At 35.7% G+C, this 64461-nt stretch overlaps 2 protein-coding genes and 1 non-coding gene across 3 annotated transcripts; all 3 read right to left on the bottom strand.

Moving 5' to 3' along the window:
* Positions 1-13052: 13052 nt before the first annotated feature.
* Positions 13053-47085, bottom strand: LOC142640426 (short-chain dehydrogenase/reductase 1-like). Its single transcript, XM_075814511.1, has 5 exons — positions 46937-47085; positions 25203-25450; positions 23399-23434; positions 13859-14064; positions 13053-13484 (listed from the first exon to the last, which is right to left on the bottom strand). Exons 1-5 carry the CDS (start codon positions 46984-46986, stop codon positions 13104-13106), a joined length of 921 nt encoding a protein of 306 aa, XP_075670626.1. The 5' UTR covers positions 46987-47085; the 3' UTR covers positions 13053-13103.
* Positions 16999-17107, bottom strand: LOC142641874 (small nucleolar RNA R71). The gene has a single exon (XR_012845547.1). It is a non-coding gene; the product is annotated as a small nucleolar RNA R71 (small nucleolar RNA).
* Positions 47086-58612: 11527 nt separating the features above from the next.
* LOC142640424 ((+)-neomenthol dehydrogenase-like) lies at positions 58613-63086 on the bottom strand. The gene is made up of 5 exons (XM_075814508.1): positions 62973-63086; positions 62569-62815; positions 61315-61389; positions 60751-60933; positions 58613-59330 (listed from the first exon to the last, which is right to left on the bottom strand). Exons 1-5 carry the CDS (start codon positions 62990-62992, stop codon positions 58950-58952), a joined length of 906 nt encoding a protein of 301 aa, XP_075670623.1. The 5' UTR covers positions 62993-63086; the 3' UTR covers positions 58613-58949.
* Between the last annotated feature and the right edge of the window lie 1375 nt (positions 63087-64461).

Genomic DNA, 64461 nt, shown 5'->3' with positions numbered 1-64461 from the left:
TGTCATCCATAGTAGGGGTTGGGAGTCATTATGTGGCATCCTGGTCACGTGCCCTTCCGTGATCATACAGGAGTTCTACTCCAATATGCATGGATTTGATTATTCTATACCCAGTTTGTCACTCGCGTTTGGGGTATACGCATGGTGGTTACTCCAGGTATTGTATCTGAGGTACTACACGTTCCTAGGGTAGCGCATCCTGACTACCCTGTCTATGAGCATCTGAGGACAGTGTCCAAAGACGAACCCTCATCTCAATTCTGTGAGACACCTTCTTCTTGGGGTGACCGTCAGTACACCCATTACTCGGCCTTTGCTAAAGGTCTGCAGTTCCTTAACATGGTGATGACCTTTGTTTTCCATCCTTTGTCTCACTATAACACTATCACAGAGCCTCGTGCTCACTTTTTGCTTTCCCTTATTGAGGATCTTACCATAGATTTCCCTTCTCACTTTATACTCTCCCTTATAGATGTCTATAAGGATACGACGACCTATGACAAGCTCATTTTTCCTTCAACTATCACGTGGCTCCTTTGCCATTTTTCTGTCTCTATCCTGAGTTTACCCATTTCACATACATGTGTGCCATTGATGCCGCTACCATTAAGTGGAGTTTTGCAAGTTTCGCTTGAGGCAGACCTAGACCGAGACGGCTGCTCCTCCAGCTTCTACCGCTCCATCCACCTCCACTCCGTCTTCTTTAGCGGGTGGAGTGACACTTAAGGCCATCATGGCACAGCTTGTGCGCATGGATGCTCGCCTTGAAATACTTAGTGATGAGTTGTGTCAAGTGAACACCCGTGTATCACACGACGACAGGCTGTCATGGGTGGTTTCACTGTTGCTTCTTCTCCATCTCCACCCGCTTTCGAGGATGAGAGTGACGATGGCTCCTGCAGTGATGATGTTGATAAGGATGATGATGCTGGCTCGCCTAGTGATGATGAGATGTCTACTTGATGTACTTACCCCTTTGTCACTCGTGACAAAAAGGAGGAGTAATTTTGAGTTGAGAGTAGTCATACTCATAGGGGGAGGGATAGTTTAGGAGATAGGGGGAGTGTTCATATTTTTTAGGGATGTAGTGAGGATTTTGATGTGTCTTTTTCTTTTCTCTCTTATTTTGATACATTGTTCATGTACCTTAGATCTTGTGATCATATTGTGATAGCAAACCTTGTACTTACTAATATATATATACATTTGAGGTTGTTATTACAGTTCTTTCACCTATCTCTCCATGTATTGTTTCTTTTCTCTATTTATACACATGTTTCTTATTCATTGTATGCAATCTTTTATTTCTGTTTCACACAAAGATGCCTTGATGAGTTTTGTTTAATTGTTTTAGAAATACAGGTTGTCAAAGTCTTCCTTGCCATGAACTCTCTTCTTGCAAAGTTTTTCAAGAGTTTGTGTTAGGATAGATTTTATTGTATTCAACAAGTGAGTATGAGTTGAGTGATTTATGACTTCTCTCATATGTTAATTTGTTTGTTGTGGTTTTGTCACGGATTGCCAAAGGGGGAGATTCTTAGGACATATGTGGTTTGATGTTAGGAACATATGTCAACATTTTATGTTATGACTAATCCTTTGACAAAACGCACTTTACTTGTAATTGGATAGATCTAGGATGTGTTTAGTAATTCAAAAAACAAGGTTTCAATTTCAAGTGTTAAAGTCATGCAAGTCTGTCCAAAAATCAAGTAAGGAAGTGCTGGATTTTAAACCTCGACAGCTAGTAGCTATCGAGGTTTCAAAGCTGTTGAAGCCCATGGCTCGACAGCTAGCTCGATAGATGGCTATCAATTGAGGTTTATGAAACTCAATTTTTCAGAGCTGTTTTTCATCCAATCCGTGAGTATGTGTTTCAGTTTTCTTTTCTCACAACTGTATACATACTTAAGGATTATTTTAAGGGCCGTCACAGGTTGCACAGTTGCACAAGAGCATAATTCCACAAGTGTGACTGGAAACCTAGTTGCTCTAATTCATCTTGAAAAAGCTACTGTGTTTGTACACCATTGGGTTTTGTGTCCAAGCAACTTCATGATCTTCATCGTGTGATGAACAGAAGAACTTTAAAGCCAACATCAAGTTGGTGATAAAGTCACATACTGAGATCCGCTCATCTTTTGGTTAGTCATGTACTGGAAGCCGTGCAATACAATGAGAGATTGTCATTACAGAACAAGTCCAATTGGGTATTGAACTGTAAGTTGGTTTAAGGTACTAGGATTCCTTTACTTGTAACCGCTTATTGTGATAATGGTGAATTCTCAGGAGTGGTGACCTTAAAATCACCAGGTGAGGTTTTTGCCTCAGAGGTTTTCCCCATTCGTAAACAAATCACCTTGTCATTTAATTTCCGTTGCATATTTAGTTATTTGGTGATTTGTTTGTGTTGCCACGTATTTTGCATAATAATTTGATTAATTAATTAAATTTAGCTAATTAATCAATTAATCCATCACAAGGGGTAAATACGTTTTTGGCCTATCAATTAGCAGCCAAGGAAGCTATATATACTAAACATTTTTTACCCCTTAATTCAACAGTATCTAACATTTGATTCGTAATGAGAAATTTCAAAAGTAAAATCAAGGTATAAGACAAACTACAAGAGTACTTCAAAGCTTGATTTGATATAATTTGAGGTACACGCTCCACACAATTTTCAGTGGAACATTTTTTTTTCTACATATAAAAAAATAAAAGTGAAAATTCTTTAATACTTAAATATTAATTAAACAAATTCATTCAACTTTTTATATTATTAATTTTTTATTAAAATTTATTTTTTAGCTCCTTTTGAGACACAAAATTACTAATTAAATTTTGCTAACATATATATTTTTTATTTAATGATATCATTAATTCAGATATTGTGACATGATTGATTTTATGTAGTATTTTATCAAATTTTAATTAAAAAATTTCCATTATGCAGAAGTAATTGTAACATGTAGTCTCACATGCATTTGGAATGAATAATATGTGTGTGTGTGTAAGGATAAAGGTGCCGAACTGGAGTGTTGGGCCGTGGACCATGCCTGATAACGTCTTAAAATGTATACTTGTTATATATTTATGTAGACGTTATCTCCTTATTACTATACATAATTTGTATAATTAAGCCATGATTTGCATTAGTCCCTATTATTTATCTTTACATAATTTCTTGAATAAGATGCCATTCATTGTGTGTAATTTTCTACTTTCAGGAAATCATGTGAGAAAGATGAGTTTACAGGAATTTGTGAGATAATGGAGGCAAACTATAATTAAAGTGGAGCTAAAGGACCATACTTAAATGTCTCAAGAGGTGCAGCTGGAGTGCTTGGATCGTCTTCTCTGATTGGAAGCTTCAAATAAGGAAAGAAACCAAAGAGGCAGAATCTGAAAAGGAAAAATCTGATTTGAGTACTAATCAGTATTTTGGGTGTATCTCCCTCATCAAAAATTCAATTGACACAAGATAAGATGGGTTGAAACTGTAACTTAATTATCTACAACTTTCCAGTTTTGAGTTTTTCGAAATTCACAAGTTTTGAAGGCCGAAATTAACTCACAAGTTACCGCTGTAAATCTAGACGGAAATTAAAATAGTAAATGTTTTATTTTCTTTGGACACTTTTATATTAGGGTTTTGAAGGGAGGCTGTGGAGAACGAATTTTGGCAGAGAAAACCTTGTATTTTTCTTTCTTTGATGGCAGCCTAAACTCTTTGCTAGGGCTAGGGGTTATGTTTCTTCTATACGGTATGAATATTCAATGTGATTCTTTCTAGGGTTTTATCAATGACATATTTGATTGTTCAATTAGATTTCTTTTGATGTATTAGTTCTTCCATGATTTCAATAAGTTCAATAATGTTTTTCTTATTGTTTAGATGAATTTCTAATAGTTTCAAATATAAATAAGATTTTAAAGTGAATGGGTTTTCTAAAAAGTTTTTCTAGCCGCATTATTAATCGAGGTTATCATGCGTTCTTGAATTGTCTCAGTTCAACCGAATCATAAGTTTTTAATTGTATAAGAATAATCAATTATGAAATAGATATTTTCTTAGATCACAATGAATCTCATTTCGATATAGGGAAACACCCCAATGCCCTAGTATTTACATTATTGATTTAAATAAGTTATTATTATTATTATTCTTGTTAACAATCACCTAGCAAAAGTACTTTTCTTCTTCACCTAAATTGTTGTTTAATTATATTTTCTTTGAATTTACCCTACTCCTTGTGGTTCGACCTCGGTACTCCGAGAATTATATTGCTACGATCTCTTGCACTTGGGAGTGAGCAAGCAATGCCTGGGGACATATAGGAGTCCGAGGATGGTCAAACGGTGTAATAAGTATTGGGGTCAATGGGTCGAGGACAAGGACAAATAATAACAAATAGATGGTGTCTCCCGAAGAGCCAAGCTTCCTTGGGAAAGCATTGTGGAAGGTTAGAACCCGGCCGCTTAGAGAATACTGTGCAAGTGGCAACCATTCTTTTGAGGATAAGCTTCAGGGAAAGAAGCCAACAGTAAACTAAGAAATATCTGAGAAGAAGGCTGCTACCACCACATTAAATGCTCCGTACCTAACCAACTGGTCGCATTTATGTGGAGATGACACCTGAACAGTGATATTTTAGCTTACAGCTACTCACAAAACTTCCAGGAGGTTTCTGATGGAATAAGCATCCAAAAGATCACTTACAACATCAATAAGTGGAAGGTGGGGATGAAGGATGGAAAAATTATATAAGGAAAAGGCCTCCATAAAAAATGGGCATGTAATCGGAGAGAGAGAGAAAAAAGAAAGAAAGAAAAAAAAAAGAACACCTTGTACTTAAATACCTTGAGTAAATATAAGAACACTTCATCCTCGGACTCGACCGAGGAGAATTTTCCTTAACGTTGTGTTTGTTTTCCTAGCCTGTCCTAACAATTAAGATTCATACTTGATTTACTAAGCCGCTCTCTTATATATATTTCACTCTCTAACAAATATATTGTATTGGGCTTGTTGGGCCATCATCCATTATTAGTGGGCTGAGAGTCAAACTCTAGTCTTTACAATTGGCACCGTCTGTGGGAAAGAAGAGAAGTGCTTACAGTTTAAATCAACCATGGTGGGTTTTGGTCCAAACGGATAATAATCTGTGGGATCTCAACATGAAGACCATTTTGTTAACCTTGAAAGGAAGTGGGATAGTGAAGTTAGTGTGTTTACTACCCACAATAGTAGGAGTAATTCTAGAACTAGAAGCCATATTTCACATGGAGAAGAAACTAGGAATCTTAGGTTGGAAATAGACCATCTGCGTAGAAAATTGTGTCGTAAACAGTGAGAGGCATCTCCTTCAAGCACAGGGTCTAACTTAGGGGGAGATAGCGACTATAGGCCAAGGTCTAGAACACCCCCCAGCGAATCTGTTTCTTTATCTTCACGGTTTGATAGGAAGGAATGGTATTATCCGAAAAAGGATAAAAGCCTGATTCCTAAGAGCATGGGGAATGATGCAATGAGCAAGGCTTTACGTCAAATTTCCAAATTGCCATTTAGTCATAGAATTAATAGGGCTAAGCTTCCTTATCGGTTTGCCCAACCTACCTTCACGATGTACAATGAGAGGACTGACCCGGTTAAGCATGTTAGCCATTTCAATAAGAGGATAACTTTCCATTCTAGAAATGAAGCTTTGATGTGCAAAGTTTTTCCCTCTAGTTTGGGATCTATTGCGATGTGATGGTTTGATGGGCTTGAAGAAGGTTCAATCAGCTCTTTTCAAGAGCTCACAAGGGCTTTCAGTGCCCAATTTATTACATGCAGCAGGGTTCCGCACCCCCTAGACTCCTTGTTATCTATGGCAATGAGAGAGGGTGAAACTCTAAAAACCTACTCAGATAGATATTAGGAAACATTTAATGAGATAGATGGGGATTTTGAGAATGTCGCAATAAGGACATTCAAGGTCGGTCTCCCTACCGAGCACGAATTGAGAAAATCCTAAACAATGAAGCCTACGCGGAGTATGCACCAACTTATGGATCAAATTGACAAGCATAAATGGGTCGAAGAGGATTAGTAGCAAGGGAAAGGGAAGGCAAATATTGTTCCCTCTGACCGAAGAGATGTAAGGTTTGAGAGATATAATAACAACCGACCTAGGAGGGCTTTTGCTAGGCATACTAGGAATCTTGGCGCATAGGTGGTTAGTTTAGTGTTCAAGGAACCCGTCCATCAAATTTTAGAGAAGATAAAGCTTGAGCCATACTTCAAATGATCAAACAAGATGGGAGGTGACCCTACCCAACGTAATTAGAGTCTTTATTGCTAGTATCATTAGGATCGCGGGAATATTACCGAAAATTGTAGAACTCTTCATGACTATTTGGAACAATTGGTCAAGGTGGGGAGATTAAGGCAGTTTATGCATCAGCCTTCAGGGTAGGGAAGTTAAGTTGGGTCGGCTTACCAGAGTGAGTCTATCTCTAAACTGTCCTTGGGAACAATCAATGTAATTTTTGCAGCTCTAGGTCAGACTAGGGGATCCCCTTACGGGATTATGTCCGTAGCAAAGCCGGATACTAAGTACTCGGTTCTTGAGTCTAAACGAGGGCGGTTGGAAGTCCAACCAACGTTGAGCTTCTCGGATGAGGATAAAAGTGGAACTTATCAACCACATGATGATGCCTTAGTGGTAACCCTTCGGATTTGAGGGTATGATGTCAAAAGTTTATTGGTAGACCAGGGTAGTGGAGTGGAGATTATGTACCTTGACCTATACTGTAGACTTAATTTGAAGCCTAAAGATTTTGTGGGTAATGATTCCCCTCTGGTAGGGTTTGATGGGAAGATGGTCATTCTCAAGGGCCTGATCAAGTTGCCTATTCAGACAGGGTCAAGGGTTGTTGAAGTCAGTTTCATTGTGGTATATGCTTATTCACCCTATATTGCTATTCTGTCAAAACCCTAGCTTCACGCTATGGGTGCCATCTCTTCGACGTTGCATTTAAAGGTGAAGTACCCCTCAGAAGGGTAAGTGGGAGAATTGGTAAGAAATCAGGCCATGGCAAGCAAATGCATGGTCGTCGCTATTAGACATCAGTCCGAGGGTGAAGCCTCGGCTATCCCAAAAAGGGCCTTGTAGCAATTAGCTAAAGTACCAGAATCCTCAAAAGGAGAGGATGGGGGATTAATGTACGAAGAGTTGGAAAGGATTATTATTGATAATGATGCTGAGAAGTACTTCCAAGTTGGAATTCAATTGCCTCCTCTAGAGAAGGAGGAGTTGTTGGTTTTCCTTAGGGAGAATGTTGATGTTTTTCCTGAAATGCCTATGAAGCTCCAGGGGTAGATCCAAATTTCATTTGTCACCATCCGAATGTCAATCTAACAGTTATCCCTAAGAAGCAACCACCTCGGCGCTCTTCTAAAGAACATGCTGAGACTGTCAAGGAAGAAGTGATAAAATATAAGCATGTCGGGGCAATTAAGGAAATTTTATATCCGGACTAGCTGGCTAATACAGTTGTGGTGAATACGAAGTCAAGGAAGTGGAGAGTGTGCGTGGATTTTACTAATTTGAATAAGGCTTGCCCTAAGGATTATTTTTCGATTCCTCGGATTGACCAATTGGTGGATGCAACGATTAGTCATCCTAGGATGAGCTTTTTGGATGCCTTTCAGGGATATCATCAATGTTGGAAAACACATGTTTGTATCGCATATAGAACATACGCAGTGGAAAATTAACGGATCTACTTCATTCGCAATTGATAACATGTACTATATAAATTTCAGAATTCAAGAACAAGAAAGCGTACCTTGGTGCGGTGAAATTCAAAACAAAAGATTAAAAAGTACTTGGGAACACTTTTAATCTTCACTCCAATTCCACTTTACACCCAAGAAGTGTGGTCTCTCAATCAATTTCTATGGGAGAATAAGAGAGTGGCTTATACTCACATACACACTATTTCATTCCACACTAAAAGTGTCACACAAAAATTCGTATGTTTCTCCTCTTTTATTTAATTGATCATCTAACTAGGTTAGCCTTTTGGGCCATTCCAATTGGGCTTTAGTGTGTGGCTGGGAGTGGGACCAAAAGGGAACAAATAAGACTCTAGCTCCAATGGGTCTTGAGCTTTTTTTTCAACTCTTGACAAGTCTAAAGTTACCATTAATTATATTTAATACCACTATATAAATATAATTGCACTCTAGGCTTTATTAATAAATTATATCCCAAAAATTTATTATACATGCAACTACTTCATAAAATATTCGTAGTAATACAAAGTCATGAATGTAGACTGCCACTTTGAAGATTACTACATCTTAATCCTTAAGTACCCAATTTAATCCTTAAAAGTTATTCATCATATATTTATGAAATCCAATTTCATAAATATATACTTTAGTAACTCTTTACTAAAGTGGTTAGGCCTAACACTTTGAATAACCAGACCCATTAAACTTTTCTTAAGAGAATAATTTATATCTCCATTAAGAGATTATGAATTCCATCTTAAGAATATATATTCCATTAACACTAAATATGGCCGCCCAACATACTGAGGTTTTGATCGTGACTTTAGATCTCACTCTTGATATATCAAAATAACCTACACCTCATGATCAGGTCCATTATTCTCTCAGGATTAAAAGTTCATGTAAATAAAAGTCGTGAGATTTTTTATTCTCCTAACGACTGTCAATATGTAACGACTATCTCACAATGGTTCAGTTCAATATGTCTTAACTCTTAAAACATATCTACACATTAACTAGAAGTCTCCACTTCCATGATCAAGACAAATCATCTTAGTTGATATGTTATAGCACCAATTTCCTACAGTTTCATTATTCATCTTTCTATATCGACTAAAATTTGAGAGACAACAGGAAAAGAAATCAGATTTTCAAGTAATTTGTAGAATTTCTATCTTTTGATAACTGTTCAAGATTTGATTCAAAGTTGTTTTTATCAAGATTTGATAAATGCACTTTTAAAAATCACTTCCTAGATTAAGTTCCAAGAAGCCTAAAATTTGAATGTTCTACACACAAAAAAAGACTTATAAAACGCCTTGGATTTTTATCCCTAAAACAATCTTTTTTTTTTAAAACCATGGAAAAGTTTTCTTCAAAAAACCCATTTTTAAAAAGGTTTGAAATTTAATCTTGAAAATGATTTTCCTAAATACATGAAAGATCACCCTTTTTCTTTAGGGATTCCCTATCAAAATCCTTTTCCATAAAATCTCTTGAGATGACACTCTTTAAAACCAATATTTTCAAAAACTCAAGAGATTTTCAAACATGAAATACTCATTTTTTAAAACAAAATCCCCTTCCTCAAAAACTAATGAGATAATTATTCTCAAAATACCCCTTTTCAAGTATTAATGTGATTTTTAAAAAGGAAATACTCATCTTTTCAAATGAAAAGGGATATCCATTTTTAAGGGAAGCATGGAATATTCACATTTTTTCAAACAATAAAAACCCTTTTTTCCAAAAGAAGGTATTTTTACACAAATAAAATGTTTTCAAACAAATTTTTTTAAAGACAATTTTAAGAGGGTACATTGTGTCCATAGTTCACCTCAATAACTAATGGCATTCAATTAAGCCAACATTTCCCCCCTCACCTACACCAATCATTTTGATTTGTTGTGTGTTGTACATGAGAATGATACATGGAGAATAAATTTACTTTAAATTACTTTTAAAAGTGAAATATAACATTTTTATAATACGTCCATTTTCATTTTGTTGTAGAATAATATATGTGTGTGTGTGTATATATATATATATATATATATATATATATTCTCATGTTATGTATATATTGTTTGTACAAAAATTCTTTCCAAAAAGAAATGTCAAGAATTTAAGTTATATTTCAAAATATGATTTGTTGAGATTAAATTAAAATAAGTTACAATCTTTTGGATAAGTAGTATGGAGTGTCTAACACTTTTCCTACACAACCAAACTTCCGAGTCCAAAAATCTTTAATTTGAGACTTTTATTACCTCAATTGGTTGGTGACTCCATAAAATTAAATAAGTAAAGAGATTTACTCACACACACATCACCCTAGTGACAAAAATAAACATACGCCATCGCACTTCACCAAGCAAAGAAAAAAAACTGGCCCTGCTTTTTAATTTTTATTTTTAAAAGGCAACAACGCACCCTTCAATATGGAAGTCATGGGTTCCACTCAAAAAATGGGAAAACCCAATGAATTCGGCATCCATAGCCATATGGTCACAACCTTTCAAAAAAAGTGCAGATCTTTACGAAAGGGTACATAGGTTAATAGGTTTTAGATTGCCAAACCATTGGGTTTTCATCCCTTACATTTTCTAAAGAAACTCAATCCATGTAATTTCCACTGTTAGATTAAGACAGCTTGACCCCGATTAATTAATTCAATTGCCCAAGTTAATTCATTAGGTTCAATTGCATCCAAATCATGGAGACACCAACAAATTACCAATTAAACTAAATGCAGTGAAAATTAAATTAACACTGTGATTTGTTAACAAATGGATAAAACCTCTCATAAGGCAAAAACCCTACCAGGTGAATTTAGTGTCACCACTCCCAAGAATCCATTAATCAACAATCAAGCAGTTACAAGTATAAGGAATCTTACCACTACCTTGGCCTATCCAAAAATACTAACCTACAGTTGAACCTTCGCTTCAATACCCTATTAAACTTGATCTTGTAGTAGTTTTTTTTTCCCTTAATGCACAAATCTCCAATTTATGACTAACCATTTGCACGGATCCCAGTATGTGACTAGCTCCAACAACTTTGAATGATGTTGTTGGCTACAAAATTCTTCCATTCATCAACAATGAAGATCAGAAAGCACTTGATTACAAAACCCTATGACGTACAAATGCAGTAGCTTCTCACAAAGAAAATAAATCTCTTGGTTTTTGAATTCGTGTGTGACGGCTCTTAAAATAAGCCTTATATATGTCTAGGATTGTGAGAAAATAAATCCTAAACAAATACATAAGCTTGGGCCAAATTTCAAATTTGGAAAACTAAAAAACGTAATTCTTGATAGATCGAGCTGTTGTCGAGCTATCTGTCGAGACTTAGTGAACAACTTTTCTTTACTTGTTTCTTAGACCAATCTTCATGTCTTTTAATACAAACACTTGATATGTTTTGAACAACGTATTTCTTGATGTATTAAACTCATCTTAGATCTACCCAATTACAGGTAAAATGAATTTGTTAAAGGATTAGTCAATTACATAAAATCTGGCCCGAACATTCACACTCATGAAATTTCATCTCTCTAACACTAACATAACATTCTTGTATGACTAGTAGTGTTTCAAAGAAATTTCGGCATTATTAATGCGGTATCATGCAAACAATAGTTTTTCACACTACAGCAAAAGTTGCAAGCTTATTACATCACATATTCTGACATAAAAATCATAAATTGGTGCTTTTAAGTTCAACAAGAAATTCATAATCTTACATATAAATTGAGGGAAAGTGCAGAGAAAAGCACAGTTCACGAGTTATGTGTTTTCTTATTCATCTATATAAATGAACCATCTAGGATTAGAAAGGTGACACTTCTTGTTGAACATATAAAAGGCCAGAAGGACCACCTTTGGGCAGCGGGGCTAACCTCACAAGATATGCAGCAGCTTCCTCAACAGGTACCTTGCTGGTGTTGCAGTTTATGTCAGTTTTAATGAAGCCAGGAAAGACACAATTGATGCAGAAACTCGGATGCCTCTTGGCTAGAATTTTAAATATTTAATGTATAGAAATTTTCATAGAATGTACATAATTTTGTACATTTTTCATTATTGTGTACTTTAAATGTACAAAAATGTGTACGTTAAATGTACACGATTTTTCATAGAATGTTCCGAATTCTATACACACAACGTACACATTTTAAAAAGGAATATGTACATTGAATGTAAGCAATTTTGTATGTTCAACATGCACATCTTTCAAAGAACACACAATTTTATATATTTATTGTGCATAGTTTTTCAAAAAATGTGTCTAGTTTTGTAATGTATGCATTTTCAAAAAATATAAAATTTTATACGTTAAACATACATAATTTAAAAAAAAAATATACTCAATATTGTACACTCCACATACACAATTTTTCAAAAAAGTGCAGCTTTTTATGAAAGGGTACATAGGTGAATAAACTTTAGATTGCCAGGACATTGGGTTCTCATCCCTTACATTTTCTAAAGAAACTCTATGCTTCTACGCTCACGGAATTTCATCTCTCTAACACACAGTAACACTAACATTTCTTAGTTTTTCTTCTAACCATTCTTGCATGACTAGTAGTGTTACAAAGAAATTAATTCAGCTTTATTATAATACTGTATCATGCAAACAATAAGTGTTGTTTGGTTTGTGTTGGACTTGTATTCATTTTCTGTACTCATTCTCTCTTTCTCAAATCATGTATTCATTTTTTGTTCCTAACTTATTTTCTATTTGTCACCAATTTCCCAGTCTAGTAGTATTTATTTTCTTTTCTTTTTCCCTTTTATCTTTCAATTAAAATTCACTTGTCTCATCCAAACCACACCCACCCCAGCGGTAAAATAGGAACGGAGGAATAGTTTGCCGGGAGAAATATGAACAGAGGCATATTTTGACGGGGGATAGGGGGGGGGGGGGGACATTGGCCCCACTAAGTTTAAAAAAATACACACACACATCCAAACTACACTCATTCCAACTATAAAACAATGTGGGGCCATCCACTTGAGGGAGGAAATGACCCCATCTTGTTTTATTGAAATGAATACAGAATACACCACTTTTTTCACACAACTGAAAAAGTTCACACCTTGTAATTTTTCACACCACTGAAAAAGTTACAAGCTTATTACATCACATATTCTGAAACCCCCCCCCCCCCCCCCCTCCTCTCCAAATTGGTGTTTTTAACTTCAGCAAAAAATTCATAATCTTACATATAAATTACGGGAATGTGCACTGAAAACCACAGATCACAACTTGTGTGTTTTCTTATTCATCTATATAAATGGACTATCTAGAATAAGAATGGTGACAACTCTTGCTGAACAAAGAAAAGGCCAGAAGGGCCACCTTTGGGCAGTAGAGCTAACCTCACAGGATGTGCAGCACCTTCCTCAATAGGTACCTTGCCGGTGTTCCAGTTTATGTCAGTTTTAACGAAGCCAGGACAGACACAATTGATGCAAAAACTCGGATACCTCTTGGCTAGAATTTTAGTGTAGGCATTCAGAGCTGCTTTGGAGAGTACATAAGCAGATGAATGACCCCATCCTTTGGTTTCCAAGGAACCCTCCTTGAAGTCTTTTAGAAACTCACTCAACACCTCTTCCACATTCTCTTCTGTAAGGTTCTTTGGATCAGTAAATACTCCTCTCACCAATTCGTTAGGTATGTCCTGAATTAATAGGACAAGCAAAATTAAGATCAAGCACTATTCTATGAATATAATTCAAAATTCAATTCTTAAACATCTACTAGGTTTGTGTGAGATTAATGATGAAAATATTGAGCAATTCAATCAAATTCATTAATATAGTAAAAATTCATACTAGTGGATTAGCCTTGAAATCTACAATTATCAAACTCAATAAAGTTTCTTGACAAGGTCATGTGTAGTGATCATGTACAATATATTATATGTCCACAAATGTATGAAAATATTTGTATGTGAGTTATAAAAATTTTGCTCTTCTAAAATCAAATCCTAGATCTACCAATGGGTGCGAACAATTTATTTTTTATGGAGGGTTTTTGTTGCTAACATACCACCACAAATTTCGCTGCGGAGGAGGACACATTAACAATTCTTGGCGAGTCAGATAATTGGAGGAGGGGAATAAGAGCCTCTGCTGTCTTCTTAGCACCATAGTAGTTTGTTTCCACACATGCTTTTACTGACTCATATGTTTGAATAGGTTTTTTAGGCTCTGTTGATGGCCTTTCCTGCACCTGAAAGAAGATATTCAGTTCGCTTACTATCTGTCCTCATCACCTAGTATTTCCAAGCCAACCGTTGATATTGTGATTCTAAAATGATCAGCTGCCAAGGAAGTTATATATACTAAACATTTTTCACCCCCCCTGATTCAACAGTATCTAACATTTGATTCTTCGTAATGAGAAATTTCAAACGTAAAATCAAGGTATAAGACAAACTACAAGAGTACTTTAAAGTTTGATTTGATATAATTTGAGGTACACACTCAACACAAGTTTCAGTGGAACTTATTTTTTCTATATATAAAAAAATAAAAATAAAAATAAAAGTGAAAATTTTCTAATATTTAAATATTAATTAAACAAATTCATTCAACTTGTTATATTACTAATTTTATTTATTTATTTATTTATTTTTTTGCTCCTTTTGAGACACAAAATTACTAGTAAAATTTTGCTAACATATATATTTTTTATTTAATGATATCATTAATTCATTTATTGTGACATGATTAATTTTATGTAGGATTTTATCAAATTTTAATTTTAAAATTTTTCATTATACAGAAGTAATTGTAACATGTAGTCTCACATGCATTTGGAATGAATAATATAAATATATATATATATATATAGCTTTCTTTTTGTATAAAGTATTGTATCAATTGGACTATTGTCGTCGTATTTTTTTTTACAGATGTTCCGACACATTTATTTTTGGTAATAGCTTTTTTTGCTAATATGTTAGAACAATCACAATAAAGGTGTTAAAATGGCTTAAAAGCTATTTTATCACCACAAAGACTAAAAACTACACTACAGAAAACATGCCAAACCTATTTAGCAGCTCACTGTAGCTAGAAGTTATATATAAAAAATATTATTTTATTGCCTTTTCACTTTAAGTATCACTTTTTTCATTATTTAATTGATTAATTTGATTTTCTCTTTGTTTCTAACGCCTCCAGCCCCTTCCCATCTCCTCTCTCCCTCTCACTGATGTGCATTGATAATAGTTTAATTTTGCATATTTATATCATTGTTAGAAAGCATTATCATACTTATTTTGAGGTAATTCATGCATTTTATATTTGGTTTTAGAATAATGGTGAATAATCAATTTTGTACTTAATTAAATCTTATTGCGTGAATTTATCTTTTGTAGGAGAATGGAATTAAATAAGTGGATTTGTACAAAGAAGAAAGCTAATGGACTTTACTTTTACAAGGGCCATGATGAAGTTAAAGAAGTCCAACCCAATTAAATTTAAGTCCAATTGGAGCAGGGAATCAAAGGAAATTTGCATCAAATCCAAGTTCAATTTGGATTAAGATTCTAGCCTGCACATCAGTTAGTATTTTTGGCATAACTTTCCAGCCCAACTTGAATCATCTTGATTGGACATATGAGCCGAAAGTTATGCCAAAAATACTAACTGATGTGCAGGCTGGAATCCTAATCCGAATTGAACTTGGATTTGATGCAAATTTCTTTTGATTCCCTGCTCCAGTGCTAGGGCTGAGGGTTGAACATAGAGAGTGCGGCTACTTCTTTGGTTTTCTTCCATGACAGTTAGTTTTATTTTATTTGTCTAGTTTAATGTTTAGTATTTTATTCTTGTGTTTTATTTTAATTACTATGAGTAGCTAAATTTATAATTAGGGTTGAGGATGAAACATTCTTAAAGATTATTAGTAATATTTATATGATTTGATTTTTTCCACAATAGTTGTTCTTTAATGATTTAAATTGTTCTTACTTCATATCAATTGACTAAGATGAGATTCTAGATATGAGTTCAATCATGTTTTTCTCATGACTTAGGATTTGTCTTAATTAATTGAATGCTTGGTTTATTAATTCTTGATTATAAAATTGGATATCGCTTGTGATTTATCTGTCAATGGATACAATTTATGATTTGATTTTTAGAATTGGATATATCTTGTGATTTGTTTGGTTATAGATACAATTGATGATTTGATTTTATACTTAAGAAGCGAAGAAGAACATACTTTTAATTTTTAAAATAAGGATTTTAATGAGAATATTTTCCATGATAGCAAGATTGATTTCTAGATTATCATGTAGTGAGTTGGGAAAAATTAATGATCATAAATATATGCTGATATGACTTACAAGGCGGATTCCAAAACCTTAATTCCTTTCCCTTGATTGTTTACATCTTTTTATTGCTTTATATCTTTTGCTTAGTTTAACTATTTGCTTAGTTTATTTAATTTCAAAACAATCGATTTTTATTAAACTAGATTAGGATTAATTTGGTTAAGATTTGATTAATTTTCCTACGTTCATTCAAGTCCCTATGGGTTCGACCTCGTTCTTGTCAAACTATACTTCGGTACGGTTCGTGCACTTGCGAGTATTTTAAAATTTCACAACAAGTTTTTGGCGCCGTTTCTGGGGACTTGGTTAGGAAAATAAATTTGGTCTTAATTGAATTTTTTCTTCTACTAGTTGTAGTTAATTTTTTTTTTTTTTAAAAAACAAAAAATTCTTTGTGCATAGTGTATGAGAACTTGGATACGTGATAAAGAAAATCGTCTTGTTAGTTTTGATTATTCATCCACAATGGGAGAAACAGGAGATGATTCAAAAACTCTTAGGGAGTTGTTCTCACCCATAACCACCAACCCTCCATCTTGCATAGTATTGCCTGCAACCACTGCTGCACATTTTGAGTTAAAGCCACAGATAATCCATCTTCTTCCTACTTTTCATGGATTGGATAGAGAAGATCCTTATATGCATGTGAAGGATTTTCTTGAGGTTTGTGCTACTTGTAAGTTCCAGAATTTCACTGATGAATCTGTTCGCTTGCCTTTATTCCCTTTTTCCTTGAAGGATAAGGCAAAAGCATGGCTTAATTCTTTGTCACCTGGATCTATCACTTCATGGGAACTATTGGTCACAAAATTCCTCTCTAAATTTTTCCCAATGGCCAAGACCAATGCTTTGAGGAGAGAAATTGCAGATTTTTATCAAGATGAACAAGAGAAATTTTATGAGAGTTGGGAGAGATTTAAGGACTTGATCTTAAAGTGTCCCCATCATGGTTTTGAAACATGGAGACTAGTAGAATATTTTTATAATGGTTTGACTCAAGCAAATCGTAACATGATTGAGTCCATGAATGGTGGTGGATTTTTGAGTCTTGTAGATGATGAGGCATACAAATTTCTTGAGAATTTTTCTGAAAGTTCACAGCAATAGGATTTTTCCAACCGAAAAGAGAGATCTGCCCCTGCAATTAAGAAAGGAGGATTGTATGAAGTCAGTGAAGATTTAGACATAAAAGCTAGGTTGGACAATCTCACTCGTAAGGTTGAGGCTTTAGCTTTAGGTAGAAGGATGAATTCTGTCAATCAAGTTCAAAGTGAAACATGCTCTATTTGTGCAAGTCCTATGCATACAACACAAATGTGTCCTACGTAGTTGGGTACCACGATTTTTATGCGAGCAAGCAAATACCTTTGAATAATTATGGAAAACCATTTGCTAGTCCATTTTCAGAGACATACAATCCAAATTGGAGGAACCATCCTAATTTCTCATGGAGGCAAAATCAGCCTCCCACAAATGTAGGTGGACAACAAGTGCATCAACAAAGTCAATTTCGTCCACCTACTCAAGCATATCCTCCCATTCCTCAATCACCTCCTCAGTTTGTAGCACCACCAAGACAACAATCATCTTTGGAGGAGTCTCTCAAAATTTTCATGCAATCAACTAGTCAAGCCATTCAAGAGATGAAAAGTTCCACCCATTTGAATACTCAAGCTATTTCAAAGTTGGAAAATCAAGTTGGCCAGTTAGCAACCCAAGTTGGAGAGAGGGAAAAAGGAAAGTTTCCTAGTCAACCTATACCTAACCCAAAAGGACAATATGCCATCAATGGTTCTTCTAGTTCTACTCATGGACAAGAACATGTTCAGTCTATTACTACCCTTAGGTCTGGTAAGCAAGTTGATAATCAAGTGAAAATGCCAGAAGTGGAGGATGATGAAAATATTGTGTTAAAGGAAAAAGGTACTCATAGTTCACATGATGATCATGGAGAAAAGAAGGACAACCCACCCTCCATTCCAATTCAGGATCTTAGTTCCCCCCTTGATAAGAGGTTTGTTCCTAAAGTTCCATTTCCTCAAAGGTTAATCAGTCCTCAGAAAAGTGCACAATTTGGAGACATTTTAGAGGTTTTTAAGCAAGTGCAAATAAACATTTCATTTCTTGATGCAATTCAGCAAGTTCCTGCTTATGCCAAGTTTCTAAAAGATCTTGTGACAATGAGGAGAAAGACAAATGTCCCTAAAAAGGCATTTTTGACAGAGCAAGTCAGTTCAATTATTCAGAATAAATATCCAGTGAAATGTAAGGACCCAGGATCTCCTACAATTTCATGCAAGATTGGGGATCACCTCATTGAGCGAGCTTTGCTAGATTTGGGGGCAAGTGTGAACTTAATGCCATATTCAGTTTATTTACAGCTAGGTTTGGGGGAGTTAAAACCAACAACCATGACACTTCAATTAGCTGATAGGTCTGTGAAAATCCCTAGAGGTATTGTTGAGGATGTGCTGATTAAGGTAAATGCATTCTATTTTCCTGTTGATTTTGTTGTGTTAGACACTGAGCCCTGCTCTAAATGCCAATACACAAATCCATGTCATTTTGGGTCGCCCTTTCTTAGCCACATCCAATGCTTTGATCAATTGTCGAAGTGGTGTGATGAAGATTTCTTTTGGAAATATGACTGTTGAGCTTAATATCTTTGACATAAGTAAGCAAGTACCAGATAATGAGAATATATGTGAGGTTAACATGATTGGGAACCTAGTCTATGATAATCTTATACAATCAAGCTGTGAGGATCCCCTAAAAGATTGCTTAACCCTTTTTAATTGCAATTCGGATATTGAAAAATCAATTGAGGAAGTCAATGCATTGTTGGATTCTGTTCCTCTCTTAAGTACTGATAACTGGCAGCCAAAAGTGGTCCATTTTCCACTTTCTTCATCCCCACTCCCATCTATTGTAGAACCGCCAAAGTTGGATAACTTTTGGGAACACCACTTGATAAGTATACCTCAAGAACACAAGGAAGCTATAGGTTGGAAAATTGCTGATATTAAGAGTATTAGTTCTTCTATGGTTATGCAAAGAATTCACTTGGAAGACACTACAAAAGCTTCCCAACATGTTTTTGATCAAGGTAAGTTACAATCTCATTGGACTAGTCCATTCATAATATGCATTATTTATCTCCATGGTGTTGTTGAGGGTTGGATGGTCCTGTTTATCAGGATTGATCTCTAGTTGTGTTGAATTTTTTTTGCAAAAAAAAAAAATCTTTTTCTTGTTTATTTTCTGTTTTTAGATTAATATTTGGCGTTTATTTTCTTGTTTAGTGTTATTCTCTTTTGCTCTAGCTGATATTTGATAGAAATTAAAATTTACAACAATCAGCTTGATCAAGGTACGTCTCCTCCTTCTCCTTACCTTACTTGTTACTACTTGGTTCTCATGTTGCATATTAATTTTTTTGCTCTCTTTTCATTCAAGACATATATTTGAGAGTATCATTTTTAACATTGAGGACAATGTTTGGTTTAGGTTTGGGGGGGATGTATATAGATTTCTATCTTTTTGTTTTGTTTTGTTTAGTTGTGTTAAAAAAAAAAAAAAAATCTTTTGCCTAGCTTGAGGTCTATGTTTTGAGTTTGTTATATTACTCCTGCTTAAAGAATTTTAGTGCTTTCATGCTCAATTCATTGCACATGCATGTAGCCACTCAGACACAACTTGTTGTTGAAGGATAAAAATGATTAGAAAATCTTGATGATAACAATGTGAAGACTGTAACCCTTGTGAGTTTTGAGCCAATCATTATTTTTTGAGGGTTATTTATTGTTTCTAATCTTAAAGTTCATTTGGAAGTGCATAACATGTTTCCCTTGTTGTAGTCTCATTGTTCTTTCTTTTGGCCAAGGAAAAAAAAATCTAATTTTATGCCACACTTGAATCGTTTGAAGTCATTGATGTTGAATGAACTATACTAGTCTTTGAGAGATGAGATTAGGCCATTTTTGTGTACTTTGAGCCATATATGTGTTTTTCTTTTTCTTTCTTGATACATTATCGCTAGTCATCCCGTTGAGCCTTTTAATTACCCTTTCTTTCTTAAAGCCCTTATCCAGTGTTTCAAGATAGAATTTGATCAATTTGTTTCAATATGGTGATTTGTGTGAGAATTCAAAGAAGGAAGAAAAAAGAAGTCAAAGAAAAAAAAAATTCAAGAACAAGGAAAAAAGAAAAAAAAAAAAAAAAGAAAAAAAAAGAGGAAAAGTGTCAAAAAGAAGAAAATAAAAAGGGTTCTCATCAAATTTTGAGAAGTTAAATGGAAGGAAGGAGTACTGCTTTGAAGAAGAAGAGTCGAAAAAAAAAAGTGTTGAATGGAAATTCCAAAAAGTATCGAGATTTCAACTGATCTTGAAAACACTTCTTATATTTACCTTCACCCATTTTTATTTCATTCCCTTTGCTTTTTCCCTACATTACGTCCTAATAAAGTCCTTATTTGATCTTGAAGATTGTGTAGTTCAGATATTGATATGACTGAGAAGAAAAAGGTGCGGTATAAATATTTTTGGCATCCTTTCATGAGACTACTTGTTCTTTCTTGATTAAGCATTTTTCATGTGATTTATATGTGAGGTATTTGATTTTGCTTACATTATTCCGCTCACATATGTTGTTGAGAGTGTTACACCCCATTTCAGAGTGATTTCATTTGTTGAGTGATAACACCGGAAAGATTTGAGTTGAAGCATACTTTCAAATAGAGATTCGAGTCAAGTTTATTCTAAAACTAAGAGTATGTTTGGGTTGGCTACCACTTTTCACTCACATTGAGTTTTGATGGCATGAGAAATTTCTTTAGCATTTGTAGTGTTTTTGAACTTGAACTAATCCTCTTTGCAAAAGGCAATTGAAAAAAAAAAGTTTGATTTTCTTTGTTTTGTTTATTTTAGTATTCAATCTCAGAATTTTGTGGGTATATTCCCTGTAAACCCTCACGAGACTACAACTCGTCTACTAGTGTAAGTTAGGGGTTTAAAGGCTTGTTGCATACGCTAAATGCAATCGAAATTTCCAGCGAAAGTGGATTAGTTAGGATTTTCTTTTTCTTTGTTTTGTTTTACTCTTTATCTGTTTTGCTCGAGGACTAGCAAAATGTAGGTTTGGGGGTATTTGATGTGCATTGATAATAGCTTAATTTTGCATATTTATATCATTGTTAGAAAGCATTATCATACTTATTTTAAGTTAATTCATGTATTTTATATTTGGTTTTAGAATAATGGTGAATAATCAATTTTGTGCTTAATTAAATCTTATTGCGTGAATTTATCTTTTGTAGAAGAATGGAATTAAATAAGTGGATTTGTGCAAAGAAGAAAGCTAATGGACTTTACTTTTACAAGGGCCATGATGAAGTTAAAGAAGTCCAACCCAATTAAATTTAAGTCCAATTGGAGCAGGGAATCAAAGGAAATTTGCATCAAATCCAAATTCAATTCGGATTAGGATTCCAGCCTGCACATCAGTTAGTATTTTTGGCACTCACCCAAGGCCTTTCTTCTCTAATTGAAACCAAACCCCCAAAACTTCAAGGCCATCTATTCTTCATGGCTCCATCACCACCACTGTCACTCGTGGTGGCTAGATTGGGTTTTGTCGTTGCAGCTGCCACCAATGTGGGTTTATGTGAGTGAGATCTCTTGCTTTGTTGGGTTGTATGGTTTTGGGTTGTCTTCACTATCATTATCGTTGTGAATATGTTGGGGTGTGGCAGTGGTTGTGTGGATTTTAATGGGTTTGCCGTGGGTTGTTGAAGATGGTGGTGGTTGTAATTGTGCTTGTGACAGTGGTATAGGTTTTGTAACGGTGGTGGAAGAGCAAGGTGGTTAGGTTTTGTGATGGTGGTGGAAGAGGAAGGTGGTGGGTTTTTTTTTTTTTTAATGGTGGAAGAGGAAGTTGCTCGATTTTGTGATTGATATGGTGGTTGACTGGTTGTTGGCGGTGGCTTGGTTGCAATTTTGTTTTTGTTTTTGTTTTGTTTTTTTTTTCTGTGGTGGGTTGTGGTTGCCATAGTGGTGGTTGTGGCCGATGGAGTGGTGGTAGAAGCGGTGGCAATTGCTGTGGCTGACCGTGGCTGGTTGTGGCTTTTTTTCTTTTTCTTTTTTCAATTAAAATTGGATGTGGTTATTGTATATTGTATTGTTTATATTATTTTAATGTGTTGTATGTTAAAATAGAACCTTTGATGTTGGGTGTATTGTAAAATAAATTGTTAAAATAGATAAAGTAGGTTTTTGAGATGCTAGAAGCTCTAGTGTTTGAGAACTTTGCTGTGAATGCTCTTATTGAAGTAATGTACAACCTTTATAATTAAACTATTTACTTTGATTTGATGAATTGAAATGATATTTTAAAAGGAACTATATGTAGTTATCCTAAGCAACGTGAGTGAAAACCCTTTTGGATATACACCACTGTCAATTTCTTTAAAACTTTTTCTCTCCCCTCCATGTATGTGTTAAAAATACTTAAGTATTCTTAAAAAAAATGACATGAGTGAGAAATCTTTTTAAAAATAATTATAAATGTGCTTTTAATTAATTTGTGATCTTGCATTAACCCTATAGTAGGTCTGGGGTGTGAAATTAAGGAAGTCAATACCATACAGGAGGCTGTACCGGTTTGGCCACCGGTACGATATATTTCGGATACCGGTCAATACCAGTGTACCATTTTGGGTTTACCGCTATTTTATATATTTAATATATAATTATACACACACACACACACACACACAAAAATCTCTATTTACACACACACTCACTCTCCAACTTTTAGTCTCATAAATACCTTCCATTTCAACTATTGTGTACTGATTGATACAGCAACCTAAAGATCAACTGGAGATTAGAATTGATGCAGGTAAAACAATTAAAAAAGAGGAAAATGGAACTCTTAATTCAAACACCAAATCCAAATTAAGTAAAAGAATTGGAGAGATCAAAGGTTAGGTGAAATAATAAAATTACCTACAAAATACTTTTATTATTGATTATTTTAGAGACAAAAACTGCCACAATTACAAAAAAAAACAGCATTTTGTGTTTCGGTCTGGTACGGCCGGAATTTGCCCGTATGGCCAGTATTTTTTCCGATACAAAATAGAAGTGTACTGGTACCGGTGCACTGGCCGGTACTGGTACGGTATCGACCACCCTGTGTGAAACTTACCACAGCATTTGTGTTGATTGAACGCGAGGAATCATGACAGTCTACTATGGCTCCAACAATTCCTGCATTGTTCATCATTCATCCAACAATTCCTATAGTTTCATCATTCATCCTTTTATAGCGACTAAATTAGAGAGACAACAGGAAAAGAAATCATATTTTCAAGTTATTTGGATTCTTTTGATAACTATTCAAGATTCGATTCAAAGTTGTTTTTTTTAATCAAATTTTATTAAGAAGTGATAGTTACAATTGTCCCCTATAAAATTACTTTAGTTCCATCAGTAGTCATAGGGGTGTCCAAGAGACCCGCTAACTTAACACTCCCGAGAGATCCGACTGAACTCAATCTAACCTGGTAGCTGTGGTAGTCGACAACGGGTCTCCTCCTTCAAAACTCGACTCCAGCAAATTGAGTCACCGATTCACTCCTCCAAAACCCAAGCAAGCCATTACAACCGATGACTTAACAAGATTCCATTGAGATTTCCACCAGATCCGACGAGATCTCATCGGTTTTTCATCATTTTCCACTATTATCTCACTAGATCTTCACCATTTTTGGAATTTCCAATTTCACCCGAATCCAACCACTTCTCAAAAATTATTTGATCCAATCTCCTTCTCTGTCAGGGGTAGGTTTGATTCTTCTCCACCCGATCAAACAAGGTTGAGTGAGGGTTGGTCACAAACCCAGCCCAAACTAACCCTTGGACACCCCTAGGTAGTTATATATGCCAAGAGTCTTGTTACTTAACTAACATTTTTAGTTGTTTCTAATAAAAACATATAGGGTTCAAATCCCCTTTTTCGGTTGTAACTATCAAATTATCACAAATAAAAAATAAAGTTGAAGACAATCAATTTGTTACTTGTTGAAGTCAGATTATCCTCATACAATAAGTATATTGTGTCTTGTGGACATGAGATTCAAGATATGAAAGATACTTGCATGGAAAAACAGAATATTTCAATGATATTTTCTATACAGATGTACCTATTCTTCTTCAATCATTGGGTGGCTTTTCAAAGTATAACAATAAGCATATAGAATTGCAACTTTTTTTTGGGTACGTAGTACCTTAGAGCATCCACAGCAGTGGAGCTAAAATTTTAGCAATTTAGCTCCACAAAAAGTTACTTTATCTATTTTACCTACTCATTTTACAAAACATGCTGCAGCAGTGGATCTATTTTAGCTTTCAACACAATAAAATAATATAAACATCACAATAAAATAATATATCTACTACAATAAAATAATATATCTACTACAATAAAATAATATATCTCACTACCCAAAAAATATTCAACCACAATTTAATTGGAAAGGTGAATAAAAAATAATTTTTTTTTATAGCTCTCAGCTACAGTACGCATGTATTGATACATGAGCACTGTAGCACTTTAGCTATTTTTTTTTTTGTTTTACCTCCATTGCTGCAGGAGGATTTTTTGTGTTTGAGTGGAACTAAAATAGCTATATAGCTATTTAGCTCCACTGTTACAATTGCTCTTATTGCAAAAATTAACTTTCCGCAACTAAAAAAGTCACTGTTTATTATTACACTACTTAATTTTACATATTCAATATTGTCAATCATAAATTTTTTGTCTAGTAAATAGCATAGACATAAAGGGATGACTGGATTATTATTTGCCTTAAAAACATCAAATCAGTGTGAATATATATGTTGAAGAGAAGGAGAAGAGGGAGAGTTTCAAGATTAGTTTTTTTGAAATTTCAAGATGAACACATCCAATATACATACATATATATATATATATATATATATATATAGAGAGAGAGAGAGAGAGAGAGAGAGAGAGAGAGAGTTTCCACCAAGATATCAAGTCTTCCGAACCGTGTATTGATGAAATCTGCTAGAGAAGCAATATTAGCAGGGTTACCCACATCAAGTTGATGAAAAAGGACAAGGTCAGAGAGACCAAAATCTTTTAGTTTTTGAACTGTTTCAAGACCCTTCTTCTCATCTCTTGCTGTTAGCACCACCTTAACACCTTTCGAAGCTAACTGCCTAACTGTTTCGAATCCAATCCCCTTATTGGACCCTGTAACAACGGCATACCTAACAAAATGAATAATCATCAAAATGAAATAACTAGAGAGAGATGAACGTGCAATTCATATAATAAGCCGCTGGAGGATGTGAAAATTAAGTGCGATTTATAAGTACTAAAAATAGCACCTCGTTGCTGCTTCTTCTGCCATTGATGATGAGAAGTTAGAACATGCTGTAGACAACTAAATTCTTAGTTCGAAATAAATCAAACAAGTAAAAATAGTTTCACAAATGCGAATTTATATTGATGAATATGTGGTGCAATTCTCTGTAATTACAAAAGAGTAATCCTCTGATTCGATCTCCTTGAAAGATTTATTGATTGGAATTGTGGTAATGTGATTTTGATTTGAACACAAGATATCCTTCAATTTGGCTGAGGAATGGATCGAAGATCTTTGAAACGGAATTACAATGAATCTCTAGCTATGAGCTTGTCAGAAATTCTTTGTTCTTCGTGTTCTTCATGTGTTCTTCGTGTTTGAAGGTTTATGGTAGAAATTCTTCGGGGCTTTGGAGGCTTGAATCCATAGAGCTTCACCAATTTGTGTTTTGTTGAGGTTTCTGGAGGCTTTTGAGCTTGATTCTAGTGACCTTTGAGATCTGGATGAGTAGTTTGGATGATTTTGCTTCGAATGTTGTCTGTATTCGAGGTTGAAGTTCTTGAAATTCTTGGAGGCTTTGTGGTTTGATTCCGGCAGAGCTTCTGGATTTCTGAACTCAAGATATCTTCTTTCTTTTCTCTGTCCTCCTAAATGTCTTAGGAAGGCTTCTATTTATAGGAGTTTAGGGGTGGGTGAGCGACACGTGGCAGAGTCTGATTGGTGACACTTGTCACAACCTGATTGGTCCGCTTATGTCATCGCTTACACGTGCTGGATTGCTTGTGTCATCGCTTACACGTGCAGGATTACTTGTGTCATCGCTTACACCTGCAGGGCTGCTTGTGTCATCGCTTACGCATGCTGATGCAGTTTTATGCCTTTATTTCAATGACACTTGGCAAATTTCTATTGGAATCTGAATAGTGATGGCAAAACCTAGCAGCAGTGCGTGGCGCTTTGTAATTGGTTGTATTTTGTGGACTTGGTAGTATGATGTGTCAGCTTGTGATAGGTCGAAAATTTTCCCTCTCTACAAATGCCCCCTTGAGACTCGTTCATGCACACAGTTTTGGAGTGTGGTGAATGAATGAGTCTTGAAAGAAAATGGATTTTTTATACTTGACTCTTCTAGTGAAATAGTTGAAGGTGGTGGAGCTTTTAACAAGATGAAGTAATTGCAGAAGAGTAGACCCACCCATATGAAAGGCTTTGATGAGACCGAGAAGGGGTCTGCGAGTATTTGAATGTACTCGTGTGACCGAGCTTTCTCAGCAAAGGTTAAGTCAAAGTAATTTCAGAAGAGTATTTTGGATCATTGGTGGCGATCATAGAGTGTTGAAGATGGAGAAGAGGTGAGAATGTTGGCTGGGTACAACATGCAGAGCTCTGGAGCTAGCCTCTTATTTTTAAGGACTTCTGGTGAAGTTATATCTGAAGGGTATACTTCAGATCACAGAGAGAACATGTGGGAGTGTAGTTGAATGTGCTTGTGTTATCGCATCATTCAGGCTAAGTTGAGGTAATTTCAGAAGGGATTCTGGGCTTGTTGTTGTTGATGGTGAAAAAGATGGTGATGAAGCAAAGTGAATGGGTGAGGCATATGACACCATGGCCCTGACCCCGCATGTTGGGGACTCTCTGGCATAGATATCTCTGGGAAGTACACATTCAGATGTGGGACTGGCTGCATGCTGAATGAAGTCCGACGGCAAGTCGTTGAATGCGCATGTATGACTGGACCATACTGACGGACATTAAGTTGAAGTAATTTCAGAAGTATATTTTCTGAAATTCTTCAAGCTGATCTTAAGTTGGAGTAATTCCAGAAAGTGTGCTTTGTGGTACCAGCAATGATGACCTTTGGACCCCATGCTGGTGGAAACATGGAATGAGGCTTTGGTGACCATTCACCGACACCAAAGGCTAATTTCTATTGAGCTGGTACCTTGGAGGTCATCACAAGTGTTGGATGGGAGACAATTTGTAGGATACCCTAACACTTTTTACCATCTTCACCTGATGCAACTTTATTGGGAAAGCACAACAAATGAAAGATAGAGCTAACTTGTGATCCTGGTTTTAGAAACCAGCCAAGCTGCTATTTGTTCCGAACCACTGCTTCTAATGGGAGACCAAACAGTTGAAGAGAGACTACGGAAGCCTTGTTTTTAGGAACAGGTGTCTCTGCTAGACTTGGATTTCCTGGCCAACCAATTCCACGGAAGCATGGAAGGTCGATGCAGACCTTGTTATGAATAACATTATGAACAAATGTGGTCATTATGTGAGGAAACAAAATTTTTTTGAATCCTAAAACAGTGATGATGTTATGAGAAGGGTTACTACTGAACAATGAAGGGGTTGATTTCAAACTAATTATGAAGCGATCTTGGTTGCTAGGTATTGAGAATGATGAGACTATAGTGAGAACTGGCTGTGAGAAGGAGGATTTGAAAATTTGAAAGAAGCAAATCTTCATTTCATGACTCAGTGTATGTGTGTTTTTTTTCTTGATGGGTTTTAGTGGATCCGGCCCTTCTATTTATAGCGAAGAGATGAAGAACGGTAGTTGGGTAGTTAAGAACGGCGGACGAGACTTTTTGGTGTGAACGGTGGATGGGAACGGTAGGCGCCGAATGAGAATGTTAGGTTGGAGACTGGTAGGCACCGACGAAAATAGTAGGCTGAAGTAATGACCCAATGTAATTTCAATTTTGAGACATACTTGTGAGAGTTCGTCTGTTTTTGAAAGGGAGTCTTGATCAAGTCTGGAGGATAATTTTGAGGGAATCCAGACCAAATGGATGGATCTCAAATTATGGTCTTGAGAGCTTAAATTTTGGACACCGCTAGTACTTTGGAGAAGTGGGTGTAGTTTCTAAGTCCAAAACAAATACCTAGATTTCAAAATCAAAATTTTTGCGAAAACCTGATAGGACAAGTTTTGCTTGAACATCTTGATCTTCGGTCAAAGTTTACATCAAAGCCAATAGTTGTAGAATCACACTATTTGAGCAATTTTGGATTCTCAAATGAATAAATAGACCCCAAAAATTGGAAAGTACACGAAAAATTGAGCAAGACAGGTCAATCTTAAAAATTTTGACTTTTGGTCAAAATTTGTGCAAAAGTCAATTTTTTAGAAATTGGACTGTTTTGCAATTTTTGAGTCTCGGTTGAAGAAACAGACCCCAAAATTGGAAAGTACGCGATAAATTGAGTGGGACAGGTCCGTTTTGAAAATTTTGACTTTTTGGTCAAAGTCAAAGTTAAAGTCTTAATTTGTCAAAGTTTTTTTTTTTTTTTTAGGCGGTCCGGATTTGGGTCGGTTTTTCGGGTCGAGGAGGATGACGTCATCCGTGACGTCATCGACTTGGAGCACGTGTCACGCGTGGCGCGTGCACGCGCGTGAGAGATTGCCGGAGCGTGGGAGCGCATGGACTCATCTAGCTGCGCGTGGGAGCGCGTGCAACTGAAGCTGGGATTGCCGGACCTTCTGGTGGCGCGTGGCTCATCGTTTGGGCTTGAAATTTTTACATCTTGTAGTTATAAGGCCGTAGAAGACCCCTACATGGTCGGTTTTGTGAAATTGTGCACAGATTTGCACAGTTTTGATGGACTAAACCGGTGGTCATCGCGAGCTTGTGGCGGCGCGTGGTTGACTGTTTGGACCTAAAAATTTCAAGTTTTGTAGATCGAAGGCCGATAGCTCTAATGGTGGTATCAGTTTTGTAAAATTGTCCTCAGATTTGCGCAGATTTGAATGAGAAACCCGCGGGTCGCTGAAAATTTGTGACCATGTGTGGCGGCGAGTGGCCGGGTATCTGGGCTTGAAATTTTCAGGTTTGGTGGATCGAAGGCTGTAGAAGACTCCTGTGGTGTCAGTTTTGTGAAATAAGGTCTGAATTTTCACAAATTTGGATGAGAAAGTCGTGGGTCTTTGTTGAACTTATGGCCTTTTGGTCTAATTTTGTGGTGGCCGCCCTGACAGGATGTAGAAATTCAGACTTGCCATGTGGGTAATGAGCCATTATCTTCTATCTCCATGGAATAATATGCTCTTTCATTTCAAATTTGAGCGCAGACTTCTCTGATTTTAAGTGCATTTGACTTTGCAAAATCTGACTTTGAGTTCCAATTGTTTTCACATTTTTGAAATGTGAATATAAGTTTTTTTTTTCATTGGTCGGTTGGTAGAACTATTTAATGGTTTGCTGACTTTCTTCATTTTTTTTGTCTGCTAGTTTAGCAGAAATTCTCTATATAAGATGTGAGATTGGCTTCGTTCATTTGGGCATTCTTAGCCTTTAGTCTTCTTCTCCAGCTTTTAAGATTTTTTTTTTCTTTTTCTTTTGTCCTTTGTTTAGACATGCAATGAGATTTTCTTCTGACATTTTTTTTTTTCGTTGTTGCTTGTTTTTGTTTTGCAGCTCAGTTTCCTTGATCTTTGGGTTTTGACATCAAACTTCACGCTGACGTTCTCATACAAGTGTTTGCCTTCATTTGGTGACTTTGTATTTCATTGATAGCAACGTTGCAAGAACGTATGCCTTCATGTTGTTACATTCTTTTCTTGCATCAACAATCTTTTAGTGATATTCATCTTTGCAACGACGTTTCCATAAGGATATTCAGCTAGGCAATAATGCTATCGCCCATGAAGCTACGTCAACACTTCATTTGCACAAAAGCCATGCCAACATTCATCTTTGCCATGAAGCTACGTCAACACTTCATTCACATCGAAGCTGGGCCAACATTTATCTTTGCCATGAAGCTACATCAACACTTCATTTGCACAGAAGTCATGCCAACATTCATCTTTGCCATGAAGCTACTACGTCAACACTCCATTTGCACAGAAGCCATGCCAACATTCATCTTTGCCATGAAGCTACGTCAACACTTCATTCACGTCGAAGCTGGGCCAACATTTATCTTTGCCATGAAGCTACGTCAACACTTCATTTGCACAGAAGCCATGCCAACATTCATCTTTGCCATGAAGCTACGTCAACACTTCATTTGCACAGAAGCTGTGTCGACATTCATTTTTGCCCTGAAGCTACGTCAACACTTCATTCGCATCGAAGTTGCAATATTGGCTTTTATAATGAAGCTTGAAGTTTCAAGAAGCTCCCATCAAGACTTTGAGGATGCAAAGAGATGCCAATAAAACCTTGAAGATGTGAGAAGAATGCCGTCATGATTTTGACATTGCACGAACATGCCCTTAGAGAAGAGATGATGCAACATCAACTTCAGATGTTGGAGGAAGGTGACGTTGTCCAGATTTTAGAGACATGATGTGAAACAACGCCACTCAGAAGGGAGATGATGTGGTTCAAATTTCAGAGTTGTGAAGTGGCACAACCTAAAAGAGAGACAATATAGCCTAGACTTGAAAGGTACAAAAAAGATGCCCCCAAGAGATAAGTTATGCAAAGTATACTTCAGAGACGTGGGAATATGTCCACAAAGATGAGCAATGCCATGCAGACTCCATTCCTTGCAACAGAGGTTGAAGATTTTATTTTACTCCACAACCGAGAATCAACTTATCATTCTTCCAAGGAAAGCTAAGTAACACCAATTCTTTGCAGCTATCACTTTCTACCACAATGATCTTTGAACATCATATAGTGAGCAATTGATTGATCTTAAGCGACGCCTTGCCAATCAAAGGGTTCTTGAAAGCATGTTGACGACCTTTGGACAAACTCTTCAAGCTAGACTGGCAGTCCTTCTTCTTTTTATGTGACTGAACTTAGTGAAAAGTACTAAGCTGCCTACATACCCCGGAAAGGGATCAAGTCATTACGTAGTTCAACATTTTTTTTTTCTTTTGTTTTTTTTTTTTTATGATTTTTTTTTTTTTGTTGTTTCTCTTTACAAAAAGGGAGGGCTCACGTGTGTAATCCTCGCCCTACACCCCACGACATTTCATGGGTACCAATTGTGCAATAGTGGGTATCACCTCTAATCGAACTCGAGACCTTGGCTCAAAGGCGACATGGGCATCCAACCACTACGCCACACTCATAAATGGTGACATAGAATGGGATTAATTTCTCCTTATTTGTGCACTTTCAAAGGTAATGGGAAAACATCATGTACCCTTGTAGTGCTGCAGTGGGTAGTTTAAGCTCTTACCGAGGAGCAATTCTTGATTTTCAAGCATAGAAGCATTTGAGGAACTTCCCATTGATGGGGCCAATCCTTACACCCTCATGTTCAATCAACTTGTAAGCTCCATTAGTGTAAACTTCTTGTACAACATAAGGTCCATCCCATTTCGAGGTGAACTTACCGCCTGTACGATGAGTCATGATGATAGGTCTTCGAACAGCGAGGACTAAGTCACCAACTTGGAATGATCGTGGTTTAACTCTTTTATTGAATGCGCTTGACAAACGAGCTTGATAGCACTCAAGGCATTGTTGGGCCTCGAGCCTTTTCTCATCCAGTGCCTCCAACTCTTGTAACCTAAGCTTGGCATTTTCCTCTTTAGTTAACCCTTCTTGAATGGCAATCCGTAGTGATGGGATTTGGTGTTCTAAGGGAAGGATAGCTTCTACTCCATAAACAAGAGAATACGAGGTCGCTTGAGTAGGCGTTCGAAATGTTGTTCGATATGCCCATAATGCTTCTCCAATTCTTTCATGCCAGTCTCGCTTAGTATTGGATACCACTTTCTTTAACAAACTGCCAAGAGTTTTGTTAAAGGTTTCGGCTAATCCATTCGCTGGAGCATTGTACATAGAAGAATTGTACTGTTTGAATGCAAATTTCTCGCACAACTCTGTCATCAACCTATTCTGAAACTTTTTGCCATTATCAGTTATGATATATCGAGGGACACCATACCGATAGATCAAGTGAGTTCGGATAAAATTGACCACCGTCTCTTTGTTTACTTCCCTAAGAGGCACAACTTCTGCCCATTTTGAGAAGTAATCAGTTGCAGCCAAGATGTACAAATGGCCACCAAATGATTTTGGTAATGGTCCTATTGCGTCAAGCCCCCATGAATCAAAAGGCCAAGAAGCTACAGTTGGGTGTAGAGGTTCTGGTGGCTGATGGATGAAGTTTGCATGATATTGACAAGCTTCACACTTCTTAGGATACTCCATGGAATCTTGCACCATCGTAGGCCAATAGTAACCCATTCGCTTGATCTTGTAGTGTAACTTAGGACCTGATTGGTGTGCACCGCATATTTCAGAATGAGCTTCTTCTAAGGCTTGTTTAGCCTCTTCCTCTCCTAAGCAACGGAGAAACAAACCATCAAATGAACGGCGGAAGAGAGTTTCTTTATAGTAAATGAATCGAGCAGCCCTTCGCCGAACTTCGGTCTTGTGGCGTATATCATCTGGGAGTCTTCCATGTTGAAGGTACTCAATGATTGTTTGTCGCCAATCTTCCTTTTCGACAAGGCATACAGAAATGACGTTGGTTTGCTTTTCTTCTTTTTCTTCTTCAACCACAGAAGGCACCACCCACCTTTGGGAAACAGCAACTTTGGCTGTCTCTTCTTGGGATAATGCTAAGATGGTTGCCAAATTAGCTAAAGCATCAGCCTGTCTATTCTCCTTCCTCGGTATATGCTCCAATGTAATTGCCTCAAAATTTGTGAGCAACTTCTTCACATATTTGCAATAAGGGACAAGGTCCTCTTTCTTGACATCATACTGCTCCAAGATTTGGTTGATAATTAATTTGGAATCCCCAAAGATCTCGAGTTGTGATATGCCGATTTCAATGGCCATTTGTAGACCAATGATCAATGCTTGATATTCGGCTACATTGTTAGAGCAAAGTTCGCTTAATGAGAACGAATATAAAAGTATTTGTCGTTGTGGAGAAACAAACACTACACCTGCCCCCGCTCCTTCTTGACGTGCAGCCCCATCGAAAAACATCATCCATGGTGGCATTACTTCAATGTAAAACACATCTTCGTTTGGGAAATTATCAGAGAACTCCCAATTAGATGGAACTGGGTGATCAGCTAAGAAATCTGCCAATACTTGTCCTTTGATGGCTTTTTGCGGAACATATGCAAGGTCGTATTGTTGCAGCAAGACTGCCCATCGAGCTATGCGACCCAAAACCACTGGCCTGGAGAGGACATATTTAATCAGGTCCACCTTTGCTATCAAACGGACCGTATGTGCTTGCATGTAGTATTCCAGTTTGTTTATGGCAAAGAAAAGAGCGAGGCACATCTTTTCAATAGGAGAATAATTTAGTTCAGCTCCATTGAGAGTCTGACTTAAATAATAAAGGGCTCTTTCTTTCCCTTCTTTATTTTCTTGTGCCATAAGAGCACCTAGAGACCTTTCTTGTGCCGCGATGTACAACACCAAAGGTTTTCCAGGGATAGGAGCACCTAAATCTGGAGGATTAAGCAAGTATCTTTTGATGCACGCAAAAGCATTGCTACAAGCCTCATCCCATTTAATATGTGCATCCTTCTTCATTAATCTATTGAAAGGTTGACATCGACCTGCCAAGTTTGAAATAAATCGTCGTATGTAAGCTAGTTTTCCTTGCAAGCCTCTAAGTTCTCGCAGGTTCTTGGGCTCTGGCATTTTCTGGATAGCTTCAATTTTGGACTGGTCAATTTCAATACCGCGGTGCCTCACAATGAAACCAAGAAATTTCCCGGATGTTACACCGAAAGCGCATTTGCGAGGGTTCATTTTAAGCTGATACTTTCTTAAGCGGTTGAACACGGATCGCAAATCTACCAGATGGTCTTCCTTTCTTTTTGTTTTAACCACCAGATCATCGACATAACACTCCACGTACTTATGAAGTACATTATCAAAGATCTTTTGCATGGCCCGTTGATAAGTAGCATCAGCGTTCTTTAATCCAAAAGGCATTACTTTGTAACAGTAAATACCTTTAGGGGTACGAAAAGCTGTGAACTCTTCATCCTTAGGATTCATTCTAATTTGGTTGTAACCAGAAGAGCCATCCATGAAAGATAAGGCTTCATGACCAGTAGTGGCGTCAACCATGATCTCAATGATAGGCAACGGAAAATCATCCTTTGGACATGCATTGTTCAGATCACGGAAGTCAACGCACACTCGGATTTGTCCATTCTTCTTTTTGACAAGGACGATATTAGCGAACCACTCTGGATACTGTACTTCACGGATGAAGCCTGCCTCAATTAGCTTATTGACCTCAGTTTCTATTTGAGGGATAAGCGCCGGCCGAAAGCGTCTTTGAGCTTGTTTTACTGGGTGCACGCCCCTTCTTTTGCCCAAATGGTGTAAAGCAATACTTGGATCGAGCCCAGCATTTCTTTGTAAGTCCAAGCAAACACATCTTTATATTCTACCGGGAGTCGGGAGGTATCCTTCTTCTTCTCGGGGAGTGAGAAGGGCACCGATGAAAGTTGGTCGAGGTTCTTCGCAGTTTCTAAATTGATCTCTTTAAGTTCATCAACCGTAGCCTCGTACTCCATCTTCCAAGGCTAGTGGGAGCTTCATCGACCTCATTCTTCTGCGGCTTCATCATCTCGACAAAGGTATCTTCTTCTACCGTAATGTGAAACGAGGATGATACTTCTTCATTTTGCTCATTGTGGACGCAGTGACTAACTCGTGTGTACAATCGTTCGCCTTTTGACTTTGAGAGCTCCTTCCCGTCTGATATCCAAGATAAAGTTACGCTTCATGCGTGAAGGAATACTACTACGTATCTCATCATTAGCTTTCTCCTCCTTTTGGTCCTCAAAGTTTATTGAACTTTCAGAGCAAGTATCAATGGGCCTTTTTGTTGCCCCCAATCAATTAAAGACTGATCCATACGCAAAAGTGTCCCGACTTTGCGTTAAACAAGCCGTATTCAATCTGTCGAACACTGTAATTTGTGACGATGAAGCCTTAATACGATCAAATACTGAGATGCGTGATGAAGAGTGATCTTTTCTTTGATTCGGACTTTCATCAACCTCTATTGTTATATATTGGGAACTTGAAGCATTGCTTCTTTTATTGATCCATATTTGAGCCGGTGGTTCTGGAGTATAACCTATTCCGGTCTTTGGGATAGGAATTTCATGCCCTTCAAGTCGCATTTTCCCTTGCGTTTTACTAAGGCCGTGCATCTTTTCTCCGGTGGCTTCTGGAATTAGTTTCCCTAGGCCGTTTTGTTTTGAGAAATCATAGCCTGCTTTGGCTAATAGCCTATATGCCTTTGGGTCAAACCATTCTTTCGTCCGTTTACTTGGTAGAATACCATGCTCTGTCAGACTTTGTGAAGACTTCACGAATCCATTTAGTGGCTTTGAGGGCAAAGGATTTGTGGATGAAGTTAAAGGCATTACATGGTTTTCTTTCAACATGGCTACATCCTTCATCGTGAGCTTTGTAGGAGGTCTTCGTATATCCATTGTAGATTGAAGGCATTCCGTGAATGGTGATTGTCCATTTTTGCGGCGTGACAATGGTACATAACAGAGGAATGGAGGGTTATTGGAAGGCGTAGAACTTTCATCCGCTCTCTCTGAATTGCTAGTAGACTCACTAGACTGGTTATTCCCATATCGTGGATCTTCCTTTGGGGATGGAATATCCTTTCTAGTGATGAATTTAACATGCTTCTTTTCACCCTGCTTGCTTTTCATGGACGAGACTTCAACTGGGAGAACTTCATTAGGGATATCATCTTCTACATAAAACTTCGCGTCAGCAAAGTGAGCTTCAGTTTCAGAAAAAGGTTTCAAGTCGGCATCTACTTTCTTTATTCCACCTTGAAGATACTTGAAACATTGGTGCAAAGTTGACGGCACTATTCCATTCCCATGGATCCATGGACGTCCTAACAACATGTTGTAGGTTGTCTTGGCATCAATGACATGGAACAAAACATTGCTTGTCAATTCTCCAATAATTAACTCCAAGTGTATCATGCCAATGGTGCATTGTCCTCCTTGGTTAAAACCTTGTATGACCAAGCGACTGTGTGATAATTCCTCCATAGCAAGACCAAGTCGTCTCATTGTCATTTTCGGTAGTATATTAATAGCTGAACCTCCATCAATGAGAATGCGATCAATCTTTTGTTCACGAGCATAACCAGAGACATAAAGTGGACGATTGTGAGGCTTAGGGCCTAACAATAGATCCTCGTCAATGAAAGTCAAGTCTGGAGAGCACGCGAAACATTCCTGTGTTTGTTAAAGTGTATTGGTACAAGGAGTGTAAATCTTTGGCTCTTCAAGAGCTTGGATGATCCCTTCTTTCAGTGAGGTGGAGGATTGCGAGGGTTTAACTTTATCAACCTGAGATTTGAGTTGTCCTAAAGACGACAAAGTCTCATTTGAACTACCATGGTCAACATCTTTTTGTTTTTCATCAACTTCACAACGAGAGACTGTGTGAACAGCCTCCGCTGACTTGTTTTAAAAGAATTTTATGGGGAAAAATTCTTCCAATGTGACAAGACTTCGAAATTTTTGGGTTTGCGCCGAATCATCACACATTTCTGTTCTTAGTCTTTCTTTCCTTTTATCATTCTTTCTTCTTGACTGCAGCTGAATTTGGTTTTGTGCACTTCTGGACTCTTGAGTGATCAAATGAAGAGGGAATACTCGTCTCTTCTTCCATCTCTTACGAGTAGCCAACGTCCAACCCTCTTCCTCATCCATTGTTGACTTTTTATCATTATTTGAGTTATAATCAGATGCTTTTTGTGAGAGCTGAACTTGAACAGGTTCCAAAGAACCAAATCGGATGAACGTGGTATTCGCCCTCTGCTTAGTAGTTGGAGACATACAACTAGGCGACCCGCAAGCAAATGTTACTATGTTTGACTGAGCAACATTACTAACATCTAAGTCGATTTTCCTTTCCTTGGCTAGCTTCATGATGAGTTCTTTAAGAACAAAGCATTTTTGGATCGGATGACTTATGATGCGATGATACTTACAATAGTTCGGGTCATCAACCTTTCCTACTTCTTCCGGTTGTTTGCATTCTGGCAATTCAATTAATTTCAAGTTGAGCAGTTGTTCTAGCATTTCGGGTATATTAGTGTCAAGGAAAGGATACACCTTTTATTCCCATTCCTTGAGTGATGAGCGACGCGTCTCGCGTCGTTGGCCTCCCTCAGGCCTCTTCTCGTTAGCCTTTACATTTTCCGTTGAAATTTTGACTGGGGCAGGGTTGACATTCACGGAGTGTTTGACATTACTTTTCGTGTTTCTATCATTTTTCTTTATTTCTCGCCTTTCTTTCTTTTCTTCAGGTATGGGAGGTTTCAGATTTTCATGGCAAGAGATACTCAATTCCATGTCATGCGCACGAGTTGCCAATTCTTCGAATGTTCGAGGCTTTACCCCTTGTAGGATGTACAGAAGTCCCCAATGCATGCCTTGGATGCACATTTCTACAGCAGATATTTCAGACAATCTATCCTTACAATCTAAACTCAAAGAACGCCACCGATTGATGTAGTCAACAACGGGTTCGTCTTTCCACTGCTTAGTATTGGTAAGCTCCATCATGCTTACCGTACGGCGCGTGCTGTAAAACCAGTTAAGGAACTCCCTTTCCAACTGATTCCAACTATCAATTGACTCAGGTTCCAAATCTGTATACCAATCAAAAGCATTCCCTTTCAGAGAATGAACAAACTGCTTTACAAAGAGGCCTCATTGAGTCCCTGCGTTCTCACAGGTTTCTACAAAGTGCGCAACGTGTTGCTTAGGGTTTCCCTTGCCATCGAATTGCAAGAACTTGGGGGGTTGATACCCATTTGGCATTCTCATATTGTCAATGCGCTTCGTATAAGGTTTTGAATATATGAGAGAATGTGTAGAAGAACTTCCATATTGTGCTCGTATGGTGTTTGTTATCATGTCCTACAGTTGTTGGACAGATATCGAGGCCATTGAGGTGGAATGTCCTTGTTGAGAAATGCCTTCACCTCCTTTTCCCTTATCACCCCTAGCGTTTTCTCCCTTCAAGGTAAAGCCAAGAGGGTGCTCAAGGTTTGGATTTGATTCACCCGAATCTTGGACTTCCAGTTTGTTCATCAGGGTTGCAATTTGGACATCCTTATCTTCAAGTGCTTTTGTGAGAAGGGTGACCCTTTGTTGCATTTCAGCCATCTTTTCTTCCACAGTAGAGGTGTTGGTCATCATTACTGGCATAACCTCTAGATATGATGGAGAAAACGATGAGACAGGATAAGTCAAAGGCATTTTGTTCCTTAGGCTTCTCATCACGGGTGAAGAGTTGATAGAAAAGGTCTTTGTTGGGGATGATTCATCATTGATCTCAAAATCCTTCGAGACAGATGAATCATTAGCGGTAGCTTTCCTTTTTGCAAGAAAGTCTAGAGAGATGATATTATGAAGCTTGCTTTCTTTGGTTGATTGGGGTTGCGGTTGATCAAGAGCTTTGGATCGACTACGAGTGATTGGGCCGACATAATCATCTGCAACGGAAGCATCCATCACCGATTTTTGAGCATTCTTGTTAGAAGCCATCGAAGCTAGTAGCAGATTGAATTTCTTTTCTTTTGAAGGAGAAAGAGATGAGAGGCAGAGAGGTCCCACTAGGCGTGCCAGAATTTGTAGACGACTAAATTCTTAGTTCGAAATAAATCAAACAAGTAAAAATAGTTTCACAAATGCGAATTTATATTGATGAATATGTGGTGCAATTCTCTGTAATTACAAAAGAGTGATCCTCTGATTCGATCTCCTTGAAAGATTTATTGATTGGAATTGTGGTAATGTGATTTTGATTTGAACACAAGATATCCTTCAATTTGGCTGAGGAATGGATCGAAGATCTTTGAAACGGAATTACAATGAATCTCTAGCTATGAGCTTGTTAGAAATTCTTTGTTCTTCGTGTTCTTCGTGTGTTCTTCGTGTTTGAAGGTTTGTGGTAGAAATTCTTCGGGGCTTTGGAGGCTTGAATCCGTAGAGCTTCACCAATTTGTGGTTTGTTGAGGTTTCTGGAGGCTTTTGAGCTTGATTCTAGTGACCTTTGAGATCTGGACGGGTAGTTTGGATGATTTTGCTTCGAATGTTGTCTGTATTCGAGGTTGAAGTTCTTGAAATTCTTGGAGGCTTTGTGGTTTGATTCCGGCAGAGCTTCTGGATTTCTGAACTCAAGATATCTTCTTTCTTTTCTCTGTCCTCCTAAATGTCTTAGGAAGGCTTCTATTTATAGGAGTTTAGGGGTGGGTGAGTGACACGTGGCAGAGTCTGATTGGTGACACTTGTCACAGCCTGATTAGTCCGCTTATGTCATCGTTTACACGTGCTGGATTGCTTGTGTCATCGCTTACACATGCAGGATTGCTTGTGTCATCGCTTACACCTGCAGGGCTGCTTGTGTCATCGCTTACGCATGCTGATGCAGTTTTATGCCTTTATTTCAATGACACTTGGCAAATTTCTATTGGAATCTGAATAGTGATGGCAAAACCTAGCAGCAGTGCATGACGCTTTGTAATTGGTTGTATTTTGTGGACTTGGTAGTATGATGTGTCAGCTTGTGATAGGTCGAAAATTTTCCCTCTCTACACATGCAACTGCACCTTGATGGGCCCTGAATTTTCTTATTAATAGTATGGCAAATGTTAACGATGCCATAAGGCTCCCATTAAGATTATGGTTTTTCTGTACGTGTCTGCTTATTTTTCTTTTTCTTTGAAATTTTTTTTAGTGAAAATATGTTAAAATATATTTGTATTTGCTAAAGGTAAGAAATATGAGACTTTAAAAGGCTAAAAAGCAAAAAATTAAGAGTATATTTGATAACTATTTTTTCTCCTTATTTTTTTCCTTTATAAAACTTTTTATATTTTATTTTAGCTAACCAAATATATTTTTGATTTCAAAAATACTAAAATATTGTTTTTTCTTTCTATTCCCAAAATCAAGTTTTTGAAACTAAAAAATAAAAATAATTACCAAACATAACCTAACTTTTTAAATGCACACCTAAATACAATAGTGGCAGAGTCAAGCTACTTTTTAAACAAAGTCCAAACTCCCTTCAAAAATTAATATTCCACAGTTAAGCCACCCTATAAAATTAATTGCCCCTCTTTTCCCCCTCCTCCTGTAAGGGGCAAAGTCAAGCTACTCTATAAATAAAGTAAAATCTCTCTTTCCTGTTTTAATGATAAGCGCAAGCCATTGGTAGTGAGTTTAAAAACTTTTCGGACCAATTCATGCATCCTCAAATCGCCATCTAGATTTTTTATGAGGACACCACCTGGTTGAAATATAGTATTAATATTTTTTTTTATCCATAAATATTATAGGATATCTATATCATCCATTTTATTATAATTATTCTTTGCAAAAGTTTTACCATTAATTTGGTTTGGAATTAATAAAACCATATGTGTTTACTGAGAGAGATTCATCTAAATTAGTTTGAAGAAAAACTTTATCAATTACTCTTTACTAGTATGTAACTTGTGCATAAAATGATCAATTGTAGTGATATTATTGATGTTAAGTTTGGGTTATTAAACAATTTTTATGATATTGTTTTCCCTCTGTAGTTGTAAGGATAAAGGGCCCAGAAATAGATATTAGGCCATTGCCCGTGTCCGAGGACATCAAGTCGTCTGAGAACAAGTAGATACTAACGAGGGCATACAAGTCAATAATCCGTGGAAGAAGTCTGGTTATAAGTGATTGAGAGTGTAGTCCGAGGAGAAACACGTCCCCGGCTAAGTAGAGTAGAGCCCAAAAGTCCGACCTCTCGTCAAGAACAAGACACCAAACGATCATATTGGTAAGGATAAGCATCAGATGGGGATAAGACAAAGGAAAGATGAGAAATATCTAAGAAGAAAGCTGCTACCACTGCATTAAATGCTCTACAGCTAACTCTCTAGCCGCATTAATGTGAAGGTGATACCTGAACAACAACATTCAACCTTACAGCTACCCACAAAGACTTCAGGAAGGTGCTGATGGAACAAATGTCAAAGCCAGCAATCTGATCTACACATGGAGGGCTAAGATGGAGTGGGGAAGGGGGATATAAAGGAGGAAAATCTCATTACAATGGGATCATCAGATAATCTATGGAAAAATCATTGTACACTCAAGAACTGTAATCATGTTTAAGTATAAGAGAAATATATAAGAACTACCATCCTCAAACTTTGCTGAGGAGGATTTTCTTTACACAAAACTGTTTATTCATGTTTTCAAGTATCATTTGGCTTACTGTAATTACTGTCCAACTAATTGGAGTTCAATTTCTAGTCCACTCTCTACAAATTCATTGTTTTGGGCTCTTTAGACCTTAGTCCTTTTCATTTTTGGGCTTTGTATTTAAAACGTGCCCTTACAGTAGTTATATTCTTTTTCTCATTTTATCACATGGAATGGACAAACCATGTTATTGGTCACATATGTAGTTGATCAATATTGTTTGTTACAAATTAATAAACTTGATATAGTATTATTAATTTTAGCAATTATAAGTTCTAGTTAGCTCAACTGGTAAAGTCTCTAATGGTTGAATAAGAGATCTAGGATTCAATCTCCACCTACACCAAAAACCAATTGGTATTTTAGTCTGATGATAAAGAGCATCATTAGAAGCCAACGTCATAGGTTGAAACTCTCTAAAAAAAAAAAAGTTTAGCAATTCAATTTTTTTTTTTTTTACACATAAACATTACAAGGTTTTTTTGTCAATAATTTATTTTATTGCACCTATAATTCATTGTGGGAAAATTATTAGGTACTTCTAGAATAGTAAAAATGCATACTACCCCCTCTTACATAAATGGTGAGTCTCACCATGAGTTTAATTAGTGGGACTCACCATTCGTGTGAAAGGAGAGAATATACATTTATAGTATTCCGAGAGTACACAATAATTTTCATTCATAGCGACTATGTGTGTTTTACTTAATTTTTGTGGGTAATTTGATTTTTCTTTTCAAATAATATATAAAAACTCAGTTATTAAATACACCTTAACTTATACCTTTTCAACACGTGTTAACAAAAAACATAATTCAAAATATGCTGACGTAGAAATTCAACTTATCTAAACTCGCCATAATACCATTGTTAAGAGGTTGAACATATATTTGAATGTCTAAGAAAGGCGCTCACAAGTTAATATATAGCTTATTGTAACAGATTAATACTTAAAAAGGTTTTGAGGATTAAATATTTTAAAAGAATGCAATGGTAATCATTGATATATTTAGCAAAATTACTAAACTTTTGAAAACCTAATAAGTTGGTTTACTGAGTTTATAATTGATCTATATTTTTCAGAAATAAATGGATACTTCTATGACAATCCCAATTCTTAAATCTTTTAAATTTCCTGCAGAGAGGAGGAAATTTAAAAGATTTAAGAATTGAGATTTAATTTTACCATCTTTTTCTTGTCTTTTCCTTTCTATTTTGCTTGATCATTGTAATTTAGTTTCTTGATGTTTTTGCCTCTTTAGTACATTTCCTATGTACGGGGCTGTGTTCTTCTCTAATATATTTTTATCGTTACTTATCAAAAAAAAAAAAAAAATTTCCTGCAGAGAACTATGATGAATGACATCAGCAGATTTATGTGTCATTATATACGAATAAAAAAAGAAAAATGCTAATGAATGCCCTTAAGAAATTAGTTAATAAACCATTTAAATAAAATTTTTATGGGAAAAGAAAATAAAACAATTAATATTTTGACAATTTTTTTCATTTCCCATAAAAATTATGTCAAAACTTTTCTAAATTGGATTGTTAACCAATGCCCTAAGGGCATTCATTAGCATGAACCATAAAAAAATTCATTGTAAACTTGTTGTGCTATTCAAGGATAATAACTTTGAGAAAGTATACATATAATCCATTTTCATCGAAAAGCAATCCGGAAGTTGATAAAGTTTGCTTTCTCCACGTAATTACGCATCGATTTGGTTGGTTGACATTATTATGAGATGCAACTACAGTTGGAGAAACAAAAAATTCAACATTTGATGCACAGCTTAAAGGTTAGGGACTACAATTGTAATTTACCTTATATATTAATTTTCACTTTTAAAAAATTAAAATTGATATAGATAAGATTAATTACCTTTAACTTACAAGGAAACAATGAATTTGATGGAATCCCCACCAAGTTGAATTGACCCGATAGGGGATATGCTAAATTGGTGGAAGACTACTAATGGGGATTTAATTTGGGGCCCTCTTGTCTATTCTGTTGTTGGTGAGGAGGAAATTTGAGCCCTCATTAAAAATACCAAGAGGTGTCAATTGAACTATAATACCCTCGGCATTAGAGACCTCATGTAAGTCCTACATAAAGAGAGCTCTACATCAAACAAAAGGTACACATAAATACTCTCTCTCTCTCTCATATGCCACTATAGACTTTTAGGCATCAAAAACCATCCAGCAAGGCTTTCCTCCGGTGGGTCCTTCAACTCCTTTTTTTTTTTTTCCCTTCTTTTGGCAGGTATTCAAATCTGAATTGGTTGTGCAGATATATATTTACACTATCAAAACTTATATTAGTTGATGTTAGAAACGTAAAAAAAAAATCATATATCAAAGTGTGAATCATCGTTTCTTGGTGAGCTTGAGCAAAACTTTATCACATTATGTACCTCAGTTAGATGTAGTACTCCTTTATACTTCAAACTTATACTATAAACCCACCTCACTACCTCCTTCAATGTCAGAACATTATTACTTAGTAATGAGTCTTGTGACCCTTCTAGCTAGGACCATGCCCTTAAAAAAAAGCATAAGGGTATTCATTTCATCGTACAATAATTGGATGGAGGTTTTCTAGGTTATGGGAAAAGTCTCTTCGTTTTTTTGCATAAGTTAATAAAAGTTAACAAGTAGCATAAAATTAGACATTTAATTTAAAAATGATAATTGTAGTGTGGTCCCCACATAAATTTAAACACATAAAGCAAAAATAGAATCTAATTTGAAATTTTAATTGAACTTTCTCTAAGATTTGCGTATTAATATATATATATATATATATATGAGCAGGTCAATGTATCAATAGATTTCTTTTTAGTATAGGTAGGTTTTGATCTCAGATATCTTGTTTCACAATAACATATTTTACTAATTGAGCTAATCAGAACCATTCTTACATTCACATTTGGCATTCTTGCATGAGAGAAGTTGTTAAGGAGTCAAATTCAATAATACTTTTCTCTTAATTCCAGATTCCAAGCAAGCAATAGACCTTTCATTAAAATCTAATTTCAACTATAATAACGGAGTAACTTGAGGTAGATTTTGTTATTTAATTACCTACTTTACACTAAAGACTTGTATTTTGGCCATTGTTGATACTAGATTTTGTCTGGTCTTGATTTGCATGCCAGAATACCAATTTAAGCCCTAAAAAAGTCAAAATTTACATTATTAATATTTAAAAAATTACATGAAATAATTTTATTTGTCTCGATCGAATGTTGGATAAATAATTTTAATGGTACAAGAATTTAAAATTTCCAAAATTTTACAATTTTTTACTAAGTTTGATCAACCCTAAACAAGGTTTAGCCAAAATTTGACCAAAAGTTCAACTATCTGATCACAATAAATTTTTGCACATCTTAAAGTTCATATGAATTTCCCTTTAAAATGAGAATTCACGGGTCCATATTAGAGTTGAAATGGATAAGATATCACAAAAACATCATATATTTGATCAAAAACCTCAGCTATTTTTGTGACGTGTGATTATAATTTAATTTTGATTATTAAATTATAATCAAACGACCACCAATTGGTTTGAGTGAGGAGTTGTTGGAAAGGCCTCATGATGAACTTTGATTTGATATGATTGGATTGCCAAAAAAAAAACCCACTTGAATAGAAAGAATTTACAAAAAAATATTAAAGTGAGAATTTTATATTAAAATGAGGCTTTCCACCATTTTTTGAGGTCTCTAACGTGTCAAATTGGAAGATTTGGACAATAAAGCAAGCATATTATAAAATATACATTACAACCTTCCAACAACATATTACTTAACCAAAACGGAAACTGGCAAGACCATGAAGTAAGTTCACAAAATTGGAAAGAAATGCACAGGGTTTTATTTTTTATTGAGAGGTGCTACGTCCACAATATTTTTACAACAAATCATAGGTGGTTAGTTGTTATTGGTTCAAATTTGAACCTAACACTAAGATTACTTTTTTGCCCCAACAATAACAACCAGTAACATCCTGTCACTTAAAATTTGTTGTAAAAATATTGTGAACATACCATTTCTCTTAATTTTTTAGGTTAAAAGCTGATTTTGGGGGCGCCTTCACACAATAAATTGTACCAATTCAGCCACAATTGATGCAAAAGGCTGGAAAATTATTGAAGTACTATGAATTATCTACACTATGGAAAAAGAGGCTCAACAATATCATCTCCGGATTAGGAGATATTGCACTCAAAAAGTCAAAATATGGGTGTTTCACAATTTTCTGCACTGTGTCACCTCCCTTCTAGGTGGAATATCTACGCAACCGTTGTTCCAAATTGAACAAGTTGGAACCGCTAGCTAGAAAGTATACGTCCAGTCCTCTCTGAGGATCTCAAGAATGAATAAATCATAGTTCTGAAAGACCTCCAAGCAGTTGCTCAAAAAACCCAAGAAAAATGAGCTGGCGCCTGGGCCTAGCCACACCATGCGCCTAGCACCACTGTGGCATAGTGGGGCTGAGCCTAAGGGCCATTCCCCATTCATTTTCATGAACAATTACCAACTACAATCAATCTATCACTACCAAAAAAAATTCCCTACACCTCCTCCATCATTTTTCCATCTTAGGCTAGGCTCCGAAACCCTCTCGTACAAAAAATCCTAGCACCCTTTTAGCCTCCCAAAAAAAAACCTTATTTAAGCCCCCTACCCTTTTTCTAAAGCTTGAATGGTTCAAATTTTTATCCAATCCAACCAAAGTTTTTTTTTTTTTTTTTCCTTTTCTTTGTATATGGACCATGGATATTCATTTAAATATTTAATCTATAAAATTGTTCTTTTTATATTCTTGTTCTTTTCGTCCTTGCTCTTTAAATACATGTCTTTACATTCATCTATTTAAATACAAGTCTTTATATTCATGCTATTTAAATACAAATGTTTACATTCTCACTATTTAAATTCAAGCTTTTACATTTCCTTGCTTATTAACAGGGAAAGGTGTATACCCATGGTTATTTATGCGCCTATACATGTGTGAAGGTGTATACCCATGGTTTTGAAATCCGGACCAAACCATACGGTCCGACCCGGTTAACCGGGAACCGTCTTTACCCCAAAAATGCAGTTCCAAAACACACTAATTTCACAAAATAAAAAAGAAATGAAAAGCACAAACCTTATCTTTACCCCTTCTTCTGCGTTTTCCAATTTTTCCTTCTTCTCCATTCTTCTGCGTTTATTCTTCTTGCTTCTTTGGCGTTTCCTTTCTTCTTCTGTCACTAGTGCCCAAAACCAAAAGAAATCAAAAGTCTAAGATTTTTTCTTTTCCAATAAAGTTGTCTACCAATATGGCAGACACTACCCCTTCCCCACGAAAAAGTTGGACATGTGGCCACGTTTACACCATTCATTTACTTTTAAATTTTTTCAAACTTTTTTTCATTTAATTACATTTTTTATAGGACATTTAAATATTTAATTGCATTATTTATTGGTACTACAAACCCACATATTAGTATATTCGTATATTAAATTCATATACTGTTCGTCTCGACAACCATTCATGTACTATTATTGTAAATTAGGATTTATATTATAGATTAGATAAATGTGAATAATATTACAAAATTTTTTTAAAAAAAAAGTGTACAATATTATACATATTTGCATAAAAATATATAACGTTGTAGACATTCATTTTTTCTTATAATATAAATCTATTTTATCTTGATAGTATAATGTAAACTAATAATTTTTATTATTATTATTTTTTACAATTAATTAATAATAATATTCTGTTGATTTTGAAAACACCATAATGAAAGTTATGATATAAAAAATACATTTGAATGATGGTCTTTATATTTATTTGAATTATTTTAGTCAGTTTTTCTATTTATACTAATTTATTATTAAATTAATAATGACGTCATCACGGTTCGACTTCGGTCCAACTTCGAAAACCTTGAACTTCTTCCTTCTCTAGTTCTTTGAACGGTCCGAGTTTCAAAACCATGTGTATACCTTCACACTTATATACTAAATCTCATAGATTTAAGAAAGGACAATCCTTGAATCCTGTTTATTCTCTACGCCCCTAATCAATATGGCTTTGTGGAGAGTGTGTTTCTATACGCCTTGATATACACAACCATTCATTGATGCTTCCATGGGTATAGGGTTTATTCAAGATGGTTCTTTTTAATTATTCTTTATAACCTTGTGAAGGAGCATTTTTATACACCTTGATATACACAACCATCCTTTGTTTTCCATTGAGGTAGAGTTTATTAATTCAAAAAAGATCTAGATGCTCAGGTTTAATATTTCCCTTTTACTTACTTGATGTGCTCTTATTTACATATAGGGTCATCCTAACGAATGCCCTTAGGGTCATGCTAACGAATGCCCTTAGGGCATTGGTTAACAATCTATTTTAGGAAAGTTTTAATACCACTTTTATGGGAAATGAAAAAAGCTGTCAAAATATTAATTGCTTTATTTCATTTTCCCATAAAAACTTTCTTTAAATGGATTATTAACCAATGCCCTTAGGGCATTCATTAGCATTTCCCTTACATATATATTGTTCTATACTTTTAAATTCCTAGATTTTAAAGTTGGAATATCCATCTATCTATGTTGATATAAATATATATACATGTACATATATTTATATACGTATAATACACACACCCATATACATACATACATTGATATTGAATTTATTTTAAATAAATATCTTATTCCAAAGCTATCCCTTTACAAATTAGGTATTTCTAATGACTAAAAAATAGAAATTTTCAAGTTTACCCTTAAATAAATAAAATTCCTCTAAAGGAGAATTTTTAAATAAATAATTGATAAATGCACTTTTAAAAATCACTTCCTAGATTAAGTTCCAAGAAGCCTAAAATTTGAATTTTCTACACACAAAGAAAGACTTATAAAAAGCCTTGGATTTTTATCCCTAAAACAATCTTTTTTTTAGAAAACCATGGAAAAGTTTTCTTCAAAAAACCCCATTTTTAAAAAGGTTTGAAATTTAATCTTGAAAATGAATTTTCTAAATACATGAAAAATCACCCTTTTTCTTTAGGGATTCCCCATCAAAATCCATTTCCATAAAATCTCTTAAGATGACACTCTTTCAAACCAATCTTTTCAAAAACTCATGAGATTTTCAAAGATAAAATACTCATTTTTCAAAACAAAATCTCCTTCCTCAAAAACTCATGAGATAATTATTCTCAAAATACCCCTTTTCAAATATTAATGAGATTTTCAAAAAGGAAATACTCATCTTTTCAAGTGAAAAGGGATATCCATTTTTAAGGGCAGCATGGAATATTCACATTTTTTCAAACAATAAAAACCCTTTTTCCAAAGGAAAGTATTTTTACACAAACAAAATTTTTTCAAACAACTTTTTTTAAAGACATAATTTTAAGAGGATGCAATGTGTCCATAGTTCACCTCAATTGAACTAATGACATTCAATCAAGCCAACATTTCCTCCCTCCCCTACACTAATCATTTTGGTTTGTTGTGTTTTGTACATGAGAATGATATATACATGGAGAACGAATTTACTTTAAATTACTTTTAAAAGTGAAATATAACATTTTTATATTACGTCAATTTTCATTTCGTTGTAGAGTAATATATATATATTCTCATGTTATGTATATATTGTTTGTACAAAAATTCTTTCCAAAACAAATGTCAAGAATTTAAGTTATATTTCAAAATATGATTTGTTGAGATTAAATTAAAATAAGTTATAATCTTTTGGAAAAGCAGTATGGAGTGTCTAACACTTTTCCTACACATAACCAAACTTCCGAGTCCAAAAATCTTTAATTTGAGACTTTTATTACCTCTATTGTTTGGTGACTCCATAAAATTAAATAAGTAAGGAGATTTACTCACACACACATCACCCTAGTGACAAAAATAAACATACGTTGTCGCACTTCACCAAGCAAAGAAAAGAAACAGGCCGTGCTTTTTAATTTTTTTTTTTTTAAAAAAAAGGCAACAACGCACCCTTCAATAGGGAAGTCATGGGTTCCTCTTAAAAAATGGGAAAACCATATGAATCCAACATCCACAGCCATATGGTCACAACCTTTCAAAAAAAATGCAGCTCTTTATGAAATGGTGCATAGGTTAATAGGCTTTAGATTGCCAGACTATTAGGTTTTCATCCCTTACATTTTCTAAGGAAACTCAATCCATGTAATTTCCACTGTTGGATTAAGATAGCTTGACCCCGGTTAATTAATTCAATTACCTAAGTTAATTAATCGGGTTCAATTGCATGCAAATCGTGAAGACACCAACAAATCAACAATTAAACTGAATGTAGCGGACATTAAATCGACACAGTGATTTATTGACAAATGGGAAAAACCTCTCGCAAGGAAAAAAACTCCACCGAGTGATTTTAAGGTCACCACTCCTAAGAATCCACTAATCAACAATCAAGCAGTTACAAATATAAGGAATTTTACCGCTACCCTAGCATATTCCAAAATACCAACCTACAGTTGAACTTTCACTTCAATACCTAATTGAACTTGATCTTGTAGTAGCCTTTCTTTCCCTTGATGCACAAATCTTCAATTTATGACTAATCCTTTACATGAATCTCAATACTTGACTAACTCCAGCAACTTTGAACGATGTTGTTGGCTGCAAAATTATTCACTTCATCAACAATGAAGATTAGGAAGCACTTGATTACAAAATCCTATGGCGTACAAATGCAGTAGCTTTTCACAGAGAAAATAAATCTCTTGGTCTTTGTATCCGTGTGTGATGGCTCTTAAAATAAGCCTTATATATGTCTAAGGTCGTGAGAAAAGAAACTCTAAACAAATACACAAGCCTGGGCTAAATTTCAAATCTAGAAAACTAAAAAACCTAATTCTCGATAGATCGAGCGACTATCGAGCTATCTATCGAGCTTCACATTAAATTTTGATAACAGGCATCAGTCGAGCTATCCGTCGAGACTTAGTAAACAGTTTTTCTTTGCTTATTTCTTGGACCAATCTTCATGTCTTTTAATACGAACACTTGATATGTTTTGAACAACATATTTCTTGATGTATTAAACTCATCTTAGATGTACCCAATTGTTAGGACATATGTGGTTCACTTGTTAAGAACATATGTCATTCTTTTATGTAATTGGCTAATCCTTTGACAAAATGCACTTTGCTTGTAATTGGGTTGATCTAGGATGTGTTTAATACTTCAAGGAACAAGAGTTCAAGGCCAAGTATTGAAGCCATGCAAGTCTGTCCAAGATTCAAGCTGAGAAAGTGTTGTTCATTAAAACTCAACAACTAGCATCTATCGAGATATGTGGAGTTATTGAAGCCCGTGGCTCGACAGCAGCTCGACAAATAGGTATCTATCGAGGTTTAAGGAAAACAGAATTTCAGATCTATTTTGATTATAATCTGTGGATATGTCTTTAGGCCTTCTTTTCTCATAACCCTGGACATATAAAAGGATTATTTTAAGGGCCGTATCTAGTTACACAGCTGAGAGCACAAGTTGCACAAGCATTGAGCAAAGTGTGTTCAAGCAATTTGTGACCAGAGACAAAGTTTGTTCTACTTCATCTCTATTGTGAAGAAGCTGTTGTGTTAGTGCACCGTAGGGTTTTGTAACCAAGCATCTTCTTGATTCTCATCGTGTGGATGAACTGAAGAACTTTGCAGCCAACATCTTTCTTAAGTTGGTGATTGAAGTCATGAACTAGGATCCGCGCAATTGGTTAGTCACGTACTGGGAGCCGTGCATCAAAAGGAGAGATTGTCACTACAGAACAAGTCCAATTGGGTATTGAGGTAAGGGTTCAACTGTAAGTTGATATAAGGTACTAGGATTCCTTTACTTGTAACCATTTGTTTTGATGATAATGGATTCTCGGGAGTGGTGATCTTAAAATCACCCAGTGGGATTTTTGCCTTGAAGGTTTTCCCCATTCGTAAACAAATCACCGTGTCAATTTATTTTTCGCTGTACTTTAGTTTATTGGTGATTTGTTTGTGCTACCACACGTTTACATGTTAATTTGATTAATTAATAAACTTGGCTAATTAATCAACTTAATCCATCACAAGGGGTCAATACGTTTTTGGCCTATCAAGTGGTATTAGAGCTGGCACACTCTGATTAGGGTTTAATCCTTGTGTGTGATCCATTGACCCCTGTTTGTCATGGATAGAGGAAAATCTCTTATTATACCTCCTCTATTTGATGGAACTAACTATGCATGCTGGAAAGTACGCATGAGAGCCTTTTTGCAGTCTCTAGATGAGAAGGTGTGGCAAGCTGTAGAGATTGGCTGGACCAAGTCAAAGAAAGCATCGGCCGATTGGGATGAAGCAAAGATCAAGGCGGCAAACTTTAACAGCAGGGCATTGAATGCCTTATTCAGTGCAGTCACTAATGAGGAGTTCAAGAAGATATCCTCCACTAAAACTGCAAAGGAAGTTTGGACCATCCTCCAGACTACCTATGAGGGAACAAAGGCTGTAAAAGATTCGAAATTATAGAGGCTCACTACAAGCTTCAAAAAAATTAAGATGGAGGAGGATGAGTCGTTTTATGAGTTCTATGCCAAACTTAAAGACATAGTAAACTCTGCCTTTAATCTTGGAGAAACTATTCCAGAACCCAAGATTGTGAGAAATGTACTTAGATCTCTGCCCGAAAGATTCCATGCCAAGATCACTGCGATTGAGGAATCAAAGGATATTGATAAAATTCCTTTGACAGAACTGGTAGAAAATCTACAGACTTATGAGTTGGGTTTGTCTAGAATCGGGAAGTCTAGCAAGAGCAAGAGTATGACATTGAAGGCCAAGAGCAGTGAGACGGAAGAGTCTTCAGACGATGAAGATTCTAAGATGAATCACCAGGCAATTCAAGAAGTTTATGAAGAATGCCAATGGGACGGGCTTTGACAAGGACCGTAGGCAATCCAGTTCTTCTAAATTTAAGGGCCAAGACAAAGGGAAGAAGGACGCTAGGAATGGCAGTCAGTACACTTTTCCTATAGGACCTAAGTGTTTTGGATGCCAAGGTTTCGGACACATGAAACAGGAGTGCCTAACATATCTCAAGACAATTGGGAAAAGTAAGGCACTTGCTGTTACACTAAGCAACACCGAGCCTGAAGATGATTCCAACAATGAAGATGACGGAATCTTAAATGCCTTCACTGCCACAGTCAATCCTACTGAAGGGATTGTTGAAGATGTGGATGAAGAAGAAGAATTGGTGGAATCCAAGTTTGAGAAGATGTATGAACAAGATGACATCCACACAGCCTATGCTAAGTTATACAAGGTCTTAGAAAAGCATGAGAAGTTGTATAGGTTGACCACCAAGAAGCTCAGTGATGTGGAGCTTGAGTGTGAAGAGCTTTCCATGAAGTTTGATGAAGCAAATCAAACTATTGGAGCACTGAGATTTGAAAATAACTTCTTGGTTGAAAAGATCAAGAAGCTTGAGGCAAAACTGTTCCAAGTTAAAGCTTAACTGGAAAGGACTTCAAGCGCTAAGCTTGATGAAATGCTTAGTCTTCAAAAATCTGCTTCCGATCGAACCAGTTTAGGGTATGATCTCTCTTCTTCTAATATTGCTTCTTCTAGTACTACTGTTTTTGTTCCTCCTAGCAATAATGTTGAAATTGAGAACACTAATGTCAAAACTGAATTAGCTAGTGAGAACATAGACAAGAGTAAATTTATCTTAGGAGCACCACCTAAGCAGGATAAGAAAGAAGTTAAAAACCCTAGGGCTAAAAAGGCTAACTCTCAAAAGCCTAAACAGAAGAAGCAGCATCTCTGTCATTACTGTGGAGCAGCTAGTCATATTCAACCAAATTGCTATAAGTGGTTAGCCACTCAAAATAGCAACAGCATGATGGCGTCGGGAAACCAGAATCAGTTTCCATCCTCCTTTGCTCCTCTTGGAGATTTTCTCAAAGTCCTCATGTTCCTTTCAAACTTGAACGGTCTCAATTCTTCCCCCTCACCGCCAGTTGAAGGGTTTACGAAAAGGAAAGGTTCTTCCAAGGTGTGGAAGGAAAAGGGTTCCAAATGATTTAGTCACTTTCTCTCTCTCTCCCCTTCTTGCTTTTGGTTTTGCATTACTTGTGTATTTTGCTTTAATGTTTTGAGTCAGTCTAGTTTTATGCATTGCTTTTGTTTTATTTTACATGTTTTTGTTTATTAGTTTTCAGTTTTATTTATTTTGTTTTGATATAAAAATAAAAATTGAAAAATTCAGAAAAATACAAAAACAGTGTGTATCTGTGTACATTGGTTCTTGTGAACCTTAAAATGGTCATTAAAATAGAGTTTTCTAAACTTTGTATCTTTTGTAGCTTAGATGAGCATCCTTATGCACAACTAAGCAAGCGAGCTTTATGGCTCTTTGTATGTGATAAGTAAGATTAAGTAATCTCTTGTACTTAATACTCGTATAACTCTTTTTGACAGGAAGAACTAGAAAACCCTAAGAGAAAAGCATAAATAACCATCTCACTACTGTTACCCGCCAATCATGACATGACATCTATATGCTTCAGCATAGCAAAAGTACAATGTCAATGACATATGTATGCCTCGGCATAGCAAAAGTGCAATGTCAAAAAGCTTAACATAATTTGGTATTTCTTTTCTCTCTTTTATATACCCATGCATGGTTTGCTTAATAAAAAAATTATATGCAAAGAAAATAAAAGCAAAAAGAAAAAAATGATTTAAAACATGATTGCAAGCATGTTTTCTAGGAGATGTGGGAGTTATAGGATGTACCTCGAAGGTGATAATCCCCATCAAACAGTTATGAATGTGTGTGAGTTAAAGTAATTTTCTCATATCTCGAATCGTCATAACATAGAGACACTTATGCAATCTTGCGATGTTTTTCGCACACAACACGCAATATTCTTTGCTACCCTTGATACATGTGCAGGTACAATGTAATTTGGTCATCACAAGGTTTACATGTGTTAATGTATGGTCACTAAACTGTCTTGACTTATTTTTGAAATATAAAATCGGTTAGACTTGTTTAGTATGTGTGTGTGTGTGTGTGTGTGTGTTTGTGTGTGTTTTTGGGATCATGTGCTTATTTTTTTGTCGTTGAGAGATGACTTTGAGATATTAATATGTTGCTTAGATCCTTGGTTGAGTTGCATGCTTGATTACATTCATATTAGTGTTTTTCCCCTCTTCAAAACTGTTTTTAAGCAATCTCGACAACTCCTCCACACCTCTCGATACCTGGCTTATCTATCGAGCTTGTCAGTTGATTCTTATCGTAATCCCGATACCTCTCGACAACTAGGTGGATAGATCGAGAAATCTCTTGTCCGCTCGATACCTCCTCGATCCATTCGAGCTTCTGTTGTGGACATCTCTAGACACCTCTCGATAGCTGCATCTATCTAAGCCTTTTTATCTCGACACCTCTATCTGTCGAGATTTATTGATCACCTATATATATGTTTCAGCGCGATCTGATCCTCATTCTCTCGAAATCTCTCGATCTATCCGCGTCTGTTCACCTTCCAAACACTCTCTTCTCTCTCAAAACCTTCAACCCATATGATTTTTGGCCCTTTTCTTGCTTCAAATCACTTGGTATGATTTCTCTTTCTCTCCTTCTTCATGATCTTTTCATGCATTCATACCTAGGTTCTGAGTTTTTGAAAATTTTGGAGGTTTTTCAAAAATTGTTGAGTTTTGTGAAATTTTTGGGATGGATTTTGTAGATTTAATCTTACAAACTTCATGCATTGCATCTCATGTGCATTATAACTATATTTTCATGCATTTAGATGTGTGTTACATATGTCAATCTGTTTGTGTGTTAGTAGGTTTGGATTGGGCTGAGCCCATGATGATATTACTGTTGCACGTCACATGTTCATGCATTATCATGCATACTTCCTTTACATTCAATATATAATTCTGTATATTTGAACTGCTTGGAACTTTTCCGAGTGTTTCTTTCTTCCCCCTCTCTCTCTTGTTTACGTTAGTGCGTTAATGGCACCAAAACGTAAGTCTGCTCTGTCCTAGAACCCTCTTCGTTCTAGGGCCTCTTCGTCTTCTAATCCTACCCCCTCTTCTGTTCGGTTCCGTGATGAGAAATCCCAAAATGACTTCTCGGAGAACTTCTCTAAACGAGGTGTTCATTCGAAACACCGAGTTCTTTTGCCGGATTTTGCTGACACTGACCTTCCCAATGTCTTTCAAAGTCGGGAATAGGAGTCACTGTGTGATGTCCCGGTCACATGTCCTTCCGTGCTAATTCAGGAGTTCTACTTCAACATGCATGGAATTGATTCTTCAGTACCTCTCTTTCATACTTGCGTTCGAGGTACGCGCATAGTGGTCACACCAGAGTTGGTATCCGATGTGCTCTATGTTCCAAGGGTTGTGCATCCTGACTACGTCAGTTGTGAGCGTCTGCAGACTGTGTCCAAAAACGAGATGATCTCTGCTTTCTGTGAGCGCCTAGCTGATTGGGGCGATCGTCAGTTTACACCATGTACGACATTTGCTAAAGGTCCTAGATTGATGAACATGGTGATGACTTTTGTTTTGCACCCTCTCTCCCACTATAACTCTATCACAGAGCCTTGTGCTCGATTTCTGTTGTCCCTTCTTGAGGATCTTTCTATAGATTTTCCTTCACATTTCATTATTTCTATCATAAATGTGTATAGAGATACGACGACCCGTGATAAGCTTATCTTTCCTTCAATTATCACGCGGATTTTATGCCATTTTTCTATTCCTTTTCCCTCATCCAACCACTTCTCTATTATGTGTGCCATTGACTACGCTACCATTAAACGGAGCGAGGCGCAGTTTCGTTCGAGACGGTCCAGTTCAGCAACTCCTCCCACTCCTTCAGCTCCTTCTACCTCCACTCCCTCTACTTCAGCGGGAGGTGTGACTTTGGATGCGATTATGGCGCAGCTTCAGCGCATGGATGCTTGCCTCGATACACTTTTTACCAAATTGTGTCAGGTGAACACCCATGTCGGCCGTATTGCTAGACGGCAGGCTCGTCTTGGTGACTTTGTGGAGTCTCCCTCTCCTCCTCCCAAGGCATCCGAGACATTCGATGATGATGGTTCCGACGATGATGATGATGAGAATGGAAATGCTAGCCCTTCCAGCTCTAACAAGATGTCTACTTGACACTCTTACCCTTTGTCACTCGTGACAAAAAAGGGGAGTAATTTTGGCTATGAGAGTAGTCATGCTTAAGGGGAGAGTTAGGATATAGGAGATTTTTGTTAGGGGGAGTGTTTGTTTTTGAGGGATGTAGTAAGGTTTACTTGTATCTTTTTCTTTTCTTTCTTTTAGAGATACATTGTTCTTGTACCTTAGGTCTTGTGACCATGTTTACATACATTGTGCTTATCTTAGATATATATGTGATGATGTATGTTCTATTCACCTATCTCTACATGTGTTGTTTCTTTTCTTTCTTCATACACATGCTTCTTATTATTTTGTATGCAATCTATTATTCCTGTTTCACACAAAGATGCCTTGATGTGTTTTGTTTAAAGTGTTTCAGAAATACAGGTTGTCAAAGTCTATTTGTCATGAAATCTCTTCTTGCAAAGTTTTTCAAGAGTTTGTGTTAGGATAGATTTTATTGTACTTAACAAATGAGTATGAGTTGAGTGATTTATGACTTCTCTCATATGTTCATTTGTTCGTTGTGGTTTTGTCATGGATTGCCAAATGGGGAGATTGTTAGGACATATGTAGTTCACTTGTTAAGAACATATGTCATTCTTTTATGTAATTGGTTAATCTTTTGACAAAACGCACTTTTCTTGTAATTGGGCAGATCTAGGATGTGTTTAATACTTCAAATAACAAGAGTTCAAGTCCAAGTATTGAAGCCATGCAAGTCAGTCCAAGATTCAAGCTGAGAAAGTGGTGTTCATTAAAACTCGACAGCTAGCATCTTCTGGAGTTGTTGAAGCCCGTGGCTCGACAGCAGCTCGACAGATAGGGTATCTGTCGAGGTTTAAGAAAAACAGAATTTTAGATCTGTTTTGATTCTAATTCGTGGATATGTCTTTGAGCCTGCTTTTCTCATAACCCTAGACATATAAAATGATTATTTTAAGGGCCGTATCTGGTTACACAGCTGAGAGCACAAGTTGCACAAGCATTGAGCAAAGTGTGTTCAAGCAATTTGTGACCAGAGACAAAGTTTGCCCTAGTTCATCTCTATTGTAAAGAAGCTGTTGTGTTTGTGCACTGTAGGGTTTTGTAACCAAGAATCTTCTTGATTCTCATTGTGTGGATGAACTGAAGAACTTTGCAGCCAACATCTTTCTCAAGTTGGTGATTGAAGTCGTGTACTGTGATCTGCGCAATTGGTTAGTCATGTACTGGGAGCCGTGCATCAAAATGAGAGATTGTCACTACAGAACAAGTCCAATTGGGTATTGGGGTAAGCGTTTAACTGTAGGTTGGTATAAGGTACTGGGATTCCTTTACTTGTAACCGCTTGTTTTGATTATAGTGGATTTTCGAGAGTGGTGACCTTAAAATCACCTTGTGGGGTTTTTGCCTTAGAGATTTTTCCCATTCGTAAACAAATCACCGTGTCAATTTATTTTCCACTGCACTTTAGTTTATTGGTGATTTGTTTGTGCTACCACGCGTTTGCATGTTAATTTGATCAATCAATAAACTTGGCTAATTAATCAACTTAATCCACCACAAGGGGTCAATACGTTTTTGGTCTATCACCAATTACAAGTAAAGTGCATTTTGTCAAAATATTAGCCAATTACATAAAATATGATCCTAACATTCATGCTCACGGAATTTCATCTCTCTAACACTAACATAACATTCTTGTATGACTAGTAGTGTTACAGAGAAATTTCGGCATTATTAATACTATATCATGCAAACAATAATTTTTAACACTACAAAAAAAAGTTGCAAGCTTATTACATCACATATTCTGACATAAAATCGCAAATGGGTGCTTTTAAGTTCAACAAGAAATTCATAATCTTACTCATAAATTGAGGGAAAGTGCAGAGAAAAGCACAGCTCACGAGTTATGTGTTTTCTTATTCATCTATATAAATGGACCATCTAGGACCAGAAAGGTGACACTTCTTGCTGAACAAAGAAAAGGCCAGAAGGACCACCTTTGGGCAGCAGCCCTAACCTCACAAGATATGCAGCACCTTCCTCAACAGGTACCTTGCCGGTGTTGCAGTTTATGTCGGTTTTAACAAAGCCAGGACAGACACAATTGATGCAGAAACTCGAATACCTCTTGGCTAGAATTTTGGTGTAGGCATTCAAAGCTGCTTTGGAGAGTGCATAAGCAGATGAAGGACCCCGTCCTTTGGTTTCCAAAGAAACCTCCTTGAAGTCTTTTAGAAACTCACTCAACAACTCTTCCACACTCTCTTCTGTAAGGTTGTTTGGATCAGTAAATACTCCTCCCGCCCATTTGTTAGCTGTGTTCTAAATGAATTGGACAAACTAAGATCAACCCTTCTATGAATATAATTCAAAATTAAATTCATAAGCAAATACTAGGTTTATGTGAGAATGATGAAAATATTGAACAATTCAATCAAATTCAAGGGTTAGGTTAATTGATGCCCAAAGTGTTAATACCACTTTTCTAGAAAAGAAAATCTGTCATAAAATTAGTTATTTTTTATTTTTCCATTAAAAAAAATTCTAAAAATATTTTCTAAACAAATACCCTTAAAACACCTATTAACTTTTCTAATTTCTTATTATAGCAAAATTTGATATTAGTGGATTAGCCTTGAAATCCATTAGTATCACAAACTCAATAAAGTTTCATGATAAGGTGCTGGTGCAATGGCGGTTGACTTGCAAAAAAAAGTGTGTGTGTGTGTGTCTATATATATATATATATATATATATATATATATATATATATATATATATATATATACTTGCAAAAAAAAATTATATATTAAACTAATTTATTGTAACTACCCTAAAAAAATTGTTGAACGTCCTGACTAGAGAATTACAAAAATTTGGGTTCAACAAAAATAAGAGCAATACTACATTTACGACATTTTCACAACAAACCAAAGTCATAAGTTGTTACTAATTCTAATTTTGACCCAATACTGAAATTATTTTTTAACCCACCAATCACAGTTTTTTGCATAAGATTTATTGTAAAAATATTGTAGACATAGCATTACTCCAAAATTAATTTTGCCTCCCAAACATAATATATCCTTAATCCATTTTTTTAAATGTTTAAATAACAACAATAAATATTAGCCCAAATAAAAACAAACATAAACCAAACAAAAACAGGACAAGACCAAACAACAACAAGTGAACAAATTACTCAACAAAAAGCCTATTATAAAACAAAAAGATAAAATCGATAATCATTCAAATTTGTACCTCGTTCAACCTATTTAATTAAAACAATTTCTAATTCCATTTTTTTCATAAAAAATGGTACTAAGAAAAATATTGTGGTTGTGAATTCTCTTTGATGGTGACAACAGTTATACTCTTTTTAACTTTGCAGTTGCAACGATTTTGCTTTACTTAACAACTTGACTCTCAATTGTAGTAAATATTCAAATTATTGTTTTATTAGATTTTGTATAACTTAAGTGATATATAAGTAATCACCCTAAAAAAAATTCTGAGAACCACTACTATGCTGATGGTAAATATTTTCTATATATATATATATTATGAAAGGTAAATATTATATATAGATCATGTGTAGTGCTCATGTACAATATATTGTATGTCCACAAATGTATAAAAATATGTATGTTAGTTATAAATTTGTTCTTTTGAAATTGATACCTAGCTCTACCAATGAGTGCTAACAATTTATTTCCGACGAAGATTCGGGTTGCTAACATACCAACATCTTCGCGGCGGACGAGGACACGTTAACGATTGTTGGCGAGTCAGATAATTGGAGGAGGGGTATAAGAACCTCTGATGTCCTCTTAGCACCATAATAGTTTGTTTCCAGACATTCTTTCACTGACTCATAAGTTTGAATCATTGTATTTCTAAGCTGCGTTTGTGGCCTTTCCTCCACCTGAAAGAAGATTATTCAGTCCTCTTACTAGTTACTATCTGTCCTCAACCAGTATTTCCAAGCCAATGGTTGATATTGGTGATGCAAATATCATTACAGGTCATTCTTAAAAGATAAGCAGCCAAGGAAGCCATACTTAACCTTTTTTTTTTTCACTGATTCAACAGCATCTATCATTTGATTCGCAATGAGAAATTTCAAATTTGAAATCAAGGTATAAGACAAACTACAAGAGAGTACGTCAAAGCTTGATTTGATATAATTTGAGGTACACGTACACTCAACACAATTTTAAGTTGGACAAATTAATTAATTTATACATGTGCTTTTAATTTGTGATCTTGCACTAACCCTATAGTAGGTTTGGGGTGTGACTCGTACCTCAGCATTTGCTTTGACTGAATGCGAGAGAGCTTGAAAGTCTATTGTAGCTCCAAGAATCCCTGCATTGTTCACCTGCACCGATTTCCCACAGTTTCATCATTCATCCTATATATTATATATATCGAGGAAAATTAGAGATACAACAGGAAAAGAAATCATATTTTCAAGTTATTTGGAGAAATTTCTATATTTTAATAACTATTCATGATTCATTTCAATTTTTTTTTTAATCAAATGTTATTAAGAATTGATTGTTACAATTGTCACCTATCAACTTACTTTAGTTCTATCAGTAGTTTGTAGTCATATAGACCAAGAGCCTTATAACTCAATCAACACATCATGTTGTTTCTAAAAAAGAAATATTGGGTTCTAATCCCTCTCTTCTAATGTAATAATAATTAAAATATTGTCAGACTTGCGGCCTATTTTTAGAATGGTTGTAGGAGGTCGAATTGTGGAACCCCCAATAATCCTTCCCTCACAATGACACTCTCGTGACTCGAACCCATGACATGGTTCTGATATCATTTGTCGGACCGTGAGCTATGTCATTCCATCTTAAAACCAATTGGTGATAAGAAAGACACACTCAAAACTTTTATAACATTCGACATTATGCCCCTCGGGCGTGTTTTTAGAATAGTTATAAGAAGTCGAATTATGGTCCCAACAAATATCACAAATAAAACAAAGTTTCGTAGAAAATCAATTTGTTACTTGTTGAAGCCAGATCATCCTCATACAATAAATATATATATATATATATATATATATATATATATATATATATATATATATATATATATATTATATCGTGAGGATACATGAGATTTAAGATATGAAAAATACTTTCATGGAATTATAATAAAAAAATCGAAGGAATTTTCTATACAGATGTACCTATTCTTCAAAGTATAATAATAAGCATATATATACAGTGTACATATATATATATATATATAGAGAGAGAGAGAGAGAGAGAGAGAGAGAGAGAGAGAGAGAGAGAGAGAGAGAGAGAGGTTGAGTACCTTATTGTAAACAATAATATTCTAGAAACTTTAAAAGTCACTGTTTATTATTCCACTACTTAAAAACATCAAATCAGTGTGAATGTATATGTTGGAGAGATGGTAAAGAGGGAGAGTTTCAAGATTAGTTTTCTTGGAAAGCTTTAAGATGAATACATCAGAGAGAGAGAGAGAGAGAGAGAGAGAGAGAGAGAGAGAGAGAGAGAGAGAGAATTCCCACCAAGATATCAAGTCTCCCAAACTGGGTTTTGATGAAATCTGCCAGAGAAGCAATAGAGGCAGGGTTAGCCACATCAAGTTGATGAAAAAGGACAAGGTCAGAGAGACCAGAATCTTTTAGTTTTTGAACTGCTTCAAGACCCTTCTTCTCATCTCTTGCTGTTAGCACCACCTTAACACCTTTCGAAGCTAACTGCCTAACTGTTTCGAATCCAATCCCCTTATTGGACCCTGTAACAACGGCATACCTGACAAAATGAATAATCGTCAAAATAATTCAAAAAAGAAAAAGAAAAAAAACCAAAGAGAGACGAATGTACGTGCATGTCATAGATGTGGCTGGAGGATGTGTTGAAAATGGTGATATAAAAAGTGAATACACAACAAAAAGACTAAAAATAGCACCTCGTTGCTGCTTCTGCCATTGATGATGAGAAGTAAGAAAAATAGCACCTCAACTCGTTGGGCTCTAAATTTTCCTACTATTAGTATTGCTAGGTTTTGATTTTTGAATTCGGGTTTTATTCTGTTTTAGTATGATTCTTAAGCGATTATAAAATTAAATAAATAAAAAGAATGATTCATAGGCGTGAAATAATGGTAGTGACTACTGTGTGGGTGGGGTCAGGGCAATTGGTCAAGCATGCATGTATAGAAAAAAAGATAGCAATAGGCTATACAATTTTTTTTTTTTTTTTTTAATCATGGTTGAAATGGTATGGATGATTTGTATTAATAAAAATAGAGTCCTAACAAATCCATTTCAAATAATGTTACTTTATTAATCATAACAGGAGTATGAAGAAATTAAACCAGGAGCTTCCTACCATAAATCAGTTAATTTGACATGGTAATCTAATTTTGATAAATAAAAAAAATAAAAAAAAGTGACTATCTTGGTCATAATTACTTTTTTTTAATAAAAAATAAATATATAAGTTAAATTTAAATTACGCCACTTAATTAAGTAAAATGTTCATATATATATATAACATAAGGAAAGGTAAAATTATTTTATAAATATAAGATATAATAAGTAACGTATGTTACTGTACGTTACTTATATATATATATATATATATATAAAATAAGTAACGTACGTTACTGTTCATATAAGTAACGTACTTTATGTTTAAACAGTAACGGAAGGAATATATTTTATGAAGGGTATAAAGTACGTTACTGTTCATATATATATATATATATATGCCAACTAATGTGTGAAGTACGTTACTTGCAAAGTACGTTACTGTTCATATATATATATATATATATATATATATATTATATTTAAAACAATTTCACTTTGCCTCATGTTATATTCTTAATTATATATCAGTAAAGTCAACTATAAGGAATAAGAACAAAAGATATGATCCTATTATACATAATAATAATTATATATATATATATATATATATATATATATATATATAAATAAGTAACGTACGTTACTGTTCATATATATAAGTAACGTACTTTATGTTTAAACAGTAACGTAAGGAATATATTTTATGAAGAGTATAAAGTACGTTACTGTTCATATATATATATATATATATATATATATATATTATATTTAAAACAATTTCACTTTGCCTCATGTTATATTCTTAATTATATATCAGTAAAGTCAACTATAAGGAATAAGAACAAAAGATATGATCCTATTATACATAATAATAATAATAATAATAATAATATATAAATAAGTAACGTACGTTACTGTTTATATATATATATATATATATATATATATATATATATATATTGTGGGGGGCAAAAAGATCCTAATGAGAATGTGGGCTTTTTGGGCCGTGTTAAGGAAGGTCGACCTGCTCCTGGGTTTAGAATTTGTTAGTACTATGGGTCAGCCCATACGCCGAGGATCCGA

The sequence above is a fragment of the Castanea sativa genome, chromosome 6, assembly GCF_040712315.1.
Source record: "Castanea sativa cultivar Marrone di Chiusa Pesio chromosome 6, ASM4071231v1".
In the NCBI taxonomy this organism is placed as follows: domain Eukaryota; kingdom Viridiplantae; phylum Streptophyta; class Magnoliopsida; order Fagales; family Fagaceae; genus Castanea; species Castanea sativa.
The sequence above is the reverse complement of the archived record's forward strand: the minus strand, read 5'-3'. Positions and strand labels throughout refer to the sequence as shown.

Excerpts from the sequence above, each read along its gene's own strand:
- LOC142640424 (XM_075814508.1), bottom strand. The coding sequence starts at position 62,992 with ATGGCAGAAGCAGCAACGAG. Across the intron at positions 60,934-61,314 it reads CAGTCAAAGCAAATGCTGAG|GTGGAGGAAAGGCCACAAAC; the intron begins GTACGAGTCACA and ends ATCTTCTTTCAG. Across the intron at positions 59,331-60,750 it reads CGTCCGCCGCGAAGATGTTG|AACACAGCTAACAAATGGGC; the intron begins GTATGTTAGCAA and ends CAATTCATTTAG.
- LOC142640426 (XM_075814511.1), bottom strand. The coding sequence starts at position 46,986 with ATGGAGAAGAAGGAAAAATTGGAAAACGCAGAAGAAGGGGTAAAGATA. Across the intron at positions 23,435-25,202 it reads CGGAAGACTTGATATCTTGG|TGAACAATGCAGGAATTGTT; the intron begins TGGAAACTCTCT and ends TTGGATGAATGA. Across the intron at positions 13,485-13,858 it reads CCTCCGCAGCGAAATTTGTG|GACATACCTAACGAATTGGT; the intron begins GTGGTATGTTAG and ends CTATTAATTCAG.